The sequence below is a fragment of the Ictalurus furcatus genome, chromosome 11 (assembly GCF_023375685.1).
Source record: "Ictalurus furcatus strain D&B chromosome 11, Billie_1.0, whole genome shotgun sequence".
Taxonomy (NCBI): Eukaryota; Metazoa; Chordata; class Actinopteri; order Siluriformes; family Ictaluridae; genus Ictalurus; species Ictalurus furcatus.
This window is the reverse complement of record NC_071265.1, coordinates 24015303-24086873: the sequence shown is the minus strand read 5'-3', so window position 1 is coordinate 24086873 and position 71571 is coordinate 24015303. Positions and strand designations below refer to the sequence as shown.

Genomic DNA, 71571 nt, shown 5'->3' with positions numbered 1-71571 from the left:
TTGCAGCTGAAAAGATCTTTCTAGCCAATCGAGTGTACAGTATGTAATAATGTTAAGGGTGTGTTCAAATGATAGAAAAGTTGGAGTATCTCTCCAGCTTGTGATTTACAAACATACTGAAGATCCTTGTGTGTGTTTTACCTACTTTGAGAAACGGAGCTTTCTTTGCTGGAGCAGCAGCCAGGCTGAAATCCAGTTTACGCCACATGTCCTCCAGCAGGAACACCAACTCTGCAGGACCCAGCTGTACCTCCTCTCTCACCTGCACACAACAGCGGCAAACGCTTTATAGTAAAAGCAAAGGGTGTGTGTACTAAAATATACTGCTCATGAAATACCGCTTAGCGTAGGTTTGTTGACCTTGCTATGGAGCTCGGTGTCCAGCACTGATCGGGAGAGCAGGCCACACTGCAAAACGTTCAGAGCCTCCATGTCCAGTTCCCTAAAGTACGGCCAGTATGAGGACAGACTCACCCCTGCTTTCACCTCCTTCTCTGGGTGGTCCTGCCACAGCAAACACAATTCCATAGTCAAATGTGTCTACCAACAAATAAATGGGTCAATTAATAACATCCTTGTAAAAAGGATTTTATTAATTAACACATTTTTTGCAGACAAAACTGTTTTCCATAAAATTTAATTCCTGACCCTTTCAGACAAAAACTCGCTCCTAAGTATAAGAAGCATCACTTGAGAAAATTTGAGGAAACAGCCAGTGTTGGTGGCATGATGAGCACATAAGACTAAATGAGATGAGACTTCTCTCGCACGGCAAATTTACAAAAATGTAATACTTGAAGATTATCCATCCATCCATCCATCTTCTGTACCACTTGTCCTACGTAGGGTCGCAGGGGAGCCTGAAGCCTATCGCAGGAACATCAGGTGGGGGACATCCTGTACCGAGTGCCAACCCATCACAGGGCATAATCCTATGGACAATCTGAAAATGCCGATCAGCCTACAACATGTCTTTGGACCAGGGGAGGAAACCGGAGTACCCGGAGGAAACCCCCAAAGCACAGGGAGAACATGCAGACTCGTCAGTCTCAGGATTCGAACTGCTTGAAGATTAGTAGATGATTCAATAAGATTTGAAGAGGATGAAATGATTAGATGAGTTCAGCTTCACATGAGACACCCCAATTATTATAGTACACTTTAGTTTCCATCCTGTTACTGGTATAAACCAGTACTATAGTGTTTTCTGAGCTAAAGCCTTTCCCTATATTAGGGCTGAGGAAATATCTAGAAACTACTGTATCGCAAAGTTTCATTCTGAAACCTTGGAATTTCTCTACCGTTGATCAGATAATATAAAATAATATGTACACAGCAAGCCATAGCGTCTGCTAGTGTTTTATAGTGGGACAGTACAGGGTGTGTTCGTGTGTTTGTGAGTGTGTGTGTGTATCAGTTGCCTGCGCCTGAGGTTCGTCGACCTCAGCAGCCTCCTCCAGTTGTGAGCCGTCTGTTGAGTTCTTACTGGCTGATGCTTTTTTCCTCTTCTTCCCTGTGGACTCTGAAACCACAGCGAATAGCAGCTGTTTTATACACAGCATCCCACTCACACAGGCACTATAAAAAACTACATACAGTGGATATAAAAGTCTACACACCCCTATTAAAATTGCAGGTTTCTGTGATGTGATACAGCAACCAAACACACGTTTTAGGTGAAAATATTTTAAGACAAACAACAAAAAAAAACTGGTTACACAATAACCTGGTTGCACAAGTACACACACACTTTTATAATGGCCTTTTGACTTCACCAATCACATTCAAAGTCCTGTTCAAAAGTAATGATCATACCTGACATCAATGAAGTGATTCTTTTTAAAGTTGAAAAGTTTTTTTCCCCCCTTTTTCTTTCCCCTAAAACCTTTCTAATTGTTTTTCACTTTAATCATGTTGGTTGCTATATCACATAAAAGGTGGGAAAAGATCTGACATGATTGATCTTGGTCTCATATTTTACATCGCAAAAACCTGCATTTTATAACAACAGGGGTGTGCGGACCTTATATATCCACTGTAAAAGATCTTATAGGCTTAGACAATAAGAACATTTCCCTTATAGTATTTACTGTCAGGGGCAAACCTGATTGACCAGTCACTGGACTGAACACTGAGCCTACACTTCAATAAAGCTCACATATGAGAGAATTGACTATGCACACAATAGTGCCGTGACAGTGAAACTGAAGCACCATGGCTTCTCTGACGTATCTTATAGCTTTACCCTTCTTCGCTTTCTTGGCAGGAGCAACAGAAGGAGCGGGAGCCAAAACTTCTGCACTGTCACAGTCAAAGTTAGCCAGAGGAGGAGTGAATCCAGGGCTAACTGAAACACACATACCCATAAGCTGTTTAAGATCAAATCAAACATACTTGCTTGTTTGTTTATCCACCATAAATCTGGTTTAGTACCTGCCAAGCATGTCTCCAACAGTGTCTGCAGGTAAGTGATGTTCTGAAGACGAGTTACAACCTTCATCTTCATCTCAGGGTCTTTCAGCTTGCAAAATGCATTTACTACCTAAATACACACACAGGCGCATACATACACAGGTGTATTCAGTCAAACATTTCTGAATAAAAAGGCAAAATATTTTGTTACCCTGGCAACATAAGTAAGGTGAGAACAAGAACAAGAACAAGTTGCATCATATGCAATAAATGACAGAGCAAATTCATATGAAACCCTTGTGTTTGTTTAAAAAAAAAAAAAAAAATTATGGGTGCACTGACCTCTCTGAACCAATTGATGGTGTAGAAGAGCAGAGAGCAGAGGAACTCTCGCTCTGCCTTAGACAGACTCTCTACCTTCTCTACCACCTCCATATCTGTCAGGATCAACGGACAGCCTGCCACAACACACAACATAGAAATACTTACAACCTTTGTATCCTAAACTTAATATATGCTATAAGAATGCTGATATCAGCTCTCTTGTGCAACGGACAGAAAATCAGTAGATCATTCAACAAGACAACACATATCCAAAAGATAATGCAGAAGGCCTCTCTGTTTCTAAACTTGACCGGTTAGAAGAACAATGATGCCAAACAATCCAGTGGTTATAAGAAACATGTCAGGAAGTACGTGTGAGGTGTTGGGATACAGAGGACTGAATGTACAGTCCCCTCCGAAAGTATTGGAACAGCAAGGCCAATTCGATTGTTTTCGCCATACATTGAAGACATTTGTGTTTGAGATCAAAAGATGAAGACGAGACGATAGATCAGAATTTCAGCTTTCATTTTCGCATATTTCCATCCAGATGTGTTAAACAACTTAGAACATCTTAGAGCACTTTAGTTTGAACCCACCCATTTCTTTCAGGTTATCAAAAATATTGGAACATGCAACTGATAGGTGTTTCTTGCTGCCCAGGTGTGCCCTGTTCAATTGATTGTTTAAAGCAGTGGTCACCAACACTAATTATTGCCTTAAGAAGTTTTTGATCACCTAAAACAGGTGTGTTAGATTTTGGTTGGCGATTAAACCTGCAGGAAGGTAGACCTCGAGGAAGAGGGTTGGTGACCACTGGTTTAAAGAATTAATAGCTCTGAATGGGTACTCTTGGTTTGAGCCCTGGGTTTTGCCTTTGAAGACTGCATTTATTGTTAAGAAATCAACATGAAGACCAAAGAGCTGTCTATGGGAGAAAAGCAATTCATTGGCATAGCCAGTACAACACTATAGAATGTCCTGAAAAAGAAAGAAACCACTGGTGTACTGAACAACCAGACATGGAACAGGTCGACCAAGGTCTGCCACCAAATGCCATGTTTTAAGCTGTCTACATGTAAATATCAGGAAATGAATGCTGAAATTCTGATCTATCGTCTCATATTCATCTTTTGATCTCAAACCCAAATATTTTCGATGTATAGCGTAAACAACAGAATTGGCCTAGCTGTTCCAATACTTTTGGAGGGGACTGTATAAAAGGTAATCCAAAAGCTGTTCAGAGCTTTGAGGCAGTTATAAAGACCAAGGCTGGAAATACTCTGCACACTCCAGACTCCTTCCATAAAATGTTAATATAAATGTTAAACAAATAACTATGAAAACAATCAAGTATTAGATGGAGTGCATTTAACATAAACCTGTGATTTGCTTTGTAGCCAGAACTGCAGTCAGAGCCATGCAGTTATAAAAAGATTAATCAACACCTTCTGACCAAACAGGTTCGAGAATTCAACCGTGCTGTGGTACAAATTATGACAGTCAACGCACAATGTAACAGTGAATAGAATAAACTCACAACCCCGTATTCTATTTCTACTGTCAAATCTACTGTGAGAATATTGTGGACGGCAATACAAATTGGTAATAATTATGATACGAAAAGCCAATAGTGGCACATACCTAGTAAATGGAGTACAGGAATGTATTTAATACACATTTTCCATTTAACAATAGCTCAGTGATTGGTTTGATTTAGTGTCCTGTATTTACTTCAGCTTTGCCATGGTGGAGCTGAGAAGCGGTAAGAATGAACGCACATCCCAGTGGAATAACAAAGAACATGAACACTACTGAATTGCTCAAGGGATTTTCATTTACGGATCATTTGAACATCCAGTGACACAATGTTCTCAGCCAGACAACACAGTGTATTATTTTACCTTGAGTCTAGCAGATAGATAACAACAGGTCTACTTCCTCCTGTTACAAAGAGGCCTTTGTTCTGCATCATGCTGCGCCCCCAGTGCCAGAGCTGGTAATATCAGCGAAGTGTACCGTAAACTGAGAGAAAGAGTTGCAGCCTTTTCCGTTTAAGCATATTCAAGAATCTTTAGCCTAGCAACTTACTGTTAATAAAGCACTGAACAGACTACATGTAATAATAACGCTGGTAGATGTTAATACTATCTACAGAAACTGCATATACAGGGTGTCGCAAAAGTCTCCATACATAGATGAAATTAACACTTTTTTTTAGCACAATTTCTTCCAAAATCGAATTTAGTTCGATTGAACAAATTCAAAAAGACTGGAAGTGTTGCAGACCAACCCGAGAAGCGGACGCAGACCATGCTGATTTTCAAAAGGGACACAAGTTACCTTAATTTGCTGCTGCATTTTTGTATCCATCACAGGAGTTCAATTTAGACATGGAATTTAGGCTTTGTTTTAGAAATGAATTTCACAGAGAAGAGGAAATAAATCAATACGTCAATACAATTTGTATTTTAACAGTCTTATATGGGGTCACTGTAGGATTCTGCTACATACACGGCCAGTTTTTGAACCCCTGGAGTTTCTAATTTGTTACATTTTAATGACTGTTAAACATATTGCCACAGAACAAACAAATTGATTTCAACTAGCAATTAATTAAGGAAAACTGAATCTATGGGCAATGTGTAATTAACTGGCTGCTCTCAGATCCTAATAGGCTCTAAATGAGTTCTCTATTACAGGCAAGTGCAGTTAGAGGGTAATAGAGGGTGCTAGTGTTAACTATTAGGGCTGGGTATTAAAAAAATTAAATAAAAATAGATTCTTGAATTTTAATCAATCTTCCATGTAATGAAACGATGTTGATACGAGAAATCCCCGAATTGATTCTTAATACATGTGCTTTACTTGATAGGATGTGAATATTATCTGTAGTTCGCCTCTTGTCCTGAACGTCGCCATCTTTTATGTTTTCAATTTTGAAAACGGTTTTATTTCTTAAACATGCTTTAAGATGTTAATGAATTCACTGTTGCACATTTACAATGTTTTTTTATTTATTTTTTACAGTAATGTGCACTATGCAGTGTGCTTACCTTGTGTGCGGTGTACGCACATATTTATAGTTTCTTGTTACAGTGTTTGTTACTCAAAGTAAAAGTCGAACGTAATTAAACAGAATTGTGTGGGCCCTATTATTATAAATGTGTATTTCAGTAATATAGCTAAGTAGGAGGGTTTCAGTTACCAGCAGTTATATTAAAACATGGATTCCATGTCGGCAAAAGTAACATTTTAAATTAAAGACTGAAAACTAATCGATGCTGAATCAAAATCGAATCGAAACCATATAAATACGAATCGAATCGTCAAATTGGTCGCAATACCCAGCTCTATTAACTATAAAACATAAATGTAAGGTGTGCCTAAATTACCTAATCAGACTGATAAAGATTTTTGTCCTTTTCCGAGGAGATTAGAGCTAGATTGCTCCAATGAAAGGGTCAGTTCAGTAAACCTTTAACAATGTACACTCGATTCCTTGTCTAGAGCTTCAAATTGTAGACTATTTACAGCAACGTTAGATCACTTAAACAAAAATGCTACAATAAAGGGTGTTCAAAAGCTTCTGACTGCCATTGTATCTGTTGTGAAAGCAACATATTCTGAGCTACTAATGCTGCTTATAACTTCCGCTTTACCATTATTGTAGAGATCTGGAAGTCCTTGTTGATTTAAAACAAAAAAATAAAAAAAAGTTTTAGGTCATACTGTTGGTCCAAAGTTGCAACACTACGTGGAATTTAACCTAAGCTGCTGTTTTTTTTTTTTCTAATGTTTTATACCTGGCAAATGCAGTGCTATTGGAAGATAGCTTCATGGTCTTACTATATTCCCAAGCTACAACTGCAGAGCTGCAGGTTTCCTTAGAGAATGTATTTAATTATGAGGATCAGAGCTTAGATTAGAATCTTAAGAATATTTGACTCCCATGTGGGTCTATATGTGGATGGTGATTATAACAGTGTAACAAGACAGCAAGATATTTTTCAGATATCTTGAACAGGGAGCAAGCCTGAATGAGTCGGGGTTTGTGATTTGTTAAACTATTAGTTGTTTTTGTGTTGAGCTGTGGCTGACCTAGAAGAGCATCGATCTCCTCCAGATCACCCTGGTGCTGCTCCTCCTCACACAGCCTCAGCAGTCTGAAGAACGAGGACAGGCACAGAGGAGATACATGCCTGGGAGGAAAGGAGAGAAATAATTTTATAAAGCAAATCATTTGTGGTACAAGAGAAACCACTCAAGACATGTTTCCTATTAATATATTTAATTTAATTATCAATCAAAATATTAAACTTAGCCTATTAAAAAGTTTGTAATACATGTGCAAGTTAGAACAGTGTGTGTGTGTGTGTGTGTGTGTGTGTGTGTGTGTGTGTTCTGACCTGCCGTCCCTGTGGCTGTCTGCTTTGTTCAGCAGATCCTTAGCCATTAGGGGCAACAGGTTAATGGCAATTCCTCCTTGACTCTCATCTTCATCCAGATTGTACATAGCTGAGGCAGTGAATGGAAATGAGCTGCAACACACAAATGCAATAGCATTAACAACATTTTTAGTCTCTCTTTACACATGAAAATGCAAATATAATACTGAGGTTTTTGTTGAGAATTAAATTAGATACTTTAACAGGAAACAACATGTCTTGAGTGGTTTCTCTTGTACCACAAATTATTTGTTTTATAAAAATATCAGTTATAATTTCATACAGGGACAAATCGCCACAAAAATCTTGTCACTGATGATTTTAAGGAGCAAAAAATGTTCTAATAATCGATAATCTGGGGTGCGGTACTTTTATATGGTGAGGAATTAAAGGTCAAACGCAGAATAGCGATCGATTTCCTTTTCCATTTTATTTTGCTTTGAGTAATGTGTGTTGCACAATTTAGCAAGGGTTGCTTTACTCAGCTTTTGGCTGAAAATGCGTACGTGTTTTCCAAGTATCGTTACTTCATGTAAGCAGTCGTTAGAAGGAACACAAATCCTTGTTTTACGCAATAATTAAAAAATAACTGCTCATTTCTAGTGTCTAATATTGACGTTTACTGTGTGAACCTTTGGAAAACTGCAACGTTATAAAGCAAACCTTTATAAAAGCGAATGATTAGCAACTTACATGGTGTTGTTCATGTTTTATCACTGTGATTTCTGTCAATACTAAAATAAAATACATGTTTGTGGAACTGTAATACTGGTCAGTTTGATCAGCTGGGCCTTAATTTCACTCCATCAAATAGTTACCCGACTAGCAAACTAACGCTTTTATTACAAAATGAAATGTAGCAATACATAACCTAATTCTGTGTTGACACTGTGTACCCACCCAGGTATCTCTGGTCCAAGGTCCACAACAAAGTCCTCCTGGAAATCCTCCAGCACGCTCTTGCCAATCCACGCCTGCCAGCGGACAGAACAGTGTGAAGTCTAGGTACTGACACTACAGGTTTGTTCAGTGCATGTGTGTTACATTGTACTAGTTGAGATGATATTTTGCACCGCTGTGTATATGTGCATGCGTGCATGTTTGTGCGTGTATAAACATACTACAGTTATTATACATCCTAATATTGTACATAATAGGTGAGTTTGTAAGTTCCTTATATGTAGTGCCTTCTCTGTTTGTAGGAAATTCAGAAATATTAACACCGAGCCTTTCTCGGCCTTAGAAATGAATCTCGGTACAAAATGGCCTGCTTCTGAAAAGAGTTACGCACCTGCACCAGTGGGTCCAGTCTGTGGTTGTGCAGCAGGTTGGCCAGTTCGTCATAGTACAGCGCAGCGGCCTCGGCTGAGCCTTCACTGCACGACCGCACCAACTCCAGAAGCACCGTCACCTAACCATACACACACTCACTAGAAGTAACCACACGAGCATAAGCATAAAGAACACACATTCATATTCAGTGCTGCTCACCTGTCGATGCGTGTCTTTGGGCAGTGTACCTCCCTGAGAGCCTTCTGACCGGTCTCTGTAACACATGAAAAACACATGTGCACCAGTGGAATTTACTGTAATCTCAGATCTAACAATTTTGGCATTGTCGGGAGGAAAGGACTAAGAGGCTGAGAGCGTTTTGACCCCCACACCAAATTTTCCCAGTTAGGGGATTATATACAGTATTTACCTTCGTGCTGCCATACTCCCCACCATCATAACAGCACCGATGATGCCGATGCGTTTGTACTTAGGCACTGTACTGGACAACTGCTTTCGGATCACTATGTGCATATCGTCCTGCAGACAAGTGAGGAAAAACAAATAAGACAATAAGATTTGGGTGTGGAAAATGAACTTAACTGACTTGATCCTACTTAAAGACAGATGTTGAATTCCTAATATACAGTACACAACAGAAGGGAGTACACCCCTGTACAATATCACTTATGTATGTCAAACAATTCAAAATTGTATCACCATCACTGTATCACAGTAATTTCATTTGCGCTTATGTAAAATAAGAAACCGTTTAGATTTAATAAATTTAGATTTTAGCGAAATATCTTCCAAAATTTGTCATACTTATATAGGAAATAAATATATACATTTATTTATTTATTTATTTATTTATTTATTTACTTCAGATAGCCTTTAAGAATGCCTTTGACAAAAGAACGTATTGAAATCATTCTCATGGCTGGGTCTGGAAGCTATCGCAAGGTTGCGATGAACTTTAACAGGAAACATGGCAAACAAATCACAAACACACACACACACACACACACACACACACACAACACTGTTGCCAAACTTATTAACAAATTCAAAAAGAGTGGACGTGTTGCGGACCAACTGGAGACGTGGACGTCCACGAACATGCACTGATGAAGGCATAACCGACGTGGTGCTGGCAAACATAGTCCCCGCTGTATGTATGGAGACTTTTGGGACACCCTGTGTATTAAAAATACAGGCCCCACAATCGGAACTCAATGCAACAAAAGTCAGTACACTTTTCATTACTGAGATTCAAATTTATTTTATAATATATATTTTTTTTTTAAGTACTTCGTATTAGGGCTGGCCGATATGATAAAAATATTGTATCCTGATACTTGAGGACATTTCTATGATACACGACGCATATCACCATATCTAATTTAGCAAACAAACTGTCTGCAAAACAGGTAAAACAAACAAACCAAAAAAATGACTTTTTAACAAGACTTTGACAAGACTTTTCTTCTACAAAGATAAAGAATGTTTTTTTTTTTTTAAATTGCGTCAAATCAACAGCATCCATTCAGTACCATTTCATTATATATATTATATATATATATATATATATATATATATATATATATATATATATATATATATTGTGTGTGTATATATATATATATATATATATATATATTGTGTATATATATATATATTGTGTGTGTGTATATATATATATATATATATATATATCTATATCGCCCAGCCCTACTTTGTGTGTTCGTTTATTCTAAGTTTGATGACAGACTCAATCCTCCTCTGCATAGAAGGTACTATGTGGTACAATGGCTCGTTCTGTACCTCCTGATTACTGCTGCAACTGTGTTTTGACTGATTTTTAGTGTAGTTGCTCGTCAATCTTCCTGTATCTCTTTCCATCTTTGTGAAGTCTCACGATCCGTTCCTTCTGGAAATGCTTCTCCATGTGGAGCCATGATGTAGACATGCAGATAGACAGCCCATATGTCCAAAACTGAGCGCTTATGTTCGCAGGTAATTTTATATTTGACATGTTCATGCAATTGGGCTCATTGGAAATCACAGTTGTACCAAATTTTGTTTCAATGATTTTCTAACTCGTTATGTGTCTATTCACTTTTGTTGCATCGAGATCTACTTTGAGGCCTGTACTTTCACTATAGTCTTACTAAAGTCTTTGCTTTTGATTGTTCATAAGAGGAAATACTCTACTTGTCAACTTAGAAATAATGCAATTAATGAGAGGTGATTCAATTTTGAGTCATGACATTTAAATGGTATTGCACAAGGGTGTACTCGCTACTGTTATATACTGTATATTTAAAATAGGATGTGACAGACATCGGTAGTTTTTTGCAGTAAAAAGCTAATCCAATTACTTTCCTTAAAGTTTTCTTAAAGGTAAAACTGACTACAATCGTAACACGTTCACAAATTCCTCCCTCTGAAAACATAGCCCCTCTTTGAAAGATTGCATTATGCAGGCAAAGAGCTTATTTTCCAAATATTTTTAACTGAACAATCCAGAAATACAAATGTTTACTGACAGACCAACAACTGCCCTTAGACTTATATGTTGTGCTTACAGTAAAGAGATTTTCTGTCTCAGTCTTTGAAGTATTCTTGAATAGAAATGCACCTGAATATGGCTGCCGTGTTGGTCTTGTCCAAATGCCAAGCAGCTGAGAACATGGAAAAGACGGCGGATCTGCTGAGGACTCAAGTTGTCCATGTAGTCCAGAATTCCCTGGACCACAAAAAATCATGGGACACAAAGTTTCAGCAGAGGAAAGAACTCGGATATGCTCACCAATTTTCCAAGTTCTTCAAATCTAGTTTCTCAGCAAAATATGAATGCTAATTCCTAAAGCAGCAACACAGTTTTCACCCTGTATTACGCCTGTCATGATTATGGTAGCGTAGTAATTCACACACACCATATACATGTGGACATAAATAGTTATTTAAAGCCTAGGGGTTGACAAATCAGTAGCCCAGGTGCACACCTGATGCATCATGGTGGATTGGTTTCTGTTCTGCACTAAATTTAGTTGCTTGTTGGGTCTACGTGTAGAGGGGTGTGTGTGTGTGTGTGTATGTGTGTGATAAAGAGTTTCCAAACCCGGCAAAAAGTTGTTTTGTTTTGCTTTAGTTTTAATTGCCCTTCCCAGGCACCATGGCCATGACATGAAATAAAATCTCTGCTGCTGAACTTAACCTGAGTCTGTTATGTTCTCCAGTCAGGGTAGCGCATGTTACAATACCCGTGCTACACCACAAAAACTGGCAGCTATCTAACAGTTATCGAGTAGGCTTTATCCCAGACTAGTTATTAAAAACACATTATGGCACAGTGATTTGATTATTAAGGCTAACTGATGATGAATGTTTATTGCACTCTCTGTGACATTTTCCATTTGAAGAGAAGTGTGGAATCTAACAACAGATCAGAGTCAGACTTACTAATGATCATCAGCTCAAATCTTCACGTTAAGGGGATTACATGTTCACTAATCCTGCTCTGTGTTTCCCTGAGATTATATTCAAACCACGAGGTCAGTTCATTTTAAGCATCATACAATCAAGTCAAAACGTCAAATAACTACACATATATATCGACATCTCTAATTCTAGGCATCAAGAATGGCAGTGTTTGTGAGAGTGTGACTCCTACCTTAACAAAGACAGCATACTGTGCCATCTCTGTGGGCTTCTGGGATACTAACTCACACAGCAGCTCCAGAGCCACGTCCACCTCTCCGCTCACACCACTGCACACGTGAGTGACCAGCGAGCCCACCACTTCCTACAATCACACAATGTTTTTATTCCATTCATTCGTTCGTTCAACTTCAACTAACTGCTTTATTGTCAGGCTTATGGTGGATCCAGAGTCTGTCCTGGAAACACTGGTGTGTGATGTGGGAATACCCCCTGGGTGGGGACGCCAATCCATCTCAGGGCACCATGCAAACACACACACACACATTCACACACTTATTCACGCCTAGGGCTTAATGGCTATTCTTTTAGCAGTTATCATAAAGCAATCAATTGCAGAAAATCTTTATCAATAAGTCACAGGGACATGTTAGCAGGTGTGATGAGCCGTGTTACCTGCTGGCAGTAGGAGTCAAAGGCAGTGAAGGCCTGTTTGTAAATGTGTCCTCCAAAGGGCACTACACAGCAGTCTGTAGAACGCAGCAGCCCTTGTGCCAAGGAAAGAATGCTTGGAAAATACCCACGCATCACCTATACAACACAGGAACATATATTACAGCACCTATACAAGACATACACGCATAAATAAATTATACCACACAAGTGCACAGTTAAATATCACACACACACATGCATGCAAATATACAATGGCACAAAATCTAATCCCAAAAAGCTAATAACAGTCTAATAAGAATAAAATACAGTGCATAGAATATACAAATGTATTTACAAACACTGCACTAAAATCAATTTGCGATAAATGTACTGAACGTCCTAAAAAAGTCAAGCTGACCTGAGCGTAGTCCCTAAAAGTCTTATTCAGCAGTGCTTCGTGAATGAGGCCGCCACGCACTTTCGCCTTCAGCACTCTCTCGGCCCCACGTCGACTCTGGTTAGCGTTAGTGGAGTGGAGAATAAGCAAAACCAACACGTCAACCACCTGAAAGGGAAGAACGGGAGGTGGGGGGCAACAGCAGGTTAAATAAAAACAGGATTATAATCTAACAGAAATAAAAAGGAAGAATAATCCAAAATGAAAAATCTGCACCTTGTGATCTTCTTGCTCAGTGACACTCTCTATGGCCTAAAGGGAAAATAAAAGCATTAAGCTGTCACTGCTGTATTGCTTATAGGATTTGCACTATTCAGTATAGCCCCTCTGTATCTGTTTACCTTGAGCCAGGCCTCAGAGATAGTCTTCTGAAAACGCACAGCTGATTTAATCACCTCCAGGACCAGAGCCACGCTGTCGTTACTGCTGCATGCTGGGACACTGGAGGACCTGGCACCACATAGATATGGGATGGGGGAAAAAACAAGACAACATTGAAGTATTTCATACATTAGCAGTGAATCTCTTTGTGATATCACGCTACACAGTAGTGCTTAATGGCTTAACTGCAACCTCTGACCTGAAGACTTTCCTGTGATGGAGCTAAATTTACACTGCTTTGTTACAAAGTGCTGACACCGGAGGCTCCTTTATTTAAAAATGTGCTTACAGAAAAATTCACAATAGTATTGATTATACACATTTTTAATCTATTCATGTGGAGCATCTGATATACAAGTCTCTGTGTAAACTGTCACTAAAGATATTATATCATATTAGAATAAGCACATAACATAATATAATATATTTACTGTCAGAGTTGTGCTGTTATAGAAGACTAATCAACACCTCCTGATCTGTCAGAATTTACAGTGGATAGAAAAAGTCTACACACACCTGTTAAAATGGCAGGTTTTTTTATGTTTAAAAAAAAAAAAAAAAAAAAAAAAAAAACAGAAATAAAGTTAAATCATGTCAGAACCTTTTTCACCTTTATTGTGAAATTGCAACATATAAATATCAAGTGACAAACACCCAGAAATGTTTTTGGGGAAAAAAGAAAAACATCTGCCATCAATCAAAGTGACTAATTACCCCCAAATAAAGTACAGCTATTCTTATAGGATTTTCCTGACATCTTCTTGGTAACTTCCCACTGGGAAAGCCATGGGCTACAAAGAGCCTTACAAAGCAGGTACAGGATATCATTGACGAAAAAATATCAATCAGAAGAGGGTTACAATTTTTTTTCCAAGCCATTGGATAAATATCATGGAACACTGTAAACACAATATTCAACAAGTAGAGAAAATACGGCACAACAATGACACTACTAAGAACAGGACGTCCCTCTAAAATTGATGAGTAGATCAGGAGAAAACTGGTCAGGGAGGCTGCCAAGGGTGGCAAGACGTAAGCCTTTTTTAACCAAAAAATAAATTAAAAAAATGCATCCAATCTCCCAAAACCATGTGGAATAATGTGTTATGGTCTGATCAGACCAAAGTTTAACTTTTTGGCCAGAATACCAAAATATGTTTGGCACAAAAAACACAGCACATCACCAAAAGAACACCATGCCCACAAGGAAGCATGGTGGTGGCAGCATCATACGTTGGGGCTTTTTTTGTTCAGCTGGGACTGGGGCTTTAATCAGGAATAATGGAGGGATGGAATAATGAATAGCTCCAAATACCAGTCAATTTTGGCACAAAACCTTGCGCCTTTCAGCATGACAACGACCCAAAGCAAACCTCAACAAAGGAATAGCTTCACCAAAACAAATTCAAGGTTTTGGAATGGCCCAACCAGAGTCCAGACCTAAATCCAATCAGAAAAGTGTGGGGTGGAATGAAGAGGGCTGTGCAGAGGAGATGCCCAGCCGATCTGACAGTTAGAATGCTTTTGCGAGGAAGAAGGGCAAAATATTGCTAAGTCAAGACTCTCACCCAAAAAGATTGAACGCTGTGATAAAATCCAAAGGTACTTCAACTATGTATTAGTTTAGGAGTACACACTTATGCAGGTTCTTTATATTTTTCATTTTTCCCCCTTAAATGATTCTTATTGTTTTTTTTACTTTAATGAATAGGTTAAAATTTCACAATAAAGCAAGGAAAGGTTCTTACATGATTTATTTTAGTTTAATTTTTTTTACATCACAAAAACCTGCCATTTTAACAGGGGTGTGTAGACTATATCCACTGTAGAATTCAGCAATGCTGTGGTACTTTAAAAATCATCCTTAAACAATAAGGATTAAATGAAAACAATTTGTTGGTGGATACAAAGTTTTTGGACTGTACTGCAAGTCTTTAGAACGACCCGTTTCAACAGGGAAGGCTCAGTATTATCATTTGTATGTGGAGTGATTGGCCAAAATCAAATACAATTTGTGTAATATGATTTGTGTAATATCATTTGTGTAATACAAATAGAAAGTATTCGTGTAATATGCCCAGCTTACCACAGACAGTGAGGGGTATATTTTATATATATTACAGATGCACCAATGTGAAGGACAATTTTTCCCCACTATTAGCCATCGTCCGATAGTTTAAAAACATCCGATGATCAGGGCCGATTACATCCTGTCAATAAAAAGAGGGCGGGAAAACACATCGAATTCGTGCTGTGTGTAAAGATGATGTCTCGTGTGTGGAATGACGACAAAACTGCAGTTTGTAATCTCTGCACCGCTAAAATTTTACACCGGAAGTGAGCAGCGGTGAAGCGGGAGTTTCGGCGTCGAGTCTAATTTTTTATTTTAAATTGCCATGCCGATCGTGCTGAATTAAAGCGCCAGTACACCGTTGAAAGTTTTAAATGAAGATGAGTTGACAAAAAAGTATATATATTGCACAGAAAAACATATCTGTAGAGTAGTATGTTTTATATCCATTTAATGTTAATATAGAAAAAAGTTAATATATAATATGACCAGTTTGATGTTCAATGATGGAGTAGAAACGTTTTTGTTTGTGGTGAGTGAATGTGAGACTAACAGGAGGTTTTTTACAATTCAGTCAATGTCAATATGAATTAATAACATTCAATAAGTTAAGAAATCTTACTTTAATCTTCAGAATTTAGTTCATGTGTTAATGTTAATTAGAGTAATGTGTTTTCTGTTTATGAGACCAGTTACTGTGAAACAACTTGTTGAAATGGAGAGAATAAAGGTTTTATTTGTATTTCTTTCAGAATCGTGGAATTAATTATTATTCATGTAAAAGAAGGCATAAAAGGCAGAAATATAGGTATCGGTATCTGCCTATATCACTCTGAATAATCGGTTATCGGTATCGGCTGAGAAATTTAGTATCGGTGCATCTCATTATATATAAATATATACACACACATTTAGAAAAACCTGGTTGATTTTAACAGGACTACTATATACAGAAGGATCTCTGTGTTCAATAAAACACATACGAGGGCAACAAGTCTCACATGCCCCGAGAGGGTAGGATATGAGCGTACTCCACTGAGCCCAAGCGGTAAAGTCTCTCACCCTCTGTTCTTTTTGCTCTTATCACGGCTCTGAGAGGCCTGTAGCACTGATGACAACACACACTGCTCCAACTCCAGCTTCTTTCGTAAAGTACACACCACCTACACACACACACGCACACAGTGCAGTACATTTTAATAAACTATATTACCTACCCAACAGTTTTTTTTTTTTAGACTGATGGTACTGTTAGTCCGTGACCTAGTGAACCAGTATCGGGGTGTATTTATTGATAGAGACTTCAAAGCACTTCGGTAATTTGTTCTTGATAAATGGCATCTGTTCTGCCAAATGCCATAAAGGTAGTGTTTATTAATAGTGTTTATTACATACGTGGATACTTCATGCACAGATTAAAGTTCAAAGTAAACGTTGGCGTGGAAAATAATTGACACTTAATTGCAAATTCGGAAACATGATTAGGAAGCTCAGACCTCATTAGCGTCAGAAGCAGAGATGGAGTGTAAGATGAACTTCACTACAACAGGGAGATCCTCCAGCTGCACTGCGGCGACGGTCGCCATGACAGCACCACGGACCTGAGACACAACAAAACAGAGACAGAAAGAGGGGTGAGCGGGGAAGATGGGCATATCTGGGGAACTGAATACGCAGAGTATATTTACCAGTTTGTTCTACTTAGACTGATACTATCGCTGTTAAAAAAGCACTAGAGATAAAACATGAAGCTTTGTGACTGGTTCAATTCCTTTAATGTACATGAAATGTATATTTATCATTATTAGACAGATTTGTCCCAGTTTCTTTGAAATGATTTTAGCTTGTTTAACCTGTTCATATGCGAGTTGGAAAAGACAGAGAGTGGATATCTTAACATGTACTTTATGTTTGTTTACAGCTGCTGTAAGGTAAATGATAACATGCCACAATATTAAATTAAACCACAAAGTGGATAAAACGTTTTACATGTCATTCTTTTAGAAATTTATTTAAAATGTAATTGTTGACAAAGTAAGAAAAGACTGCAGGACGTGCTGCTAATCAGCTTCGGAGCGATGATAGTGTCGCATCGTCCCGTCGTGGATTATTTTCCTATAACAGCACATGCGTGACATGCTGTGTTGTAGAAAAAGCAGCGTACAGATCTGCGTGTTTGTGATAGGGAGATGGATACCTCAGAAAGCAATGTGGAACTGAGGTTGAGGCTGGACAGAGCATCCAGGATGGGAACAGTCAGCTGGGTGTTCTGCTGGAGTAAGGCACTGTGCAGAGAAGGTGGGAAATACCTCAGAGTCACCCTCTCTCAACAACACTCATTATGTCATCATTACGGCATCGACCTAAGCGTAAGTCAGTGTTTTTTTAATGATAGTTGATGTAACAACAAGCCAACAAGAGCTAATTATGCTCGCTGTCCAGGCAAAACATGGATTTAGAAGAGATTTGAGTTAACCATGGGTTTAGCTTTGCTAAACCAGAATGCATACTTGAGCTCCCTGGCCATGTCTCCATGCTGCGAGTCCTCCAGTATTTCAGGTAAACTGGTGATGATGTCACGCTGGATCTCAACAGGAGCTATAGACACGAGCTGCATCAGCTTACTGCCCAAATCCTGCACATACATGAACAACACGTGTGACTCACACAACATGTGTCAGCACACACCATTGGCTATATGGCAGAGCAGGAGTGATAAACAAACACTAAAGAAATTCCATCTAATTTATTGACTGGCCTTCTTGGGGCTAATTTGTAAGTGTGTTTTGAATACTTAAAATATAAGCACAGACTAACATCCATATCCATCTGTGTAAGTGTAAGGTTTCAACTTTTGGCTTGTTGACAATACGATATCGAATTAATATACAAAGAAACAGCTCCCACACTATTTTGTCTTCACAAACGAATCTGCTATGATCCAAAACAAAACAGCCCTTTTACTATGCATCCAAAAAAATTTTTTTTTAATTCTTTCATTCATCTCCAGTAACTGGTTTATCCTGATCAGGGTGGCAGTGGACTCTGGTGTGAGGCAGGTATATATCCTGGATGGGGCGCCAGTCCAACCACAGACCACACATCCACCAACTCGTTTACACATAGTGGCTATTAAGTACAGCCAATCCACCATATTTCTGGAAGGTAGGAAGCTCACTCAAACACAGAGAGAACATGCGAAACTCCACACAGACAGTTAAGCGAGCTGAGGATCAAATTAAGGACCCTAAAGCTGTGAGGCTGCAACGCTACCCGCTGCACCATCTCACCTTCCCAATGAGACGTGGTAATAACATCCTTCTATTATGGATGGTATGTAACTTTTGTCCAGTATTTTTCCGGTAAAGATGAAGACATCCATCCATCAATTTTCATACTGCTTATTCTACAGAGGGTCACGGGGAACCTGGAGCCTATCCCAGGGAATTGGGGCACAAGGAGGAGGAAACCCTGGACAGGGTGGCAACACAATGCAGGGCACAACCACACACCCATTCATACACTATGAACAATTTGGAAATTCCAATCAGCCTACAACGCATGACTTTGGACTGGGGAAGGAAACCGGAGTACCCAGAGGAAACCCCCAAAAGCACGGGAGATGGGATTCGAACCCCCATCCCCAGAGGTGCAAGGCAAACATGCTAACAATTTCTAAACATCTATTAATACCCATCAATTATCATACAGGACATGAGACTTTACAAGTTTACGTGTGTAGTGAACCTGTCGGTACAGACCCTTAACAGATCAGCACTGAAGATATTATACATACCTTGCAATCCACAAGTCGATCGAGCCACTTCAGCTGATTAATGATGAGGTGTGGAATATTCAGACCATCCTCTCCAACACTGAAACCCACAAGCTACAATTATCACTGCTAATGGCAGTGTGCTACAAGTCTGTACCAGCCAGAACACATAGACCATTTATGAGTATCTCAGTTAATAAGCCACTCTAGGATCATCTAAATAATACATGCGTGCATGCACAAATGACAATCGATCCTAGCTTGATTTTATACAGGAGCACAAAGTAACAATTTGTGATGATATGAAAAATGCTTACCCTTCAAACATGAACTCTGGAAGCTTCTCAAACAAAGTGTTTATGACCAGGGTCTACAAAATAGAGCAGTCATTATCATTAGGTCTTTATTTATAGTAAGACAGCATGGAGTTGAAGTATGAATAGATGGATTGGGTTTTTAACACAATGCAGAAGTCACATTTTTCCATTTAAATTAGAGACAATTCTCATTTCTTCCATAATTTAAAAAAATGATCTCAGCTAGTGATGTCACTATTGGCTTTGGACCAATCACATCTGTTATGCAAATCAGAGCACAACTCAGATGATTAGCTATTTGAGACGGCAGAAGAACATAGGGGTTTTTCCAAATCAGAAGTGGTGGCTCATCGGTTCAGACTTGGGGTTACTGATCAGAAGGTCGGGATTCAAGCCCACTAATGCCAAACTGCCACTGTAGGGCCCTTGGACAAGGCCCCTTAACCCTCTCTGCTCCAGGAACGCTATATCATGGCGGACCCCATGCTCTGACCCCAGCTTCATAACAAGCTGGGATATGTGAGAAAAAAAAAAAGAATTTTGCTATAATGTAATGTACTGTATGTGGCAAATAAAGGCTTTCTTTTTTATATATATATATATATATATATATATATATATATATATATATATATATATATATATTATATATATATATATATATATATATATATATATATATATATATATATATAAAAAAAATGTAATAAAAATTACCAAGTCATGTATACTGGCATATAGATCCTGGCATTTTAAATAAAGGCCGGTTTGGGAGCTTCTTGGACATTAAAACAGCACGATTCTACCTAGATTTTTCTTAATGATTTAAAATGTACAGGGTTATAAAATAAATTGTGCAACAAAAGGTTGTATATAAAATCTCTCCTTGCCTGTAGTATCTCAACACCCAGAAGCATCCGCACCAGGCTCTCCTGAAACGAACTTGAACTGAGGCGGCAGAAACAGACATAAACATATTTATGAAACATAAACAGAAACATACAGCAAGATTGTGTCTACATGACGCCCATATTGGTTTTCACTCACTACCTGGTGTCTCCCTCGCCTGCAGAACGTGGCACACATGGAAGCAGGCAGTTCCTAAACCTCTCAGGGTCTTCAAAGTGTGACTCCAAGCCAGATATAAACTCCTGAATGATCTGGCAGAGGATTGAAAATACAGGCACATCAACACACACATACACAAAGTTGATTCAATACAACTGTACTTTAGAAACTAAAAGGCTCTGATCACTCACATTGGGATATCTGGGACTCTTTCTCAGATGCTGCTGTAATCTCTTCTGAAACACAACTTGATCCACGGCTATTTAAGATTTTGAAAAAGCACACCGTTATAAACGTATGAGTGAGAGTCATTTCTATCTATCGTAGATGTCAGTGTCAGCCCATAGAAAAATCCTGAGTTGAAGCAGTGTGTTAGAGCAGGGAAAAAGAGTCAAATGTACAGGACAGGGTTCTGGTCCTGTGCACTATGGGAAGCAAGATGCACTATAAATAGCTATTTGCACAACATGCTATTTTTTCAGATATACAAAATGTGAAAAAGAAACAAGTTATTTCTTTTTTAAAGTGATGACTTCTAGATGTGCATGTACAGGGAATTGCACCAAGCACTGCAGTGCAAATCAGCGGTTATAGTGAAACAGACAGTTTACCGGACACAGCCGGATGTTAATGGAAGGAGAAGGAGTAGATCTTAATAATGAAGAGGTGCTCTTTATATCTAGAAACATCTTACCGATCTCATTGGCCATGTTTCCTTGTCTCAAGATGACACCTGATTCCTGAAGCATGTGACCAAATACAGAATCAGGAACGGTAGCGGAAAGGGATTTGGCTGGCCGTCCAGTGGACTTGCTTTTCTTTGATTCTGATTAAATACAACATGTGAGTCATGTTAGTTTATTCTGTGACTGAGCACAAAAAAATACTTTTTATTATACAGTCCGTCCAGGATTTTGCAGTTACGCGATGACGCAAAATCAAGGAAACTCCACAATATTCGCAGGAGCTTTTCCAGATTTTCCGCAGATCTGGGCCAAGAAGCGTCACGTGACGTCATCGCAACGCACGTTCAGCCAAACCCTCTTCGATTCACTTGTGTCGAACATGAGTACAGCTAAAAGGTCTCGTTTACCAACAAACGTCCATGCAAAAGGCCAAGCAAAACAATTTTGTGCAATTCAAGTAGTTTTCCGCAAAGAAAAAAAAAAAGACAAAAATCTCCACAGATTGCATCGTGAACTTTGAAAAAAGCTGCAGTAAAATCAGCCATTTTTGGCTGCAACAATCACAAAAAAAAAAAAAACCTTGGTGAAATCCTGTATGGAGTGATTATAAAGGAAGTGATTTCTATACACTAAGATTGTGCAACTTACTGGGAACAACGCGTGTGGCTGGATCTTCATCGACTGAAACAGATGAAGATCTTTTCTTTTTGCGCATCATCCTCAGCTACTCTTGGCAGGTACAGGAAGTGCCAGGGGGTATTCCACAACCAGGGTTGGAAACCTGTGTTTTATATGAACAGCAGTATTATCATTCTTCACTGCTATTTACATACACTTGAGCAACAAACGTGGGGGGTTTTTGTACCATGTAAAAACAACAACAACAACAACAACTAGGAATTCTGAAACCTTTTTCTCTGGTCTAGAAACACATTTCTAAACCTTTAAGACAGAAACAAACATTTTCTTTTTTAAAAACTGCTTTAATCACATTTCCCCTAAACACAAAATACTACCAAACGTTTGTGGGCACCTGACCATCCATTTTCTATACCGCTTATCCTTACTGGGTCACGGGGAACCTGGAGCCTATCCCAAGGAGCATGGGGTACAAGGCAGGGTACACCCTGGACAGGGTGCCAATCCATCGCAGGGCACAATCACATACACATTCACACACTCATACATACACTATGGACACTATTTTGGACATGCCAATCAACCTACAATGCATGTCTTTGGACTGGGGGAGGAAACCGGAGCACCCGGAGGAAACCCCCGCAGCACGGGGAGAACATGCAAACTCCACATAGACAGGGCAGCGGCGGGAATCCTGACCATTTCACCCACATGTGTTTGTTGAACATCTCGTTCCAGATTTAGTCCCCCTCCGCTGTTATAAAAACCGCCAATCTTCTGGGAAGACTTTCCACTTGATTTCGAAAGAACCACATATGGTTAAGGTGTCCACATACTTTTGGTGTACTTCCTAAATCCCAAACAAATTCACACACAAAAAACCTCCTAAAATCAGCCCCTAAGCACCTCCTAAATTGCAAAATAATCATTAAATATATCCAAACACCTCCTATATCCCAAATCAAAATCAACCCCTAAACATTTCCCAAATACGAAACACGAAACATTTAGTTGGGATTTAGGAGATGCTTCCTGCCTCGTTTGGACCTTGGAGATGTTTCGTGCCTCGTTTGGGACTTAAGAGATGCTTCGTATCTTATTTTGGGATTCAGGAGATGTTTCGTGTCTCATTTGGGATTTAGGAGATGTAAATCCCAAATAAAACATGAAACATCTAAATCCCAAATGAATCCCCAAATACATCCTAAATACATGATTACACCAGTTAATTATTGTCGATATGCAAGTTAGCTATCTACATTAGCTGCCGTTATAAATAAACATATTTACTAGCGCGTTAGTTAGTGAATCATCAGCCCAAACCCAACTAGCTATCAAAACCAGAAACATTAACTCAGCAGCACTGGATGTCTTACACACTCCCTTACATACTCCCTTACACACTCCCTTACACACTCCCTTACACACTCAATACACAGTCAATACACAGTCAATACACAGTCAATACACAGTCAATACACACTCAATACACACTCCCTTACACAATCAATACACACTCCCTTACACAATCAATACACACTCAATACACACTCCCTTACACAATCAATACACACTCCCTTACACAATCAATACACACTCCCTTACACAATCAATACACACTCCCTTACACAATCAATACACACTCCCTTACCCACTCAATACACACTCCCTTACCCACTCAATACACACTCCCTTACCCACTCGATACACACTCAATACACACTCCCTTACACACTCAATACACACTCAATACACACTCCCTTACCCACTCACTACACACTCAATACAGACTCAGTACACACTACACACTCACTACATACTCACTCAGCTCAGACACTTATGCTTATAAATACATAATTACATTCAAAATGAATTTAAACTACTCACGTCACGAGCCGGGGTTTGTTTTACTGGATTACTCTCCTTCTAGAGGACCCACAAACACACTCGTTTCAGGAAAGATTCCCGCGCCAATGTTTCGTAAAGTGTAAGGGACCGTCGTTATATTTCCAAACCGAATTAAAAACGTAAGTAATAGGAATCTTGTTTCCAATATCATTTATTTCTAATTTTCTACATCTTCGGGTGATTAGATGAACAGTTTTGTATCTGTGCTATATACAAGTAACAGCGCATTCATTTCAAGACAGATTGTTGCTTTCCAAAATTAATCGATGATTAAATTTGAAGATGTTCCCTAAAAATGGGGGCGTGTCTAAAGGCTCTGTCTGGTATTCTTACAGTCGTACGCAACGCCTTTCAAAGTATACGCCAGCTGACGGTCGACGCATGCGCATTACGACAGCTTGCACTACCCCTCCAGGCCTACAAGAGTCAGTACACAGCAGTAAAGGACTGAAGGACGACAACGAAGAAGAATCACAACACAAAGAACAATGCTTGGGCAATCTCTCGCCACGATTAGCACCCATATACAAATCCTTATACACTTTAAGGCTAGAGTTATATAAATGCGGATACTTTCTAACGTGCACTCGTTTATTTTTCCTCGAACAATTAGGCCCTGGGTCACTGTTGCCACCTTGTGGAACAACTAAATAGTGCAGAAGAATTAAATGCGCATGTGCGACCTACGCGCGGTTAAGTAGAAAGTATGCTTCTTGTTTTACGCGTAGGAACAGCGTACAGTACGCGTTACGCAAATTTCGTCATCAGCAGAGTGCACGCGTATTGTACGCGCGCCGCCCGAGTTTTCTAACCGCGCGACCATGTGCATGTGTACAGAGTACGCGTGGTTAGCAAAATCATGCGGCGCGCGTACAGTACGCGCGTACTCTGCTGATGACGGAATTTGCGTCACGCGTACTGTACGCTGAAGAAGTGGGCGTGCGCTATGTAGGAAATAAAAGCCAGTGCCTCTGTTCGCAGACCTTGTACTATCTGCTTTGAGTGTCTTATAGGAGTTGGGTTTCTTCTTAAGCGTTTTGTTTGTGCCGTGTTGAGTCTAGTTCGCTCACCAACATGGCGAAGTCATTTTACGACCTCTCGGTGAAGACGCTGACAGGAGAGGAGTTGAAGTTGTCGTGTTTACAGGGTAAGGTAGTCCTGATCGAGAACGTGGCGTCTCTCTGAGGCACGACCACCAGGGATTACACCCAGATGAACGAGCTCCATGAGCGCTTCGCCGCGGAGGGACTCGTCATTCTGGGGGTGCCCTGCAACCAGTTTGGCCATCAGGTAAACACCGTTCACCTTGTACTGGCTCCATTAACCGATGGTTTTTGTAATGGAAGACTTTTTATGCGTCTCGTTTCAGCGCGCTGCTCATGCACCTGAGCAGTCACGTGATTAAAGTTTTATACTCAGTATTAAGTATGAGGTTCTCCTCGCTCAGGATATATTTCACCTCTAATGTGCGGGCAGTATGAAAAAAAAAATCCCACCTTGGACAACTTTAAATTGCAACTTTTTATATATATATATATATTTAAGTAAACGTAAAGTAGGTTGCTGAGTCATGGTGAAGAAAGCGTTTCATTTCCCCATGGGGAATTTTCTTCCCTGTTGATAATAAACACTCACCAGCCCTTTGTTTTGAAGGCACTCTGAGGAAAGATTTTCACCTCAAAAGTCCTTACTTTTCCCTTATTTTTTATGTGTTTGCAAAGAGTTTGGCTTATAAATTCTATATATTAACGATTCTATAACTATTTTTGATATATATATGATATGATGCAGATCTGTATGTCCTTTATGGACATTCAGTAGGACAATGTCCCTGTAAGTCGGGGCTGATAGACTGACACTGACTCACTGGTCAGCTTTGTTCTCTTGGATTTCAGTTTTCTTTTACAACCACTTGTCTATTTTTAAGAGTTTTGTAATCACCCCCTTTACACCACACCACGCTTGGCTACAGTAATAAACACATGATCCTTTTGTTCAGAGCACTGTTAAAGCATCCAATTTTTCACCTCAGAAATATAGCAACACTGCACCCTATGCAAAATTTCTCTGTATCTGAAAAGCTGATAAACTCCTTCATTGTCACTCGGATAGATTACCGTGACGCCGTTTTAGGTGGAGTTTCTAAATCCACAATCAGTAAGCTGTGATATGTACAAAACTCTGGGACCAGGACATGCAGTCATATTACTCCTGTCCCGGAGTCCCGGTCAGGTTCTGTGTCTAAAATTTATGTTCTCTGTGTTTAAAATTATGATGCTGACATATTAAGCATTACATGGCCTGGCTCCTCAGTACTTATCTGCTTTTGTTAATCCCTTACACCCCAAATCACAGACTGCGCTCCTCACAGTGTAATTTGTTGGCACTTCCACGAACCCGCTTAAGATCTATAGGGGACAGGGACGTTTCTGTCTCTGATCCTTCCCTTTAGAGCTCTCTTCCTCTCGAACTTAGGGAAGCTCAGACCTTTGACGTATTTAAAGCTCAACTCAAGACATAGCATTTGCTTGCTGATGTCTACTTTTATTATTGTTGTTGTTATTTTTATTTATTATAATTTTTTTCTCTTTTCTGTGTAATGCTTATTTTGTGTACAGCACTTTGAGAAACTGCTTTTAAAGGTGCTCTATAAAATAAATATTTATTATTATTATTATTATTATTATTATTATAAGGTCACTGACATTCGTGACCTATACAGTAGTCACTCATGACTTTTTTTAAACTATAGTTGTTTTTAAAATCATGACCCTACATGTTTGTTCTTCATGCTGTTTTTTTGTTTGTTTGTTTTTTTTGTTGTTTTTTTTTTAGGAAAACTGTAAAAACGAGGAGATCCTGATGTCGCTGAAATACATCCGTCCCGGAAATGGTTTCGAACCAAAATTCCAGCTCTTGGAGAAGGTCGATGTGAACGGGAAAGACGCTCACCCGCTGTTTGTCTTTCTCAAGGAGAAGCTTCCTTTCCCAAGCGACGAGCCGACGGCATTAATGGGCGACCCCAAATGCATCATCTGGAGTCCTGTGTGCAGAAACGACATCTCCTGGAACTTTGAGAAGTTCCTTATCGGCCCAGATGGCGTCCCATTCAAGCGTTACAGCAGAAGATACCTGACCGCTGACATAGAGGGAGACATAAAGAAGCTTCTGGGCATTGCCAAATAAAGTGCTTGTAGTAGTAGTATGGCTTTTCATAGCTGGTTGTGCCGTCTTGTGCTCGATGCTGCTGTGTTGGGACTCTTACTTGATGAAGATGCTCTTTTAAACATTGTGAAGGGCTGTCTGATGTTCTGTAAAAGTACTAACTCCACAGTTGCATAGAGCTCATGTATGGCACAACAAGCCCTTTTGTGGATCAATAAATGGTTTCAAGACTTGAAGTTGTTGTCGTTTCTTCACGTCACTTCAAATCAGTTTGATTTACAGTATCTCCCACATACTGCTGCTCAAAGATACACACTCCTAAAGTAATGTTATTACCTTTCTAAAATATTAGTTCAGATTTTGCAAACTAAAAGCCAATTACATCACTTCGAGTCAAGCGTATTTGGAAACATTTCAGTTCAAGGTGGTTTCTAACAATAAGAAATTTATGAAATGAGCATATGGACACTGCATTGTGTAAATCTGTACTGGCAGCTATGTCGAACTTTTACTATTTTCACAAAGTGTTATTATGTAATGACTTTGCACACATGTACAACCAGGAATTTCCAACACAAAACAGCCAAATGCTTGTTGGCTTGCCTAAGTCCAGTAATGAATATAAAAAAATAAACAGGTAAAAACAACTCAGTTCAATCAGGTCTGCTGTATTAATAATAATAATAATAACAATAATAATACTAATAAAAAGTTTACAAAGTCAAGAATAGTTGAAAATTTGCCTGGAATTTTACACATGAACAACCCAAATACCACAGTTTCATTATTGAAGTTAAGTTGATTCTTTGGATCGTCAAAATCAGGTGTTAAACTGTTTACAATCAAGTTTAACCCGTAAGAACCCGGACCCATTCCTCCTTATAGGAAAAATATGGGGGATATGAACTGACCAAATGGACCACATAGAACACATTTCTGAAGTTATTTTTGAACTACAACCTCTCCCTGTGAGCGAGCTGTAATGTTACATGGATGTCACATTGGGTGTTTATAGTAAAAAAAATTATGTTAATATATGTTATATTGGGTGTTTATTCCTCAACTGGAAAAAAAAATTAATTGTCATTTTTTTGCTTAATAACAGATTTTCCTGTTTATTTGCTTTTCAACAACATATATCAAAATGATTACTTTGCTGGGTAGGTATAACAAAAAAAAATCTTTTTCAGAAATAATACAGTTTTAGCATTCTATTTGCTTTTCCACAACATATTTTAAAACCGCATAACTGTGACCAGTAGGTTTAACAACAACAATTTTTGACACAATTTGAGTTGACACTGTTTTCCCTTTTTTGTTAACTTTTCCACAACATATCTCAAAACTATAACTTTGATGGTTATAGTTATGTAGTTATACAGCAAGTTAATTTGACCAAAAAAAAACTGCCTTTTTACTTGCATTTCCATAACATATCAAAATGATACCTTTTCAGGAAAGGTTTAACTGCAAATTAAAACATGAAAATGTGCAAATTGAATAAAATAAATAACTACCTCGCACTGGAGGTCTTCTCAACAAGCTAAACATGTAAATAGTGCAACAACGTTGTAAAAAAAACATGTCCTTTGCTTGATCTTGAGGTCCTTTGACCTTTCTCATCTTCAAGCTGACAACCAGCTAAGCGATTGCAACGGCGTGCTCCTACAAAGTAGATCTGCCGCTGAAGAAGTTGGAGAACCAGTGCTGGAGAGGGAAAAAAAACTGTCCGCAAATACTTTGTAGTTTTGATTTGATGGGAGAGTTTCACACAGCTAAACCACAATGTCACCTCCTATGCCACGTGCTGTTTTTTCCCCCAGTGCCACCTTGATAGACCACAAAATCTCATAGGATTGCTCATCAATAGAGTTGTGCTCTTTTGGGTGATATCCAGGCATTGCTTGCGAACATATCAAGCCACCATGGGACACCTTGTGTCATTTTCCCAGTATGCACGATTTCCCTGCATTTGTTGCGGACCCATGCGCAGATAGAAGCCAATCAATATTTCCAATTCTTTAACAGTGGTGTTAACATTTCTTTGAGCTTCAGGTTTTTGCATATTGTACAAATTAGATTGTTCCTTCAGGAACTCGAGCATTTCTACAGTTATAAACGTTCTGAAATCCTCCAGGGGTGTGTGAAAATTGTCCGAAGGTGTGACACTCAAGATGAAATGACCTCAAAAAAGGACCAACGTATGATATTAAACTCTTTTTTGTTTGTTTTAGTTACAGATATGCAAAATAGTTTCATGATATATTTCTTTAACAATTTAATTCATGTGACATTATGTTTATGTTTACATTCATTTAAATTTGTTGTGAAATGAACTGCAGGAAATATATCACTTCAAAATAATTGAATCAGCTAAATTAATTGAGTAGCTCATTACCATTTTTCTTAACGTGACAAAGATGTCACATGACACTTTCGCCTACTTTTTTAAGGTTAACAGCCCGGTGTGACATATATGTTACTACGATATTTTCATAACTTGTTTTATGCAGATTTGTTCAAGAAATGTGAACAAAACAGGTTAAATGTAATATAGGACATGTTATTAAAACAGTGCAATTGTTAAATGGGTTGAAACATACCTTTAGTAACAAAAACAAGCCTTTTTAAAAGTTGCTGACACTGCAACATGTGCCAACCAGGCAGACCACCATTTTGAAAATGATGTCATGGTAACACAAAACTCACATATTGTCACATGACCTAACCTGGATGTTCAGTAGATGTCACTTAGGGATTTCCTGACTTAAAAGTCAGGGATAAAGCTTTAAAAGGACCTTTCCAGCTCATCCCAGTATTTGTGACACATGTGTCACCGCGGGTTCTTACGGGTTAAAAATGGCCTGTGTAGCAACAATTTGCTAGAAATTGTTCAGATATATCCCTTCCAGAGAGCAGCAAACAAAACAGAACTTCACTAAAACTACAATTGAATTTACACGCACTGAGCACATTGTTAGGAACATTATAGTGTACTAATACCGAATAGGGTCTCCCTTTGCTTTCAAAACAGCCTCAATTCTTCATGGCATGGCTTCCACAAGATGTTTGATACATTCCTTTGAGATTCTGGTTCATGTCGACATGATTGCATCACACGATTCCTGCAGATTTTACAGGTGCACTTTCATGCTGTGAATCTCCTGTTCTACCACATCCCAAAGGCGTTCTACTGGATTCAGATCCAGTGATTGGGAAGGCCACTGAAGAACACTGAACTCATTGACACGTTCGTGAAACCGGTTTGAGACGACTTTTGCTTTGTGACACGGTGCATTATCATGCTGGAAGTAATCACTGGAAGATGGGTAAATTGTGGCCATGAAGGGATGCACATGGTCAGCAGCAATACTCATATAAGCTGTGGCATTCAAGCGATGATTTATTGATATTAACAGACCCAAAGTGTGCCAAGAAAACATTCCCCACACCATTACACCACCTCCACCAGCTTGGACTGTTGACCCAGGGCAGGTCGGGTCCATGGATTCATGCTGTTGGTGCCAAATTCTGACCCGAAATGTGTGTGCCTCAGCAGAAATCGAGATTCATCAGACCAGGCTACATTTTTCCAATCTTCAACTGTCCAGTTTTGGTGAGCCTTGCTGTGGAATCTTCTTCAGCAAAAATAAAAACTTCCGAGTCTCAAGTTTTTTGATGCCACAAAGAAATGAAAATTTATTACCGAAGTAACAAGAGCCGAGTCGGTTTGCAAAGCGACTGCCGGACTCCATCCTGATACACTATTTTAAACACTTTCAAAACTCTAAAGCTCATCCATCTGTTATTTCATGAGTATAAAGGAAGTCTGTTTGCAAACCAGCATACACACACGTCCTTGAACATCGGTGCATCTTCTCCAACAGTGGTGGCCTTACCAGTACGTGGAAATAAAGCAGTTCTTATCACTGATTATTTTAACTTTTGATTAGATCTGATTGATTACATAATCATATTTAAACCATAGTCTGATCAAAGAAATTCTCCTACCGCCTGTGCCCACTGCAGTCTCAGCGTTCAGTGTGTTGTGCATTCTGAGATGCTTTTCTGCTCACCACAGTTGTACAGAGTGGTTATCTGAGTTACTGTAGAGTTTCTGTCAGCTCGAACCAGTCTGATTACTCTCCATCGACCTCTCCCATCAACAAGGCTTTTCCCACTGCAGAACTGCCGCTCACTGGATGTTTTTTTCTTTATTGCACCATTCTGAGTAAACTGTAGAGACTGTTGTGCGTGAAAATCAGCAATTATAGAAATAAACAAACCAGTATATCTGGCACCAACAATCATACCACAGTCAAAATCAGAGATCACAGTTATTCCCATTCCGACGGTTGTTTGCCCGTATCCACATGATTTTACGCACTGCACTGCTGCCACACGATTGGATGATTAGATAACTGCATTAATGAATAGGTGTACAGGTGTTCCTAATAAAGTGCTCTGAGGGTAAAGATTGTGGTTATGAGCACCACTATGTTTGGTGACAAAGGGACTACATACAAGGACAAGCATCTAATACCCGCTCTAACACACAATAGTGGATCATCGTTGCTTTGGAGCTGTCTTGCTTCACCAAATATTAATTGTAGAAGTACTGATAATTCTGAAACGAGTATTTTGCAGAATGTCCCCATACGTTTATGCTCAGGATACCACACATTGTATAATTGCTCATTTTGATGACACATTTGCCAATAATTCTAGCATTGACCGTAAATCATTATGAACAAGTAAACATCACTCCCCAGTTAGGCTTCAATTCTTTATTGTCTTTTTGATTTCATTGTTTTCAAAACCCTTGCACATATTGCCATGATAAATATCAGAACACAAAGAAGATCTCCTATTTTGCAGATAGTACATGACTATTTACATCTAGGCAACATCTCTGAAAATGTATCTTTTTAAATGGATGTTATTCTGACAATGTGGCATTTTAAAAAAGAAGAAAAAAAATGCATTGGCCAGTATGTCATTATTTTAGGCTCCATGTTGTACAATATTGTAGCAGGAAATCAAGCATGTACTTATCTCAGCATGTCAGACTGACAAGAGAGAAACACATGGGGACTGACCAACAATTTTTCAAGACAAGTGCATGCTGCTATTCCACAAAAAAAGCATAAGATCAGTGATGCATACTGATGGTACATTCTTAACATTCTCCCAGAATGTATAAAATGCAAATAATCCTGCAACTGATGAGAGCAAATTGAAAATGTACAGGGTGGCAGGTAGGACAGAGTAATATCGCATTTAGTGAACGTGTAAAGCCTCTACATAGCGTCGACCTAAAGTTTCCTGCCAACAGCTGCAGCCTTTTCAAGTCTCAAATTTAGCACCACTCTCGAGCAGTGGCTCGACGCGCCTCTCGATCTGGCCTGGGAGGCGAGCAGAAAGTCCCAGAACAAAAAGCAAATAAAAATAATGACGTAAAATTTCACCAAAGTGGAAGAGTTCAATCAGAAGCATCGAATATTGCAAACGTGGTCTCAACCAAACAATGGCATGTATTAATAACATAAACCTCAGTGCCTTTTAAACAAGCTGGATATGTAAGTGTACCACTAAACGTAAAACTAAATCCACTCACACGAGCCCCCTTTTAACAGTTCTTGGGGCAAAAAGGCAGCTAGTGCTAACATTTCAGAGAGCAGCACAATAATAAAAAGATCAGCAGTGTAATCATCTTCTTCACAACTTTAGCTTTAGTTTGGCCTATGCGATGCACTCCAGGCATCAAGCTTCAGAGTGAAGTACGTGTTAAAGACTCAACTGAAATCTCAGGTGGAGAGTCAGTTAAGAAAAGCCTCCTTTTAAAGGTTTAATGGACAAAAGGATTTTTCGGAGAAGACACTATTCCTCACAAGAGGCACATTTAACTAAACAATTTCAGTGTAATGGGAGACTATAGAGGGGAAAGAATTAAACATCCTAATTTTGCATACATTTCCCCTGTCCTGGCAATCTTAAACATCACCGACCCGTACGACTTTGGTTGATGTAGCACAAAACATTTGGCTTCTTTCTGTATTCTACTGGGTGACAAAATAATTTACTTTCATTGCAAATCAGTTGATGAAACATTTTTAAAACATCTGACATGAAGCGAGACTGAATTTTTATTTTGTTTCTAGTTTAAACTAAAAGAGCAGTGCAGGGAAAAAGTCAGGTCACAATTAAAACTAAAATTCTCATTTATTTATTTTCCTTCTTATTGTGTTTTTTTTTATTTTTATTTCTCCTTCTTGGCTCATGGAAAATAAGTGGAGGAAGCTAAAAGCACACAATGCTGGACTTCCCGTGTCAAAGCACTGAAAAACCTGGGATGTGAATCAATGATCGCTTGTTCTTTTATTAAGCTTTTATTTCAGTGCCCGTGCCTAATGAGAGTCAGTTGGTGTCCATGTGGTCATCCGGAGAGTCTGAAGCTCCTCCGAGCGATGCAGAGGGAGTGGCTCTGGATGCACCCTCTCCATCTCGCCGCTGGTAGAAAAGCACGTAGGCTGCCTTAGTCTGAAAAAGAGCAGACGATCACATGACTAAACTAATACAAACACCGGATGTGAAGAGATAAGCTTCCAATTATATCTACAGACATTGCACAAGCCAGTTTCTAGCAGGTTTCATTCCTGTTTGCATCACAGTCATATTCCTGTATCATTCATTTATTTACAGAATATATAATAGTGATAGCTCAGCGGTTAAGACATTGGACTTCTGATTGGAAGGTCATGAGTTCAAATCACAGCACTGCCAAGCTGCCACTGTTGGGCCGTTGAGCAAGGCCCTTAACCCTCAACTGTATGAATGAGATAATTGTAAGTCGCTCTGGATAAGGGCGTGTGCCAAATGCTTTAACGTAATGTAATAATCATATTGTGGCAGACACCGTATGGCCAAAAGTATGTGGACACCTGACCATCACACGCATATGTTCTTTTTGAAAATTCCATATCAGATTTTGTCCCCTTTTGCTATTATAATAAACACCACTCTTCAGGGAAGGCTTTCCACTAGATTTTGGAGTGTGGCTGTGGGGGTTTGTGCTCATGCAGCCACAAGAGTATTAGTAAAGTTGGGCAGTGATGCTGGCTACGGAGGCTTGGAGTCCAGTCAGTAACCCATTTCACATCCCAAAGGTGTTCAGTGGGGTTGAGATAGGTGTTCTGTGCAGGCCGTTCGAGTTCTTCCACTCCAACTTGGGCAAACCATGTCTTCATGGAGCTCGCTTTGTGCACAGGGGCATTGTCATGCTGGAACAGGTTTGCACCCCTTAGTTTCAGTGAAGGGAAATTGTAATTCTATAGTATACAAATACACCTTATACAATTACGCACCTCCAACATTGTGGCAACAGTTGGCGGAAGAATCACATACGAGTGTGATGGTCAGGTGCACACAAACTTTTGGCCTTAAAGTGTAAGTGAGGAATAGAACAATGCTAATAATTTTGTGTTTGTTAAAGAATTACTACATCTGGAAAGTCTGTGAAACAAGTTAGTTCTTGGTTTCACTTAGCAGCTATATTGTTCCATCGAGAACCTCTGTACTGAAGACATTCCTAGGTCAGAAAACAAAATTACATCTCTGAATGTTCAAGTGCGAACACTAACTCAAACATGCTAAATAAACATCTCGCATAAAACTTTACCGTATAAATGATTACGCACATTTTTTTACCAGCTGTTTATTTGAACTGTCCACAATACAAGTGCCAGTGTAAGTTGTTGCTATAGAAACGATAACATTAGAACAAGCACATTTGTTTAAACAAACCTTGCCATTGGGAATACTGTCCCAACCATGCGTCATAAGTAAGGAATACTTGACGGGCCATTGAATTATTTACGGACCGGAGTCAATTATTCCACAGTTACCACAACCTCAAGAGATTGTTAAGAGGCATTGTTCGTTGTTAAAATGCTCTGGTGTGTGGAACTAATTTATTATGCATCCCGTCTCAAACCGAATTCAAAAACATCATTTTAGAACTAGTAACGGAGGCTTGAGCCACTGATATGCAGTTATATGAGTGGGGGGGAGGGTGTTTTTTTCCCATTTCATGCTAATAATATAAAAATACAACAAATAAATATCGATAAGCCTACTTGTTTTTTATTACTGCAGAAAATACAATAAATAAATAAATATATAACCGAACTTTTCCCTCATTTCAGTTAACTTGGCGAACTGATATAGAACTGTAATGCGGTCAAGACCTGACTGGAACTACTTTAGTTGTGCATTTACTGAAAAATAACTGCACACCTTCTAACCCATCTGACCAATGGCACTTTGTTATAAGCAAATATAAAGTGAGGTTTTAATACCAGTTCTGCTTTATACCAGCTGTGTTTCCACAGTTATAACTTTTCTATTAGACAAACTTGATACAGACAAAAAAAAATAAAAAATTTTAGTCAGTGTTATTCCCATGATTAAAAAGCAATCATTAGGATTATAGACAGATGCACAAATGTATTCAGACAAAAGAAAGAAAACTTGAGAATCTTACCACTATCTGATCCTCAGAGGCAGAGGACACACTGCTGTCATCAAAGTAATACCATTTTCTATCAGCCTTATTCTTAGCATATGCGGTATCTGTAACAGGAAATTAAGAAACTTACTGAAACTGTACAAGAGACTGAAGTCTTCCCCTTCATCAGGGCAAATACAAGAAATGTATTTATTGCTATCTACCGTCTATGGACAGATTCCTAACAATAAGGTGTCAATTCAAATATTCTATTCAAAAAGCAAACAAAAGAGATACTTGACAGGGAAGTAGGGAAGAGGGAACAGGTGATTAGAGAACAAATAAATGTGTCATCATTCACCAACAGCATGTCAAAACACTAATGAAACTACTCAGCCAAAAAAAAAAAAATCTGGGTCACAGTGAGTAAGATGAATAAATATTAACTTCTTTTGAGGGGGGGGGAACAGTGACGACTGTGACCTTCCTGCAGAGGAAGTAAGAATGTCGACAAGAGTAAAGAATGCTAACAGAAAACTCACAGTGGCCTCCACCCATTCCTCCATAGTGGTTAGAGACGGCAACAAGGTCGTATATGTATGGCTCGGCTTTAGGGTCGCAGACAAATTCAGACATGTTCAGATCCCTGTGGGACGACACAAGGCAGCATTGCATTAGCATCGCAGCAAAAGCTTCATGAAACATTTGTATTAAATAGCAAGCTTTAATTGAACTGCTTGGGCCAATTCAAACACGGAACCAAAGAACTGTATAAACACTCGACTGACCCCCATCTGCTATTTGTCAAGGGCACTGGAAACCATTCAAATTTGTTTAAAATATCTGATAACAGGATACCACAGTCTGTGTTCCTTGTTATACAACATTGAGCAACAACATATCAACTGAACGGTGAAGAGAAACGAGAAGTAGACAGAATTTCATCATACGAACCACTGAACATGTTAAACAAGAACAGCAAAAGACCTCAGCTGAACTAGAATGTTTACACATGATACAGACACAGTATGCAGGCAGCTGCACCAAGACTCGAGCGGCCATTTTCGAAGAAATCCTGCATGTACCCATCTCCTAAGAAGGTTAGCACTTGCACTGTGGAGATTGGGACTGCACCGACAGTCAAATTATAGAGTTATATAATAACGTTATCCGATTATATTTTGAACGGATTCTAAAATTAAGAATATACTCAACTCGGATTGCTTTTTCTGTTTTAAAATAAAAAAAGGTAGCGCTTGCTCTGAAGTAAAAGTGAGACAGAAGTAATAAATGAACTGCTTCCTGTTCTCTTCACGTTGAGAGACTCTAAACCTGAGCAAATAGAAATTACACAACACTCTTCACAGTATTGTTCTGTGTGGTAAATTGATCGTATTAAGGTACGCAAATACTTTACCATGATCTACACATGGGATATTTAAGTGAACCTGCAGCACATAATGATGCTTTACCCAGTGGCAAGGTGCCAGAGCTGTTGCTGTTTATTTTAAGAATCCATCTATTATGTATTCGCAACGCATGGCATAAAAATAATATACAAAATCTGGTTTGTATGATTTCAGGAGTCTTAAGATTATGTAAGACTCCGTAAAAGACTATCCCCATAAAACCTAGGCCAAATTCTACAGCATACTGTCTAAGAACATGTTTTTCCATGTCAGATTATACTGCCTATTCTGCTTACATCAGCACGATCATGCAGAAAATGGGGTCACAAACAGAAACAAGCTACTGGCATGCAGGTAGCAGAGTTACGCCTAGACAAATGATGCTTCGAATGGCAGAGAAGAGCAATCTTGAGGAGTTTCGTGTGACCTCCAATAAGTGGGATTTAAACAAGCATCATAACAGCAATCACACTCAGATGTTAATCGAAATTTTCTAACACTGTCGGAACTTTATCGGTTGTCTATCATCACAACGGCAACAAATCAGCTTGACACACACATTCCAGACCTGTGATCTTAACACACAGACAAAGAATTTGTTTACAATATGCAATTTTGACTACCACAGCAAAATCAGTCTTCGACGTCAAAAGCATTTGACTAAAGCGGTAAAACGGGTTTTCACAGATTATCACGTGGCAAGATTTAAATTTAACTTTTTTTTTTTCCGTGCAAAGACAAATTTGTGATCAGAAACTGGAATTAGCGCCAGCACCTTATCAGAGAGAAAGGCTAGAATAGTCAGTCTGAACAGGACTTCGGGGAGTTTTTTTGGTGATCATCACGTAGCAAAATCAAGCCTTTTTTTCCATCTTTTTTTATGGAAATCTACATGAATTGGCGAAATTGCAATTGCGTGAAATTGTCTTTCGCAGTGATGCTTGTTGGTAAATGAGAACTTTTAGCATTGCGATGACATCACATGACGTGACAAACCTGTGGAAAATGTGCGTTAATTTCGAAAAATCGCGAGCGCCTCCGAATATTATGGCGCTTCCTTGATTTTGCGTTCATTTGTGCGATCGCAAAATCCTGGAGGGACTGAATAGTAACATTACAGCAACGGACAAATTACATCTATCCTTCGTACTCATAACGCAGCCACTTGGGCTCATCAAAACGGCAATCTTCACTGTACCTGCAGAGGTTTAACCTGAACTGCTATGTTCTCCAATCTCATCATAATCGTTAAGCATGAAAGCCTTCAGTACGATCACAAACAACAGATTAGACAGAACTATACGCAAGATTATGCCCGTGGGGTCTGTCTTAACAGCTTGCTGCCATCTGGTGGAGGAAAATGTTCTCATTTGAGCGACTCGATACTTTAAAAAATAATCTATAAATCTTATGAGCATGAACACATACTAGGAAAAACATGCTAAGATGCGCATTGTAATAAAAAATAAAATGGAAAAAAAAGAGCCTTTATGTAATTCAAGGTCAAATTTTCCTGTAGCTTGTAGCATCTGACCTGATGGGGAAATCGACGACAGTATCCAGTTTGTCTCTCCAGCAGCGGTTGTAGGAGAAGCGTTTCAGATGAACCACCAGAATGCGGGGTAGTGACCACAGATCAAACTTCTTCGTAGCCTGCTGGTGCTTCTTACAGGTGGGGCAGTACCTGCTCATTGAGACAGCGCAAATGGGTGCTCTACAGCTCACACAAAAGAATTTCACCAGAAAGACTTTTTTCCTAACAATCATTATAATAAAGTGAACCACGTTCAACAATCTAGCAGTGTGGTGCTGTTCATTTTAAAAGGTGAGAGCATCTACCATGGATCATGCTCTCCAAGAGTCTCCATGGTAGTGAAGAGCTCGATGCATTCCCTCAGAGCCACCGTGGCCTTCTTTTTCTGCGCTTGCATCATGCTCTCATGTTTCTCGTAAGCCTTGAAAGTGAGACAGCAGAGCTGACGTCATTCTGATGAGTACAACATACAGACTTCACCCTAAAACAACACAAACTATGCCGACCTCTGCCTCCTGGTCGTTGTAGCACTGTCTTTTGGTTTCTGAGTCCCAGTCAATGGCTATTGTGGAATGTGCTGTAAAAAATCATTATTGGTTATTGAAATATTCAGATCTCTAAAAACAAATGTGATATGAAAGAAAACGACAATTCGTTACGTGTGAGTTTGAGGATGTTGCCAGCTAAGGGACTGATATTAGCCGTGCCATAGGAGTTCACCATGCTAAAGGAGAAAAGTTTAGGTCGAGAAGAACAAGTCTTTCCAGTAGTAGGAACGGGTCCGTTCTCAGGCTCTGAGGTCTCGTCCGCCCCTTCTACAGTCTCTGACTGGCTGCTTTCTGGATCCGGGCTCAGTTGGTGGTCCATTGCTTCCTCTTCACCTGGAAATATCCCAAAAAGAAATAAGACTAAGCTAAAACACTCTCAATAAATAACTGGAAACATTTATTCTTTCATAGAGAATCAATCAATGAAGCAATGACTTCATAAAAAATCAACGAACGAGCCTAATATATCTCCAAAATACAGACATAGCTTATCAGCCATCCAATCAAAACTTACCATCACACACTCCATTGGGCCCATTGCATGTGTCAGAGTGGTTGCTGCCAGTGGTAGAACAAGCACTGCTGGATGCCCCATTGGACATTGGACTGCTACAGCTACTTAACCCTGCATTGTGGCTAGACGCTAAATCTCCTCGGTCTGAATGGCTACTAGAGGATGTGGCTGTAGCGAACACTCTGCTCTCCATTATGGTACCCTGTGAGTGCTTCACATAACGCCTAAAGAATCCAAGGAAAAGTATGATCTTTAGTATTGGTGGTTTTTGATCAACAAATTGAGAACTATTACACCCAACAGACCCCTTTACCATACGCATATTAAATCTGTACAGTGTCATTAATTACATTCAAGAGGCTAGGAGCTTCTTAATTTGTAATAACAAAAAGGTAACGATAAACGTATGGGATGAATGCAGCTCACACCCACCCAATCCTCTCCAGTACACGCTCATACAGTGTGTCTGGTGAGAGGTTGTGGCGAGGAACCGTGATGAGGAGTGGTTGTCCAAACAGCATGGTGCACGAGGAGCCTCCGCTGTGCTTCACATCTCTCTCCCTGAAGTATACTGGCAGATTCATCCGCTCACTATCCTCCTCAGAAACCTCGTAGCTAAAACACATACATACAGTAGGACAGTTGTCAAATTCTCAAGCTGATAAAATAGGCAAAGCACACGAGTTGGTTTCAGTAATTAAATAACGATCGATCGATAGACAGATGAGATGTTAATCTGTGGTTCTGACTCTCTGTGGTCATTAAAACCTGCAAAATTCCCCCATTGGTCCTTATCTACCATGGCGCCCTAATAATCTCCATCCCTTAATTGGCTACATCACTCTACTCTCCTCTCCACCATTAGCTGGTGTGTGGTGGGTGTTCTGACGCACTATGGTTGCCGTTGCATCAGCCAGGTGGACGCTACACACTGGTGGTGGTTTGAGGAGATTAAAGTGGGAGTGCAACGCAAACATTACAAAGTTCACACTGTTGATAAACGAAATCAATTCAATTATATGACTCACATAAAGATGTCATCTTTTTCCATGATGTGGTTGAGACCTTCATCCTTTCTGTAAATTTTATGAAATCTGTGATTGTAAACATCTGCCACAATCATCTAGATAAAAAACAAAACAAAAAAACAAAAAACAAAATGGTACAAAGACACGAATTACATACAAACAGCACATGAACAGCAAGTGAAGATAAAAATGAGCAGATGAAGTATAAAAGAAAAAGAATATGCTTTTCAAGTCTCACATTCTCTGCAGGAACTCCAGATAGCTTGGCTAACGAGCTGCACAGGTCTGCTACTGTACCTAGTTTAGGGACCACCAAACGAAACTAGGAGAGATGGAGAATAAAGAGGGAAGATCGTGATGTTATTCATTTGATCCTACCTAGCCACTTGTTAAGACCATTACTTAAAGCGCATCACTTGACCAAATGCTGCAAAAATAAAACTGAAGGTCCAAGTTCAAGGCTATTTTATTCAACGCTATTCAAATACAAACTGTCTCAGCAGCATGAGATGCGTTACATGATATGACGTAAGTTTAAAGACAGAACCAGGCTGTGACTAGAAAAATGCTATCGACTCATACTTGCATGGGTCTGGACTGAGGTTCGTTGCGGACCAGGAACACTTCCATGGTGCGATCTTTCTTCATGGGCAGTGGCAGGGTGAGGTAGCAGAAAGGGTCAAAAGTGACTGACACTTTGGAGCACTCTGGGCAGACCAGCGTGGACTTGAACAGGCCATGGAAGATATCCACAATGATGGAATCGTTACGTAGCCGGTGGTTTGTCCACGCCTCTTTAGCCACAATCTGTCAAAGCAGAAACATGACAAGATTTGAATTTCCCCTCTATACAAAGTGACTATCACATCATTGCTGTGCTTAACTAGACCAGTTGCTTAAATTGTCCCATTACTTCAAAACAAACTTGAAAATACATAATGTTCCCATCTCTCTCACACACACACCATATGTAAACTAACAAAACACTCTGTTACATCATGTCAAAAGGCAAGGAAAACATTCACTAGTGAGGTTCGGTGTATGCCAGAGCCACGAGCCATATTGAAAAACATTTTTACAGCTGCTTGTGAAATACCTCATCTGGCCTGCCCTCTGCATCTCTCAAGGCCAAGTAAGGCTTCTTCTTGACACGGTTCAGGTCTTCATGTAAGCCATCAAGCAAGAAGGCCAGAAGCTCCTGAGAGTCCTGCTGCTGGTACCCTGAGAACTGAGGGGCAAAACGGCCAACCTGCGTCTGTGCAGAAGAGACACCGTACTTCCCAATGAGCACTTTCAACATAGCACTGGTTAAGAACATTTCAACTCTCCATACTATGCCAAATGTTATAACTTGGAGCCTTCTAGTCCAGGCAGGATGTTTTAATGTAAATCAAACTCCCTGATAGACTGAGAACTAAAATTATAACGGCATTGTGATTTACTTTAAAAGTACGTGGAGCCACATAGCTGCTCCGGCTGAGCCACATCTGTTTGATCAAGTCTGCAAAGGCCTCAGCGATCTCCCCGCGCATTCCTAAAGGATTCTCTCGGTTGATCTCGGCTTCGTATTTGTCCTCCAGAAAATATTCAGTCAGTGGGGGCGAATTGCTCAGACACTGGAAGAGATAAATGAGGAATGCACAGCACTTTAGTGCAAACATACACTACCAGTCAAAAGTTTAGACACACTCAATCTTTATTTGTATTATTTTTTCCCATTATTTTAGAATAATAATAATAAAGTCATCAAAACTTTGTAATTATGGGAATTATGTTGTGATAAATCCAAAATAAATCAAAATAATTTAATATATTTTATCATGTTCAACGTAGACACCCTAGAATTTCCAGAAATGTATTCTTGGCATTTCTTGAGGAATCCCCCTGAGATGCTTTTTAAACAGTATTAAAGCAGTTCCCACCTATGCTAGACACTTATTGGCTGCTTTTCAGAATATTTTGCTCCAAGTCATCCACTAAAAATATATATATTTTTTGTAAATAATGTTAGTTTTCTAATGAAAGAAATTAATATGCTGGCACAATTATATTTGTCTACAACATTTCAAACATTTAATCATACACCTTCAAATCAAAAGGTTTTTAAGATCATGAGAAACATTTCAGATGAATGTCTCCAAACCGATAGTGTAGGTTTGTGTGATCGCAAATGCACAGGTCATAAAGATCAGGATCTTTAAGAAATGGCTGTGTGAAGACCATCTAAACACATGCAATTGGGTGAGTAGTGCGTGTATGTACCTGGAGTGCAGAGTTCATGAAGCAGGTGTTGCCCAGATTGCTGAGGCCACACAGGCCAGGCTGAGAAGCAGGCTCTCTGTAACTGTAGGATGAGCTGTATGAGCTGTACCCTCCCAACCTGCAGAAGAGGAACAGCTGTGTTTTCTCTTTGTATAAATATTAAAAATGTAACGGCAAAATAAATGAATAGGATTAAAAAAAAAAACTATGATGATCTATGATAGAACACAAAAGTTAAGTCACAAACAAGTTCAATGTAAACATACTGACTGAATTTAGATGATAAAATAAAGACGTGAGGGAGGAACAGACCTGATTCCACCCGAGGTGCTGTTGTTCAGCATGTAGCTTGAGTTGCTGCTGCTGCTGCTGTCTCCATTGGTCACTGTGGAAGAAATGGTGGCAGAGGAATTGGAGGATAGCTTCGGTGACGTTGTGAAAGTCCTAGAGGTGGCTGTACTGGATCTGGAAGTAAACAAATTAGTGATTAACAAAACGCTAGACAGCAACTGATACTGACAGAAATGTAGAATGGTGTAAAGGTAAATCTGAACATACTCACTTGGGATGGGAGGCTTGTCTGGGCCACGTGCCATCCTCATTCTTACTCTCAATCACAAGTACCTGAGGGCGAACAGATCAACGTTAGGAACAGAAAAACTGAAGCAGACACACTGTTGATAGTTGATATGCTAAATTACTGTGACAGTTTGGTCATGTTCAGACAGAAACACAAATCTGATTTAGTTCTCATTGAAAATTACAAGTAACCAAAATTGACTTCTGCATTCGGACTGTAGTCATATTTACTTGCATATTCCTAATTAGCTGTCATAATTGCAGTGTTGGCAAACGTCCAAGTAATGTGGGGCAGGTGAACTTTAGGAAGTTGACGGTATTAAAGATAGACCATGGGATCTTAAACAGTAAATATATACACTACCGGTCAAAAGTTAAGAGACACTCATTCTTTATTTGTATTATTTTTTTCCTCCACATTTTAGAATAATAATAAAGTCATCAAAACTCTGGAGTAACACAAATGGAACTATGGGAATTATGTTGTGATAAAAAGAAATCCAAAACAAATCAATAATTTAATATTTTAGCATCTTCAAAATAGAGACCCTTTCTGCCTAGAATTTTCAGAAATGTACTCTTGGAAATTTCTCAAACGATTTCTTGAGGAATCCCTCTGAGATGCTATTTAAACAGCATTAAAGGAGTTCTCACCTATGCTGGACACGTATTGGCTGCTTTTCGGAATATTTCGCTCCAAGGTCATGCATTTACAAAAATTTTTTGTAAAATAAAATGTGAGTTTTCTAATGAAAGAAATGAATATGTTGGCACAATTATATTTGTCTGCAACACCGATTTCAAATATTTTAATCATACACCTTCAGATCAAAAGATCTTTAAGATCCTGAGAAACATTTCAGTCAAGTGTCTCCAAACTTTTGCCCGGTAGTATATATATTTTTCATGTCCTTGAAAACAAATACAAAATGTTCAAAAACTGAAATTAGATCTATAATTCGGCAGTACAGTCATGTGAGGTTCTACCCAGTGATTGTATGTTTACAGTCTATGATCCTCCCCTGTCCTGCCTTTCCAATGGTTTTCCTCCGTGTTGTTCTTGTTAAATATCTGGTGCAGAGAAACGCGTATGAAATCCAACTGAGACGCATGTCCCAAAATCTAACTTTGAGCCACATGTGGAAAAATTCAGATTGCATGTCTTTTTGCTGTTTAGAAAATCTTTTCCACTCAAGTTAGCTATGGCAAAAAACCCACCCAGATTAATACTACCTGGCTGAACACAGAGCCTGCTTATACTTTAAGATGTATAAAAGGGAGTGTTACACCTTGGGCAATGTCCTACCTGGCCCTGAAAAAGCCCGGCATCCTGAACGGTGCTGTCAGGCTTGTTTAACTGCTCGTAAGTGTTACTCATGTACTTGTTCCACAACCGAGTCTCCTTTTCTGATGGGATATTAAAGAGAGTCCTCATCTCTTTCTCAATGGTATCTAAAGCAGGATGACAAACCATTAGGAAAATTACACAATCTTCATGGTGTCTACAAGTATCCTCATTATAGCTCAGGGAAAAAAGTCAATATTTCTAGCGTTTCTCACATTTGGGCAATATATTGAATTTGTAGGGCAAAAATGCACAGATACAGAATAATATAAAGTCCTCATGGAGTATAGGAGTATTTGCTGTTCCTCAGCTAATTCTGGTTGAACTTTCCCCGTATCTCTCAGTTACAGATGGAAGTTATCTAATCAATCTAGTCGTTGACCTTATAATATTACCAGGTAGGGGTGTGTGTGTGTGTGTGTTTGTGTGTGTATGATGATCACTGAGGGAAAACATAAGAATTGCCTAAAACCCTTAAAATCAATAGAAAATGTAAATTTTCATTTAAGACAATTTAATACTTATTTAAGATGGACAGTTTTCTTAAGACCTATTTTAAAAGGTCTTTAAAATACACAAATCCATTACATTTAAAATAAAATCAACACTGTTTGTTTGAAATCTTTATGAAGTCATGATGTTATAGTTGATGCTCTCATACCAATAGTGTCAGCTTTACTGAAATGGCGAGTGACCACGTTGTCCATGTTGTCATTCTCGCACAGGTTCAGCTCCAGCAGATAGACTTCCACTTTACAATGCTTCACAAACATGCCATGCTCGACCACCTAGGGAAGACGGGAGGGGGGGGGGGGGGAAAAAAAAAAAACACAAACTCGGATCTAGCATTGATGGATTCAAATATGCATAAAGTCTAGAAATGTTAAAATCATCGGCCACTGAAAAACTTTGGCCAAAAACAGCACTTTTGGTTTTCAAAAAAAGAAAAAGAAAAAAAAATATGCTTGTGAAAAGTCTCAAATCTAACAGTTTATAAATAATGTTTATGGTGAAGATAATTAGAAAATGAATAATGCAATATTATTTCCCGATCCTGCACTAGTGTTGAGCTGAACTCCGATTCCCCTTCACATGCATGTGCGTTACAGTGCAAGCATACAAATACTACATATACACACACGAGATTTCGGTTTCTTTTATTCACAGGGTAGATTTTAGTACTTTATTTATTTAATTTTTTTTATACATAGTAAAAACTTGAACAATGGCTAAAAGCCCAACAAAGAGCATTAGAATGAAAAGCTGCCTTCACACCATGTGGGAATTCCCGTAATTACGAGATTCCGCCTTGTAAAAAGCGTTCACGTCGAGCTTATAATTCCAACTTGTAAACGAGGAATTTTCTGAGAGCACCGACTTGTACAACCTGACCGATGCAACGTCATGCGGAAAAACACTCAAAACGGCGGCGGATTCAACAGTAAAATGTCATTAAGTAGTTCTCGTAACATTTGTGTAATAGTTTGTATAATTGACCGTTATTAATGTCTTAATAATGGAAGATTAAACGAAAAGACATACGATACGGTTTAACGACGCTAGCACAGAGATGGATAATTGAATGTCACATAATTCCGAGTCCGAGGACGTGAACATCTCCCGGGTTGTCGTCTAGTAATTACGGTAACCCCGACATGGCGTGAACGCAGCCAGATCTAACTTCATCTAACGGTCTGAAGACTTTATGGGTGCGCTGTGCTGAATTCCGTGTCCTCTTTGTGCGCACGCCGTATTACATGCAAAAATCACATGATCTCAATAGAAACAACAGAAATCATGATTAATTACACAGCATGGTCTGCTTACTCCGTACCAGTTCCTGACGGCACAGCTGATAACATTATGACACCCTCAATTATGCTCCTGAATGGGTGGAAATGTTAGTTTTTCTGTCTTCTTTGTTTAGGCCATCAGCTTGGGATGATTAAATTGTTTATCACTACTGCACAAACTACAAAACAGCACCAGAATTGCTAACAAACAAATAGACAAATAATAAGCAAATACAGCCACCCCACAAAAAATGGCACCTTCACAGAGAGAAACAGGAACCGTGTTACCTTCCTGACGATGGGCCGCTGTCCTTCTAGACATCCGTACCAGCTGACGAGGTTTCGCCATGCTTCTGTAGGCACTAGGACATAATCTAACTCATCTATGAGATGTTCCTTCAGCGCTTGGGTTTCCTGGTCTGCGAGACAAACATTGGCGATATATAAATTTAAAGTCTTAGCTATTTTTATTAGTGACAAGAAACCTACATCACTCAGTCAATAATAATAATAACAATAATAAAACAGTACATGCATTTGGTCACCTTTAACAACAATAAGCACAGTATGCTAATCATTAATTATACAACGAGTCATCCTTGCTTTCTTTTCACACCACACTATCGCTACGTTCATAACTGTATGCTAGCATTTCTGTAGAAATCAACAGCAAGATGCTAACTAGCATTTACAGCTTTGGGAAGATGCCTTTACCCGCAGTGACATACCCAGACGTGCTTTGTGGACTATCAATAATATATCTCCATGTTAACGTGAACAGGTCAGGCTCGGGCTCAAAGAATACTATCAAACTAAAAGCAGGTTAGAGAAGAATTTGTACAAGTTGTGATGGAAACGGACCACGACAGAACCACCGCTGAGCTGTATTATCTTGGTGATGGAAGATTCTGAGCACAGCAGCGACAGTGATATAGTCGTGTGAACAGTTAGTCTATTGCATGTATTTTCCCATGACCCATGCGTCATCATCATCCGTTTCTGTAGCAGTAGATAAATACACTATATGCCCAAAAGTTTGTGGACACCTGACCATGATACCCATAAGTGTCCCACTCCAGATTATGTCCCCTTTTCCTGTTATAATAACCTCCATTTTTCTGGTAAGGTTTTTCAACTAGATTTTGGACCTGGGGTTGAGGTCAAAACTCTGTGCGGGCCGCTCGAGTTCTTCCACACCAAACTTGGCAAACCATGTCTTCGTGGACCTTGCTTTGTGCACAGAGGCACTGTCATGATGAAACATGTTTGGACCTCTAAGTTCCAATGAAGGCAAATCTTAATGCTACAGCATACGAAGACATCCTATACAATTGTGTGCCTCTACCTTTTAGGGAAGAACTGCGTATGGCTGTGATTGTCAGATGTCCACAAACCTTTGGCCATGTAAACAATGTGGGACCGGATGTTGAGCTGGTCGACACCTACAAATATCTTGGCATATAACTGGACAACGGGCTGAACTGGAAAGTCAATACAGAGGCCGTGTACAGGAAGGGGATGGGCAGACTCTACTTTCTGAGGAAGCTCAGGTCTTTTAATGCTTGTAGCAAGATGTTGGAGAGCTTCTACTGGTCTGTTCTACCAGCAGGTGCTGTCTTCTTTGCAGAAATATGCTGGGGTGACCACATTAGAGCAGGAGAAGCAAGGAAGCTCAGTAAACTGATTAAGGTGGCTGGCTCTGTCCTGGGATGCTCCCTGGACAGTTACGATGTGGTCATGGAAAGGAAGAAACTAAACAACTACTGACGTTCCTGGACAACACTTCACATCCAATCACAACAGAAGAGCACTTCAGCAACAGACTCACTTAGCTCGGCTGTAGCTAGAAACTGTACTGGAGGGTTTTGTTTTGGTTTTTTAAACCAACGGTGATCACTCGCCCTGTACAACAGTTTATCACAGTGCTGGGACATGACTGTGCGTTAGAGCCTATTCCTTGAATAAACTCATCGGACATCTCTATCTATTTAGTGTAGTGTGGATACGTACATAGGTGCACAGGTAGACTCGCAGGCAAATTAATTTTTGCAAAACTCTTCCCACCCTTTCTAGTGGAAAAATCTCTTCTTTTTTTTTTTTTTTAAACGGATGAAAGTCTTACCGGAAAAAAGGCCAGAGTTGTCGACGGGTCCAGGATACAAATTTTGTTCTCCGACGTTGTACAAATCCCAGCTATCAAAGCCCACATATTTTTTCCACTGTTTGAACCATCGACTGTCAATCAAAAACCTACAGAAAACCGACACAATGGGTAAAGATTGTCAATCACAAAATCAAAAAGCACAATTAAAAAGCATGATAAAAAAAGCACTACAGAGGGCTGTCAGCACTGAAGTCTTAATCTGCTTGTTAAAGACATGCCTGTTGCCACTGTATAAGCTTGTTAGCGAGGATTCCCTTCAACCCAGTACTCAAGGCAGGTGAACTGTCTGACCTGTACTCAAGTAAACTTTACTGAGGAAAGCTAGAACCTCAGTGACAATCTTTAATTTTAATAATAATAATAATAATAATAATAATAATAATAATATCAATATCATCACTCAAGACAAGTTCCCTCACTAGACTACACTGAGCAGCCCATTGTGAAGCTCGCCCCTGACCACTGCACAGCGAAATCCATCAGCTATCCTTTAGGATTATAATCTCATACTAGTGCACAAACACCTCACGCTTTACTTACTGAAATGTCTGATGCTGATCTTTTGCTGTCACAGTCTCTGGGTGTTATCCAGTGCCCATGACAAAGCAGTAGCATAGCTAACTAGAGCTAGCTTTGGGTACTAAAACGAATAACATGTTGACTAACAGCTGAGTAGCTGGCAACAAATACACTTCAAAATACATCCTGTTTATCAAAAAGTGTATCATTAAACCATCGTTCAAAACTAACAATAGTATAGCTAACTATCATAGCTAACCTGGTTAAAGCAGCAGTAGCTAAGCTAACGTGCTAGTGAGCCGTCTACAGAGCTTTCCTTGTTATTATCAGAAAATGACGAGTCCCTCGCTCAGCAGCGCCCTATTATTACCATCATCATCATTATTAATAATATTATTATTATTGTAAACTTGCTCGAACTAAAGCGGTGTTTTAGCGACTGAATTTAAACCCGTATTGGCTAATGACATGCTAATAACATGTTAGCCGACAACTTGGTGAAGCAGCCAGCTAATATCCGCGCAGCTACGCGACTCGTTTTAACTACATAACGTGCTGGCAAACAAAACAACTAAAATACTGTCACGGTAACTCATTAACCCCGTGTGTGTGTCGACAGTGTTAGCTCGTTTGCTACTGTTCAACTAGCAACATAGCCTAGCTTAGCGAGCTCAGCGCTAATCATTTCCCTGACCTGAGTTGACTGAGAGGGGTTCAGCTCCAGTGAGCTAGCACAAGCTCAGACAGTCACAGCTACTACACGCGACCGCAAGCTAGCTAATTCTGAGCCAACGGAACCGGCGATGTGTCAAGTCTCTTACCATTCGTCTCCTTTTCGGAGTGTAGTTTTCAGAAGAGCTCCGATGGTCTGCTTTTGACTATCGATTGAAGGAAGCGGGGTTTGAGCAGGCACGGGTTCCGCGACGGGCTCCGCGGCGTTACCCGGCTCGGGTCCACCTCCCTCCGCCATGGCGCACTGAGTGAAGCCGCTGAGGTCGCGTGCAGCTGGAGGAAACGCGCTTGTGTGGCTAAGCTAACTAAACTAAACACACGCGCGCGCACGCACGCCCGTCCGCCTCCTGTGATTTGCAGTCACATGCGTTAAATAGTAGAACTGCGTCACTTCATAAACCATTCTCCAAAACACTAAATATTTTTCATAAGAATTAACCAACGATTAGAATAAATCAGTCGTATATAGCCGTCGAGCAGTTAGCTAATGCTAGCGGGGGTTTGCTTAAAAAACTCTTTTGTACAAGATGTATTCACCGCATGTTTATCAAAATAGACTTGGCATACGTTTAAAACGCATACAAACTATTACTGAATAGTCTTGGTGACTTTGTTTGAACTTAAACAATGCCGAAGGAAGAAAATAAATGAAGCTTTCGAGCCGCTGCCATAACCCTGTTTATTATAGTCACTGGTATAGAGACGGTGGGTCAGTACGCTGTAGATCAGCGAGCACAGCGGCTACGTCCCAAATGACTCAAGTTGACATATAGGGTACCAGATATAGTGTGGATGTCGTTACTTGAAAACCTTTTAGTGCATTTATACAAGGGGGTACTGACTCATTTGAGGTTGAACCAAAGGTCAGTGGAAAAGCACTATGACGTGAAATAATTCTTTGACGTGAAAATAATTCTTCCATGGTAATTAATTATGGCACAAACACGCTGTTGATTTAGAAAACGAGTTCTATTATGAACGGACACTTCTGCAAGTACATAAAGGTGTTGCTTTACAAAAATGAAATGTTACAAAATAAAATCAAATAAATAATAGTAATTAAAAAAACAAACGCCTAAGTAAAACAATGACAACATGAATGGGTAATATCTGTTAAAAGACTAGCAGGTGATTAAAGGAAATTTATCAAAGGTTTGCACTATCAGTCGTGGAGGATACTTTGGCGATTTCCTGCTCAAACATAATTGAAGATAATTACCGCTTAAAAGCAGGAAATCTGCGAAACTTAAAAGCTTGACACTGACCCTCATGACGGATGAAAATCTGCCACTGTTAATAAAGGACAGCTCTTTATATAACTGAATTGCAATTGGTCCATTTTCAAAATTCCATGTAAGTTAGGAAACTGCGTTAACTTTTATGGACCATCTTCTATGGTCCTGTTAATCGTCTAGTCAAATAAAAAGAATAAAAAAAAAACTCAATACATACAATGCTGATCGGGGAATGTTATGTGAATGTGATGGGGTACAAGACTAAACCGAATGATATGGGTACAAAGCTAATTGGTTCAGTTTGAGGTTTCAGCTACACCAAACATACTTCAAATCAAACCAAGACCCATGTTGGTGACCGATGAAAGTAGTTAGAGTATATACCTTAGGGCACAAGCTATTATATGGGTCCTACTATATTTTTGAAAGTGAAGAAAGTAATATTTAAAATGAAGGTTAATTTCAAATAAAGTTCTATAAGGTCTCAATCTTTTTTTGGTAAACCAAAAGAAATTCAGCTAGAACAGTACATGCACACTTAGATATGTCTGCAGTGAGGTTTACACAACTTCTCTAAAATAAATACCATGTGTCCCATTAGTTCCAAACCGGTCCACACAATATAACCGTAATTACATTTTAAGGTGATGTCCTTTAATGCCTTTAGAAAATTCCTGTTGGCAAATCTTTGCTGAACATGCCAGAAAGATCCAAGTCCTTGCTCATCAGATCCTCCTCCACACTGTCTAATGCCCACTGATGGTCTGTCAACTCTAGAGCCTCCCATTCTGCCTGAGGATGGAGAAGAGAAAATGACTTTTATTCTTCATACAAAAGTTTCTGTTGCAAACCTCATAGTCTCTGCTAGTATGAGCCTTTCCACTTCAAGAACCAATAGAGTAACCCACAAACTTAGTAGGAAGCCAGGAACCTTTACAGGATCTTAAATGTAAAGCCTGTCTCCAATTTTAGGACCAATTTTAGTTCCTGCTCCAGTACTTTTCTGCAGAAACTACTGGGTTGAACAAAACTAAATTGTGAGAGGCTCCATTAAAAAGAAAGAAAAAACAAAACAAAAATCATATTGCCTTCCAGAAAGCTCAGGACTTTTGCACCAGCTTTTGGGGAGCGTTTGCTATAGTTATAATTTCTCAGAGTTCTAAAACTAAAACCGTGTGGTTCTCATGTAGGAGCGTTCCAGATTTCTTTAAAAGGTTCATCAGTGGAAACGGTAACTGTGTGCACATATGGGCTTCAATCTGAAGCCACTGATCATTAAAATAGGCTTATAGTTTGTTTTATAAATGTTATTTATGTCAAAGCACATCATTTCAGATGCTTACATGTATAAATCTACACCAACCGAACAATTACACTCAGAGACCACTTTAATCAAGTACACCTAATACAGAGGTTCATCTTGTTCAAGTACTATTACTGACAGTAGCCAGTCGGTTGCCATGCACAGTTTGTTAGCCCATAGGACTGGGGGACTGCCATAGGACCTACCAGATATTATTTGCGAAGTTGACAATTTTCAGCATGGCAGTGACACGGGCCTGATGCGTGTTGCACATGTACAAGCGTATCAGACGCAGCAACATTTTTGTGAACAGAGAAGGAGCTTTCTTTTTTTTTTTTTATTAGGTAAACTATGCATACCAACACACTAAATACCTTAAAACTGCACCCTTTATGGTAAGTGTATCTAATAATCATCTTCTGAGTGTGTATTAAAATGTAAAAATATAGCTCAGTCTTGGATACCTTGAATGCTTTGTTTGTGTCTGCAGGCATCGCCATAGCAGCACCACTTATCTGGTCCTGCATGATGCGAGACTGATCTGCACCTGTCATGGGACAATATTATCATCAATACTATTTAAATGAACAGTGTCACTTATTTCATATGACATGCGCTGGAACGGATACTAAATTAACAGCAGTCATTTCAAACATGACGTGTTTTTGAAATACTCCCCAAAGTCCTAACATATACAATAAAGTCTAAGAAACCAAAATAAAAGTTATTACCATTGTCCTGTCCAAGAATCAAAGAATACATGCTTCTCAGTCCAAAGACATTCAGGAAATACCAGGACGCTGAGCTAACCCTGAAAAGAACAACCATCAAGGCACACTGGATAATCCTTTTCTCGATATTTAACCATTCGGTTTTGCTACATGTTTCCTGAGACAGGAGAAAATCTTGTATTGATAGGAAAATCATTAAGGTACATTACCAATAGATTAGAAGAAGGCCATAAATGAAGTAAGGAAATCTTGCTGGACCACTTACCAGGATGCATCGAGCGAGAGCAGCTCTATCCCTTGCTGTAACATAGGCTTGAAACGGAGTGTGAGCGGGAACGGTACCTTAGCTATGGAGAGAACCATTAGATTTTAAAGATGTCAGCGCTCAATCATTCATATGTACAATATAAAAGTATGCATGATACAAACGCTTACAGAACTAAATCCACCGGTAAAGATCCTACACTTTTATATCATTTAAAACTTTAACATGATATAAAAGTGGTTTTAGCATGGTATCCTTCCACCGAATGACCACTGCCATGTATGCTCTTACAACACAAATTGACCAAATCTCAGTTTCAGTCCAAGATTCAAGTATAATCTCTTACTTGTGACAAACCCAGAAAAGGTCCAGTTGATCCAGCCGCCAATAAGGATCATGGGAAGAACATTTGTCACGTTGCCTTTCATCATGTCTGTCAACATGCTTGGATCTGGAAAGATAAATATGCACATTAAATGAATACATATTTTTCACATATTGACATAAGGCACATTAATCACAACTGAATCAAAACAGATGGGTCGTGAAAAAAAAAAAAAAAAAGATATAGCATTGGCCTTCACATAAAATCACAGTGCTTACCAGTCATTGGGGAAGGAGGCACTACTTTTCTTTTTGTCTTTTTAAAGAATCCATCATCTGGGTTATTGAAGTAAAATTTTCTCATCAGGAAGGACTATTAAAAAAATAATAAATAAAAAATATTGCTTACATTTCTATCTGCTTAGCTGGATGAACATTGAGAATTGATTATTTGACGCTGTTAAACGTGATTAAATTTGGAAGCAGAATTCATTGGCTTAGGTTAGTTACTACACTAATTAAAATAGCATGATATGATCACAAAGTCAGCATCAGGTGTTTTATGTACGGAAAAATAATATATTCATAAACCGTGCACCTTGCTTCTCCCTTTTTGTTTTGTTGTATATAATCCACAAGCATACAAGAATTCAGTGTGACAAAAGTAATGGACTCACCTGCTTAGGGATGTATTTTCCATTTTCTCTCAATATTCTGCTCCTAATGAGAACCTGGCTATACAATAAACAAACAGAAATTAACTGCTAAAACTGGCAGAGGAGCAGAAAAGTAAATATGTATTGCTAAATTCAGAAAATTCAAGTTTTACAAACATCTTAATGTCGTTTTCAGGTTGCTGACAAATTTCCTGTCCCCTGAGAGTTCCCTCTCACACTCTTATTAGCTTCGTATGTATACTCACAATACAAGATTTACTACCTATAATTTCAAACCTACTGGAAAATGCCATCTGTGAGAAAATGACGATGCTGTACTGCTCACACCATGAAAATTGTTGATGAAGGGAAAACTGTGCTTCACATTAAGCTTACCGATATGTAATATTTTCTTGCATCAAAAAAAAAAAAATTCGATTTAACTAGGGGATAAATTGACTATGTTAAATGCAGCATGAAACTATAGTGGAAATGACTGGGGAAACACTGCAATCATGCATAAATTTTGTGTCATGTGGCATATCATCATGTGCCTCTGCTACATCAAACCAATATAACACACTAGCGGGAAAAGCAGGATACAATTTTTCCCCACTTTAAACAAGATCCAAGGAACATTCATAAATGCTTTACAAAAATCTATTTGGAATATGCGCCAATAAATATTGGTGTTACGCCATGGAGGAAGAAAGATTTGGGCACAACACTGAGGAGGACAACACTTTTTTTCTCTCTTTATGTCAGGTGTTTTTGTCAGCCACATCTGGTGCTGAGGAAACGTGTCAAATACAAGTTGTTCTTTAAAGACAAAACAAAACGTATGCAAGAGCAGACTGCTGTAGGAACAGAAATGTTTATCACAAAACATCTATTTAAATTAAATGAGCTGCTGGCATGAAAGATTTCAGTTTATCGCTTGCATTATGTTCATAAAGTGAATAGAGACTTAGCTAATGTGCGGTGTGCAGTCATGTAAATCAGACACACTGGTCAAGAACGTAGAGAAGATTCTTCACAGCATCCTGTTCAGATATGATTTGGAAATGACGTGTCTGGGTTCTGATCTAACAAGGCCTTTAAAAATTATAAATAGTTGACAGCAGAGTCCTGAGGTTTTTCCATCAACTGCATGGATAATGAACTCAAGCTGAACCCAAGGCAGAGAGTACACCATGATTAAACACAAAGCAGGAGACCAGTTTGGTAGACACGTCTTGTGTAGCAATACTGAGACCTAAGCTGTATCCGAAATCGCATACTGTGCATACAGTACCTACCGCATCTGACACAGCACCTACCGCATCCGACACAGCAGCTACCGCATTCGACACAGCAGCTACCGCATTCGACACAGCAGCTACCGCATTCGACACAGCAGCTACCGCATTCGACACAGTACCTGCCTACTGCATTCGACACAGTACCTGCCTACCGCATCCGACACAGTACCTACCACATCAAACTCAGTACCTGCCTATCGCATTCGACACAGTACCTGCCTACCGCATTCTACACAGTACCTGCCTACCGCATTCGACTCAGTAACTACCGCATCTGACACAGTACCTACCTACCGCATTCGACACAGTACCTGCCTACCGCATTCGACACAGTACCTGCCTACCGCATCCGACACAGTACCTGCCTACCACATCCGACACAGTACCTGCCTACCGCATTCGACACAGTACCTGCCTACCGCATCCGACACAGTACCTGCCTACCGCATCCGACACAGTACCTGCCTACCGCATCCGACACAGTACCTACCACATCAAACTCAGGACCTACCGCGTTCGACACAGTACCTGCCTACCGCATTCGACACAGTACCTGCCTACTGCATCCGACACAGTACCTGAGTACCGCAGTCGACACAGTACCTGCCTACCGCAGTCGACACAGTACCTGCCTACCGCAGTCGAATCAGTAACTACCACATTTGACACAGTACCTACCTACCGCATCTGACTCAGTACCTACTGCTTGGCCATTGATACAGTACGTACTGGTATAAGCGGTAAGCATGATGGATGCAATCCGGACGTACTATGCGGTGCCAATTCCGACAGCTCTTGTGCACCAGTCCCGTTGCATTATGGGATAGCGCAGTGTCCACATTGTCTAGTGGTTCTACACTGCAGAATCTCTGCGGAAGCGGCACATCATCCCGGTATTTCTCGCCTACTCTTTTATGAATACTGAGAATTCAGAGATACTACTCCTTTGGCGTACTGCTTTTCTCCTACTTTGTTTTAGGGATATTTGGCCGCAGCCCGAATATGCAAGTTACCTGTCTGAAACCTGCTCCAGTGTGAGCTTCTTGTCACTCTGTAACAGGATGGAGACGTAATGACGAATGACCCCGACGAGGAAAGTGATGAACACAATGGGTAACACAACCCACAGGCGGATGTTGGAGTCCAACAGGAGTTCTGGTTCAGCCATGATTTAATGGAGTGGTGCTGACAGGACCAATCTATAAGAGGGGAAAGTACATTTTGGTCCATAAAAGAAATAATAATAATAATAATAATAATAATAATAATAATAATAAAGATGACGCTTTCAGATGTATTGATAACCTTAAGCATGACTCAAGGTTGACCTCTACTACCAATGGAAGACAAGCCCAAGCTATCTGGTTAAGTGAGAAAGGGAGGCTAACTACATTAGGGTAACTAGTCCACACAGGAGCTATCTAAAATAACTAGCTAATGAAAGCCAGTCAAAACACTGACCAAGTGTCACTTAAAGCTAAATCTGCGTGTAGCTAGGTAACTATGACAATCAAGCTATTAGCTACCTATTGTACATTGTGAACTGTCGACTGTCGTATGAATGAGACCTGTTGTGCCCATCGTTCTATAATATCAACAACAACATTAACCACATAGCTAACACTGGCTAGGGTATTATTATTGACTCTAAGCTGCCAATATTAGCGCTAGCTTTAGCGGCTTACTGGAAACCTCGACGTTCAGCTATTGATAAAAGAAAACAGCTAGCTTTCGCCTCGGGGGACTTTTCTCACCAACCACTGCTGTTTCACCTTGTAAGTATCAAACACTTGTTTTATTCCTTTAACGTCAGACTCGGGCGGCGTGTGAACCCAACAGCATCGGCGCTCCCTCACCGCATCAGCTCGGCTGGCTAGCGGCTAGCAGTAGACGCATTGTGAATGCGATGAAGTCAATGGCCGAATCCCCAATGGTGTCTTACTCTAATGTAAGTGCACTTCACATGTTGTGTAGCTTCTGTACCCTACTTAGTGTTCTACTTGTCAAATTAGAAGCTGACTTTCATCGACGATGTTTTCAAAATGGCGACTACATAATAATAGTGTCGTAAGTGAATAATAATAATAATAATAATAATAATAATAATAATAATAATAATAATTTAAAATGTTGTGTTTTCAGCAGTTTTATATATTTGAAATAAATAGCTACTATGCTGCCATTTTTAAAGTGCCCTTGAAAAGGCGTTATTTAATTTCGTGTGTTAATCATTTCTTTGCGTCAAGTTAAGACTCATCTTCCAAAATGTAGGGTGTCCCATAAGTATCATAAGGTTTATGTATATTTTTATATTTTAACAAACTATGATGCATCTGCAAACGTAAAAAAAAATGGAGCTTGGAAGCTGAATTATATGAATTATGAATTAGATATACACCTCACATTAAATAAAATTATATTTTGTGTAGTGTATTTAATACATTTATATTTTATCAGGTCCCTACCCCGGCAGACTTGGTCTGCAACAAGGTTTAGGTAGATGGTACGTGTCAAAGTAACATCCACATGAATGCCAAGAACCAACGTTTCTCAGCAGAACATTGCCCAGAGCATCCCACTGCCTGCGCAGGCTTGCCTTCTTCCCATAGTGCATCCTGGTGCCATCAGCATCTCACACGCACCCCGCCATAATGATGTAAAAGAAAACATGATTCACCACACCAGGCCACCTTTTTTGCATTGCTCCATGGTCCAGTTCTGATGCTCACGGGCCCATTGTTGGTGCTTTTGGTGGTGGACAGGAGTCAGCTACGCAGCCCCATACACAGCAAGCTGCGAAACATTGTGTATTCTGACAACTTTCTATCATAGCCATCATTAACTTTTTCAGCAATTTGTGCTACAGTAGCTCTTCTGTGGGATCGAACCAGATGGGCTAGTCTTTGCTCCCCACGCACATCAACGCAGCCATGACCCTTTAATATTATGTTTTAATGTTATGGCTGATTGGTGTATAACAGTGGCTCTCAACGGGGGGGTTTCAAATAGAACATACATAAATGAAAAACCCTGCGTTCCCTCTCCCTCTGTATTTTCTTTTTGTTAGGAGCTTAACCTGCCTTTTATCTAGCTGTCAGTGCAGACCAGTGTTGCCAACTTAGCGACTATTCAGACCCCTTTAGTGACTTTTTTTGCAAAGAAAATTTAAAAAACGCTTAACGACAAATATAGCAACTTTCCAAATGTGGCCAGTACTGTCCTGCAAGCGCGAGGTCTTGCTTTTCTGCTGCACTCTCACCTCTCTCTGCGTCTGCTCTGTTCAGTGAGTGGCCGAGAGACGGAGATTTAACAATGTCATGGATAACGAGACGCACCCTTTGTCCCAATTTACATATGCAAATGTGTTTAGGATGCAAGACGAATGGAATGCAACACGTTTTACATGTAAAATAGTCCACGTTATTACAGCCTAGTTCTCTTGTTCAAAGTAGTTATAGTGTTCAGAAACATTTTATATCATTCATGTTCCATACCTGTCCGTTATATAGTTTTATCAAAGTCATAAGTTATTTAAAAAAAATCAAAAGTTATGAAAAGTTATTTAAAAAGTACAAAAACACAAAAGAAAAAAAAATCTATCCATCTAACTATCAGAACTATCAAAACAGATTATAGATTAGGTATATATATGTATGTGTGTGTGTGTATAGATCTTATATAGAATAGATTATCATTATACATGGTCTCCTCCTATATGGGGATAGGGGAGGCTTGGGGAGGGCTTTAGTTACAAAAGGTTGAGAACCTCTGGTGTATACTAAGCATTGAGTGCTTAACATCACTGTAGAAATCTAGGTATTTGAGTAGAACATTAAATCCCTTTTCACTCCACAACTCATCTTCACTTCACACTCATGGATGCAAGCCTGGCAGATAAACTGTGATTAGGAAAATGCTGAGTTTGGCAACTCTAAGAGTCTTAATTTCCCAGGGAATCCAGGAAGATTCACCTTTCACCTAATTTACACAAAATCTGTATTTAGGAAATTTGACTTCATTTGTAAATTTATGAAATACCCCACAGATTTTTTTTTTAAATGTGATGTATAGAATTCAAATATACAAGAGTCATATTCAGATATTTTTGTCAGCTTCCAAGCTCCATCGAGGGAAGTAAAAATCCAAATAACTCTACTCCTAGGAAATTTGGAATTCTGAATATTTTTTTAAAGCATGCACAGTCACTACTCCTGACATCATTGACAGTGTAACTGGATATTAAGTCTAATTTCTTTAACATAAATAGTGAAAATATTGTGCACGTTCTGTAAATAAAAGCTTTTGTTTTATTTTTTTTTCCCTTCCATGATGCGGGACTTCCAGAACACCATATACTTTTATGTAGAACGTGTTCAACGCATATGTTTTGGGCTTACTTTGTGTCTAGTTATGTAAACAAAAAGCTTTGCTCACCACATTTATACAACAATGTACCAGTTAAGCTAAAGGTAGTACAAATGAACTAGGTCTTGACAAGAGTTCATTTCAGAAGCAAGTTCACCGAACATCAAATGTTGTCAAAAATACAAAATCTTCTCAGACATCAACCTCAGACAAATCACACTTTTGATGAAATGTATTTCATAGCAATATATTGTTACTGCACATGTAAAATGGCTAGGTAAGAGGAGGCAGACACTGCTATGTGCATGAAACAATGCTCCAAAATATAGACATGATACATAATACAGAAATATAAAACGGTAATTAAAAAAAAATAATAATAATTTTTAAACCTGAGACTTGAGTCACACTATGACAAGAACGGAAGTACAAGCAACCAAGCTTGCAGGGCTGGGGGCTATCAAAGCCACCAAATGAAATGCATCCATACTACATAACCCAACAATTAAGTGTATTCTCCAAGCCAGAGCTTGGTCTTAACTGATAAAATGAGCAAGACATGGCTACCTCTTCCTTGCAAACCCATACAGTCTTTATCTAAATAATTCGGTCCATGTTCTTCTATTCTTGGTACACAGACAAGCACCTCTCCTAGTTTGAACATTTTGTCAAAAAAGGTTTTATTTACATCAGATCAATTAACAGTCTCTATGACATGACACTGCAGTTACCTGACCACACATACACTGGCACTGGTGTAAATCTTCGATTGGGGAAACCAACATACGCTGTGCATGTCCAAGTCAGTTTCATTGGCTTCGGCCAATTCCACAACAGTAACCATCCGTGCTTTTAACCATTAGTGACTCGATTAAAATGCAGCAGGTGGTGTACTGGTTGACTAGATTGAGAGAAATGGATGTCCCACGAGAAAGACAGGGACAAGGACATTCCTATGAAGAGGGCTTTTGGAAAAAGAAGCACAAATGCCTTGGAGTGGCAGAGCACTGATTGTGTCCATATGATAAAATAATAATTATATAAAAGAACTGACAAACAAACAGAAATGTATCGGTCCAAGGTGCCTGTGGAGGGCTTTGTTTTTGTTTTGTTTTGTTTAGAAGAGCAGAGCACCCATACTGCCGACTTCACTTTGTTCCTTTACAAAGATCTCAAAGTACTGATAGATGATTGTGACCGCCAGCAAAATTCCTGTTCCTGAGCCAATGGCACCCAGGAAATCAGCCATGACAGAGAGGCCACCTATGCACAGTCCCCCGAACGCTGCAGCTGTGGGGATGTACCTACAAGACAACAACAGTGGAGTTAAAGAACCACACCATAATTATGATGTGCTTATTTAATCTATTGATTGAACAACATATTCTTCGATATTTGGGAAAAGCAGTATTTTTGTGTTCTACCTGTTGAGTTCATGCACCATGGATGTGTCTCTGTGTCCCCTCATCACCATCTGCTGTTCTTTAAGCTGTTTTGCAACCTAGAATAGAGAATTCCAGTGATGTACATCATTATTACTCAATTCAATACAGAACATCATGGTGGTATACATCAGAAATGACCTGAAACCTTCAAATAAATACACTCACATCTTTGGCAGACGATCCAGACACCTCAATCCATGTCTTTGAAAAGAAAGCACAGGAGCCCAGCATGAAGATGATGTAGATGACGGCATGGACTGGATCCTCTAGGACTGAGCCGAATGACTCGGGAGGGGAGAGGTAGTAACACAGACCGCCTACAGGGTAAGCACGAGCTGGCCCTCCAGTCGAGACGTCCTGTTAACGTACATATTCCATGTGAAACTCGTGACACATTTTAGACAAAATGATCTGCTTCATGCAGCAAACAAGCACACACACCTTCCTGTGGTAAAATGTCATCAAGGATAGAGGACAGTACTGTAATACAGTTTTACCACTTATAAATCAAACATCTCTGTTTAGCCAGATTGTACCAGATTGCTATAAACAAGGTATCTGCAGGCATCACTTCAAATCTAATACTTTTTAATACCATATTAAAGACATTTCCAAAATCATTTAAAGACCTGCACGTCACTTCAGTCATGCTACACGATACATCAGCTACAATGGATTGTGTTCATGCATATACATCCATTTCTGGGTTTAAGTAAACTATAGCAGGGAAAACTTCTATATAGGGATATGTGATCCCAGAGCAAATATGCTTTCTGCATTACCATTTGCTCAAACAGTGAAAGAAAAAAAACAAATCCAGTATTTCCTTTCCATGACTTTCCAAGAGAGGGACAAATATATACAGTATGTATATTATAATAATAATAATAATATATATATATATATAAAGAGAGAGGGATCACGGCAGTCAGAAGAGTAAAAGAGGTCAAATTAACCATCACTCGCTCAGCTATATTTAAAAAAAAAAAAAGATATATTAAAAAAACCTTTGCCATTTTGTAATATTACTATTGCACTGAATAATACTTAATTTTTTTAATTTGGAGTGCAAATAGTAATACACTTCTGACAATTCACTTTTATTCGTTGGACCTCGTGGCTTTTATTTTAGTGGAAAACTGCAGGAACACTTCCTTTTAGTTGGCATCAATTTTTTGTAATTCATGTCTCATTAGCAATCAGGTGAAATGCTGTAAACCTCTGCCCACAAAAATGTCTGACATTACGCTAACGTAAAACCAAAGTGAATCTGGCACGTGTCGTGTCTAAATGCACGTTATAAGCGACTCAAACTCACAACACAGACAGAGACGAAATTGGTGTGGAGCGGCAGTTGCTGTGAACCGAGCCGCTCTAAAACACTGATGAGCCGCACTCCGAGTGCAACACGGTCACACGGCTTTACTATCTCAGACAGCAACGAGCCAAAATAAAATCTAAATCTTCTTTACGGTGTCGGTGCGACTCCATTTTTAAGACCTTTGAGAGATTTATATTGCTAAAACATGTGGTTGAAATGTGTCTCCGAACTTCAAGAGTGATTCAAAGGTGCAAGATTAGCCCCACCCCCTCACACCAAAAGTGTACATTTAAAAAAAAAAAAAAAAAAAATTAACATCTCGCAGGGATGACATCATTTTGTATGCCAAAACACGGAAAGGAGTTAGCATTTTAGCCCTTCCGGTTCATTATCATTTTGGCCATAATCGTGCAGTCCTACCCATAGGTACACGAAGAAACAAAGACTGGATACTTACAGACCAGGTGCCCAGCAAGTTCACCAGGAAGTTGCCACTGAAACGAGTGGAGAGCATCTGAGAGATGACGTAAAGGTTGGACACCAGCGCAGACTGCAGGATGATGGGAATGTTAGAGGTGTAGAAAAGCTTGATGGGATACGTGTTGTACTGGCCACGGTAACGTGCAGACTTGATGGGTAGATCGACTCTGAAGCCCTGATGGAGGGGGGAGAAAAAAAAAAATCATTGTTTAGATTTATAAATTAGACTAGTAATTATTACAACAAATACTGTGAAAAGGCCATCATTGCTTTACAGACCTGGAAATATATAACTACGGCAAAGACGAAGATGGTAGCGATGAGGTTCATGAGGTTGGGCAGGTTCTGCCTGTAGAAGGCTTCTCTCAGAGCTCGCACTTTGTCAGTACGAGTGGCCAGCAAGTGGAATAGAGCAATAATAGCACCCTCAAACTCAGTGCCTGCAAAGAAAAAGGGAAGGAGAAAAAAAAAACAAAAAAAAACACAAATTCAAAATCTGTTAATATTAAATATTATTGGCTGACTAAGGCTATCACCTGCGCACAGACTAGCATCCAAGAGCAAATTTGACTAACAGGACAAAGTCAAACAGATGGCTGTGCTAGCTCAAACAAATAACGAGGAGAAAAAAAAAAAAAAATAGACAACCTAGATTTATTGGCACAGCAGTTGTACAAATGTAAACATGGCACAGAAACAGAATTGTAAATCTGCTGCAGACCATCCTAGATTGAATGCTAGGAGGATAAGATCAGTGGTTACCTCTGCCCGTGTTGACTGTAGTTGGACTGAAGGCTTTCCAAACGATTGTTTCACAGATGTTGGTGGCGATGAAGAGAGAGATACCCGAGCCCAAACCATAACCCTTCTGCAGCAACTCATCCAGCAGCAGCACAATCAATCCAGCCACAAACAACTACACAAGAGAGCATACGGTCAGTGCACACTGTAACTGTCAATAGGTCCAACTCAGTCTTAATCTACCTGAAGAAAACACAACCACGTAGATATGCTGATTACAGGCTAGTCGAAGAGCAGTGTTTATCATGCAAGATTTGGCAAGTTTATCTAAACAACGCACAAGACAACCGACAAGCTGATCTGAAGAAGTGTTTAAAAGGAACCCTGACTATGATGACTTGTAGGCCTCAACACACAATAATTGCCCTTTCCTACTAAAATAAGTTGTTAGAAATGCATGAAATATGTTAATTGCTTTAAAAATCCTTAGTATTTAATACATATTTTAACCTACGGATGCCACCTTTACGTGACCTGTGCAATGCACTCGGAGTCAATGACGTAAAATGGTTGCACTTGAGCACTCAAAAGAATTAGCTACTAGCCCACGCAGCAGGAGAAGAACGCCACACTGTGCTACTTTTGGCTGTAATTTTCTAGTTCTTGTGTGCTGCGATACAGGGTAGATCTGTAAATATAATCAAACCCATAAGTATCTTGTTAGTGTGTTTTTTCTGTATATTCTGTACATCTTAAACGTAAAGCACATGTAAAATTAGCCCAAAACACCTAGCCAAGGCATACCCAAAGTAAAATTAAAGCGGTTCTTGAACCATTTGGAGTACATGCATGGTTTTGGTCCCTTTTGAAAGGTGGACTAAATATTTTTACATTATTGGATTGTTTGGACCTTTGCCAGTGTAACAAGACTGTTTTTGTCATCAGGATGTTATGGATCAGTGGATTACTATGATTTAGATTATGTAACTGTTTGTTTGTATATCGGTGGTTTGACAGAGAGATTGATTTGTAGCTACTGTTGTGATTGTATCTCAAAATGGTTTACATCAATCAAATCACAAGACTCTTAGCTTTCCAAAAGGTACGAGTTCCTTCGTACACACAGACGCTGTGTAGATAGCATAGATTTGCTCACAACATGGCAACAGCATGCTGGCGTGCCGTCTGAATTTTAAACAGGATAAAGTATACGACAGCAAGATGGCCGATAATCTCTAAAATTATTGATACTAGAATACGTTTCATCAGAAAACGATAGTTTCATCCATATGCTCACCTCGAACAACAAACGCTCTTGGTTGGCATAGACGTGCAGTTGCTACACAGACACCATCGATTTTGCCCCACTCTCGCCTCCTCACCTCTCTGATCTTCATTTCGATGTACATTTTGAGTAATGTCTTCTATATTAGCCTCCTCACTTACGTTATGTTCGGGTTCAAACTGAAAAGACTGAAGACATGTTTATATCGCTGGAGAATCAAGTTCGCTGCAACCATTTGACGTCACTACCCAGAACGCATTGCGACGTAAACAGGAATGATGGCCTGAGAGTGCAAGGATTTTTTAAAAAAGTGACATCGAGAGTGTTTTTGTATAGTGGATTTATAATCTAATAACCCATACAAGTCCTCATAGTCGGGGCCTCCCTTTAAGACTGCTGGCAAATTCTAAGAAGAACAGAATCAGAAAGAAATGCCTCTCACCTGAATGATGATGAGCAGACAGATGCCAGCACCCATCTCTGACGGGTCTCCATACATGCCAGTCATCACATACACAATAGCCTGGCCGATGGTGATGATCATTCCAAACACTGCCGGGAAATTTACATGAAGCCTTGTAAATTTGTAATCATAATCTTTATGAGAAAACATTGACAACGGGGTGATTGCATACGAATACATACGACTACATACGTTTCTGGGCGCCGTTAAACAGTGCTCTGTCTTTTGGCGTGTCTCCAACCTCGATGATTTTAGCTCCAGCCAGCAGCTGCATGATGAGCCCCGAGGTGACGATAGGAGAGATACCCAACTCCATCAAAGTACCTGTAACAAAGATATATGCGTCATGTAATGTACATCAATATACTACAAAATTGAGCAATATGACAATATAATATTGAGATCATGATCATCAGTTATCACAATATCTCAACAAAACTCATTTCTGTAACGTTACCTTTTTTTTTTTTTTTTACAGATTTTTTTTTAGACATTAAATAAAAGTATAGACACTTTTTTTTGCTGGCATTTTGTAGTTAATCCTGTACATCATTATACATATTGTGCATCATAGAAAAGTCCTTATGTATGAGTGATATATAGGGGATAATCCACGGCTAGGTGTGCGTTACATTCAATTCAACTTTATTTGTATAGCACTTTTAAACAATGGACACTGTCCCAAAGCAGCTTTACAGAAATACAAATTCAGAATATACAGTTTAAATTTAGGAATTTGTCCCTAATGAGCAAGCCAGAGGCGACAATGGCGAGGAAAAACTCCCTGAGATGCTATGAGGAAGAAACCTTGAGAGGAACCAGACTCAAAAAGGAACCCATCCTCATCTGGGTGACACCGAATAATGCGATTATAAATAAATTCCTCCTATAACTGTGGTAATACTACATGCTCAAATCATGCTCTTGTGTAAGCAGGAAAATTCATTACAGTTTTTACATGAAGTCTGTTTTGTTGAACTTCTCCACTGTTCACTGATGGAGACTTGAGCGCAAAACTGTTTGTGGCAATTGCAGTCCTAAAGCTATCGTAGCAATTTGTAGTCCTAAGCCATCATAGCATAACTATTCGCATGAATTGAGGTCCAAAGCCATCCTCATGGTCTTCAAGGGGCACCATTCTCATGATTTGAATGCACGGCGTCCAGGCAAAGAACCACTTTACACGAAGCAGAGTGTAATGCACACCTAGCCGTGGATTATCCCACTTATACCATGGTCAATTGCCAGCACTGACGAGTTAAAGCTTGTCATTGATGTTTGCTGAGCAAAATTTGACTGAAATTTAGTTAGTTAGTTATTTTATACACATACATACACTAATATATTAGAGCTAGAATTCTGCCTGCTCTAAATCGTACACAGAGATAAAGTAGTGCGATAAGATTACATTTATTTGAATGAATTATAATAAATAGTTATGAAAGCAAGCGAGAGAGACGCGAGTTGAACTACTGTATGCAACTCTAACTGTGCTATGTAATAGGTTTACAGGTGTTTATAGGCAGCACGGTGATTAAACTGACTGGAACTACCTGTGCATTATACGATTTGAACGCACACCTTCCAGCCAATCAGAATCATATATTCAGACAGACCATGGTATAAACATGACACATCACCTACTCCTAAAGAAGAAAGAAGACACAACCAACAATCTGAGTAGCCAGCAGTGCATTTACCAATAGTGAATGAACCATTTCCTCAACATTGTGAAATACAGTTATTCACGGTTTACGTCAGAAGTAGTCTCTTGATTAGGGAGGGGGAAAAAAAAAAGTAGTCTCCTGAGGGGGAAAAAAAAAAGAAGCAAGTTTATATAAGCACACCTCTGTTGGAAGCAAGAATGACTCTCATCCAGTAAAAAGGATCTGCAGAGTCTGATGACATGATACCGAATAAGGGAATCTAAAGAGGGGAAAAAACATATGTTGTAAACATGGCATAATTAACAATGCTTTTTAAAAGTTAAACAGTGGAAAACTAACTCCTGGTGTTTAACACCCAGCGTCCATCATTCGCATGCACAGCGTTTGAAAAATCAGAGGAAAGCAAACGAACCTGGCAGCACACCAGGAAGATGAACAGGGTGATGGCTGTCCATAGCACCTTCTCTCTGAACTGAATCTGCAACAAAACAAAAACAATCACCCCATCCATACTGAAAAATCCAACAGCACAATAATAATAATAAAAAAGGGCAAAATAAAATACATACCCGTCTCTCAGGTTTCTGGATCTCAGGTAATACTGCACAAAACGGTTTTATCACCTCCAGAAATTTAACTGAAAAAAGATTTGCATTGGACAGAAATAAAAGTCAGGACAGTGCAAGAAAACATTCCCTCTTCCTTCAGACTACGTGGCTTGACTCTCAATCGCCTCTCTGCTAAAATTGGTGGGTCTTAAATGCAGGTAGAATCCCAAATAACTTCCCCAAATGGGGTATGAAAAAAGAATAGCATCTACTTCCTAAGTAGTGCACTTCGTATCCAACAAGGAGGTATTTGGGATCCGAGCACTCTCGTGCAACGTCATCAATACAACCACTAAAGCCTGGCACTAAGAGCCAAAATGTGTTGGATGAGATTCTTCAAGATGTCTTAACGGAATAGTTTCGCCTTTCACGCATTAGAGAAGTTAAATATATATATATATTTTTAACAAATGTCCATTTTTAATGCTTAGTGATGTAACCTGGTGTTATTCCAGTCGAACTCTAGCTTCTTGTATTTAATATTAGAGGACTTGCGAGTATGTTAGTCAGTGTAACACTGTAACAAAATTAAAAGTGTAACAGAAGTAATGTTACAGTGTTTAGATGAGCTGCTGTGATGACGCTACATATAACAAGCACAGTAACCTTAATGCAGTTAGCTAACAAGTCTACACGAACAAAAATGTGTCTCAGCTGTACTCTAGCTTGGATATTACAACTAATAAGCGTTGCCAGTAAATGTATTGCTAATAAATATGTTGTCCATATAATTATATATATATATATATATATATATATATATATATACACACACACACATACATATACACACACATACACATACATATACATATACATATACATATATATTGGGTGAGCTGCTCCTGCCTCTCTAAGGGCAGCTCATTCAACGTGTGATACAAAGCAAAGGCCTGCTATAATAACGTGCAAAACAGCAACATTTCTCCCAAATTAGTCCTAGAAAACAAGCATACTTCAAAGAATTTTATGAAAAGCAGAAAACTCACTGCCCATGTTGCTGTGTGTCGGTGTTCCAGACGGATTTCGAGGCGGTGTAGCCGCTGAGCTGCTCCTGTGTGGCTCAGGCTGAGGAGAGAGAGAAGAAGCTCCTCAGCGACACGTCATCTTTCAAACCCTCTAATACACGTCAGAGTGCTGCGCGAGCTCCTCTCCGGCTCTACTCCAAACGCCCCCGTACCCTCTATATAAGTGCACTACGTAGGGTTTCAAACAATGGCTTTCACACCCTAGTGCACTGTAAATCCTGTGAGAACCGTTTGGGATTCGGTCCGCAAGTGAAATCGCGGCGTGTACTAAAGTTTTCATTCCTTGTTCAGCAGTTTTTACACTGTATACAAAAGATGTCCGAGTATGAATTTTCTTTCTTTCTTTCTTTCTTTCTTCTTCATTTTTTTACAGTCACACTATACCTAATTACTAGTAAATAGAAATATATGGTAAATGTATATACACTATCAGTCAAAAGTTTGGAGACACTTGACTGAAATGTTTCTCATGATCTTAAAAGCCTTTTGATCTGAAGGTGTATGATTCAGTGTTTGAAATCGGTGTCGTAGACAAAATATAATTGTGCCAAAGTATTCATTTCTTTCATTAGAAAACTAACATTTTATTTACAAAAATATATATATATTTTTAAATGGATGACTTTTATAAAATATTCCGAAAAGCAGACAATAAGTGTCCAGTGTAGGTGTGAACTCCTTTAATACTGTTTAAAAAGCATCTCAGGGAGATTCCTCAAGAAATCGTTTGAGAAAATGGCAAGAATACATTTCTGGAAATTTTGGGCAAAAAAGGTGTCTACTTTGAAGATGCTAAAATATTACATTATTTTGATTTATTTTGGATTTTTTTCATCACATCATAATTCCCATAGTTCAATTTGTGGTACTCCAGAGTTTTGATGACTTTATTATTATTCTAAAATGTGGAAAAATATAAATAAAATTAGTGTGCCTAAACTTTTGACTGATAGTGTAAATGTCAGATATTTCATTGTTAAATGTTTGGTTTGGTTTTGACAGCTGATCATGTTCCTTATCGTTAAGCGGCGAAGCTTATACTGATAAAATAATTCAGATCAAATCAGTATGATTATGTGTTTTTTTCTATAGTTTTTGGCTAGTCATGAATGCAATTCAGAATAAACGAGAAAATAAAACTATGCTAGAGGAAGGAAGCTCCTTTTTATTTCCCATTTTAAAGATGAGTACTTTTAAAGGGACTAGTCGTGTGTAATTCCATGTTTAACCAGCAGAGGTCAGCTCATGATCAGAGTGTGGAAGAAGTCTTCACTTCTTCTGAGCTGCAGTCATCAAAGAGACAGCCTGAGTGTCCAGTTTGTGTTAAAAAATTCCAAACACACTCCTGTGTGAATAACAGACACAGCGTCTCAGGTAGCAATCCGACGTTGACTCAACATCTGTTTTGGGCGCTGTGTTGGCCCTCACTATGCAATGTTGGGCCAGTGTTGGTAAGGTGGATTTAAATGAGCCTGAATGTCAGTTGGCGCTGTGGCTCATGGCTATCTTAGACACCATGTAGCAAATTGACGTTGGGGAACACATTGGGCCATTCTGCCATACAGTCATTCTATTAGGCCAGTTTAGTCTGAATGGAATGGCTGACGTTGGGCCAAAGTCATTTTGCTACATGGGGTCTCAGATACCCATGTAGACCACAGCTACCTGGACAAGTATATTTATTCATTTAGCAGATACTTTTATCCAAAGCGACTTACAAATGAGAAAATACAAGCAAATTAACCTCAGTCCCTAATCTAGTTATGGTTATGTCATTTTAACAGAGAGGTTTGTTTGTTTGTTTGTTTTTTTAATTAACAGAATATTACCCCTGCATGAGATAAACCCAAGACAATCATATACCAATACAGCCCACAAGCCCCAATCCATGCTCCAGTTTTATTATAGTAGCATTAAAATGATGTAGAGTCTGTTCAAAAAAAGGTAAAGTATTGAGTACCACTCTTTGGCTCCTTTGAAACACATAAGGACATTCCTGTCAGCTGCTTGTTTTGACCAGCATGTCATTCAGTAGTAGCGTTTTAGAAAGAAGTAACAATTGTAAGAGTAGTTTCAATGAGAATTACATCATAATCTTTCCAGAGTAAATATGTTCTCTCACTTTATTTCTATGGTGTGCACATCCATCCATCTTCTATACCATTTATCCTTCAGTCTCACAGTGAACCTATCACAGGGAGCATTGGGCACAAGGTGGGGTCCATTGCAGTCCACTGCAGGGCACAATCACACACACATTCACACACCCACATACACTATGGACACTTTGCCAATCGGCCTACCATGCATGTCTTTTGGGAGGAAACCGGAGTACCCTGAGGAAATCCCCGCAGCTCAGGGAGAACATGCAAACTCCGCACACACAGGGCAGCAGCGGG

At 39.3% G+C, this 71571-nt stretch overlaps 5 protein-coding genes across 7 annotated transcripts in view; 1 reads left to right on the top strand and 4 right to left on the bottom strand.

Moving 5' to 3' along the window:
• The window catches only part of fancd2 (FA complementation group D2), a 34794-nt gene extending 10877 nt beyond the window's left edge, over positions 1-23917 (bottom strand). Inside the window, exons 1-30 of one of the 2 annotated variants that reach the window (XM_053635711.1) lie at positions 23836-23917; positions 21958-22090; positions 21318-21449; positions 20815-20882; positions 20606-20715; positions 20446-20503; positions 19556-19608; positions 19260-19338; positions 17974-18098; positions 17661-17748; positions 16960-17064; positions 16526-16626; positions 13353-13461; positions 13228-13263; positions 12973-13119; positions 12576-12710; positions 12133-12264; positions 11098-11205; positions 8887-8996; positions 8676-8730; positions 8476-8595; positions 8085-8158; positions 7146-7277; positions 6838-6938; positions 2755-2870; positions 2434-2542; positions 2246-2347; positions 1422-1522; positions 361-504; positions 146-262 (exon numbers count right to left, since the gene is read on the bottom strand). In XM_053635711.1, the coding sequence (XP_053491686.1) occupies positions 146-262; positions 361-504; positions 1422-1522; positions 2246-2347; positions 2434-2542; positions 2755-2870; positions 6838-6938; positions 7146-7277; positions 8085-8158; positions 8476-8595; positions 8676-8730; positions 8887-8996; positions 11098-11205; positions 12133-12264; positions 12576-12710; positions 12973-13119; positions 13228-13263; positions 13353-13461; positions 16526-16626; positions 16960-17064; positions 17661-17748; positions 17974-18098; positions 19260-19338; positions 19556-19608; positions 20446-20503; positions 20606-20715; positions 20815-20882; positions 21318-21449; positions 21958-22027 (2937 nt within the window). In that variant the 5' untranslated portion in view covers positions 22028-22090; positions 23836-23917. Of the gene's footprint in view, positions 1-145; positions 263-360; positions 505-1421; positions 1523-2245; positions 2348-2433; positions 2543-2754; positions 2871-6837; positions 6939-7145; positions 7278-8084; positions 8159-8475; positions 8596-8675; positions 8731-8886; positions 8997-11097; positions 11206-12132; positions 12265-12575; positions 12711-12972; positions 13120-13227; positions 13264-13352; positions 13462-16525; positions 16627-16959; positions 17065-17660; positions 17749-17973; positions 18099-19259; positions 19339-19555; positions 19609-20445; positions 20504-20605; positions 20716-20814; positions 20883-21317; positions 21450-21957; positions 22361-23835 lie in introns of those variants that run through there. The other variant, XM_053635712.1, reaches the window with a different exon arrangement.
• Positions 23918-24806: 889 nt separating this feature from the next.
• gpx1b (glutathione peroxidase 1b) lies at positions 24807-27257 on the top strand. Its single transcript, XM_053635728.1, has 2 exons — positions 24807-25146; positions 26692-27257. The coding sequence occupies exons 1-2, from the start codon at positions 24931-24933 to the stop codon at positions 27040-27042; spliced, it is 567 nt and encodes a 188-aa protein (XP_053491703.1). The 5' UTR covers positions 24807-24930; the 3' UTR covers positions 27043-27257.
• A 4529-nt stretch (positions 27258-31786) lies between these two features.
• usp4 (ubiquitin specific peptidase 4 (proto-oncogene)) lies at positions 31787-50764 on the bottom strand. The gene is made up of 22 exons (XM_053635713.1): positions 50044-50764; positions 48662-48789; positions 46828-46958; positions 45408-45534; positions 44708-44853; positions 43385-43446; positions 43135-43287; positions 42823-42940; positions 42003-42176; positions 41657-41815; positions 41143-41367; positions 40799-40882; positions 40561-40655; positions 39965-40147; positions 39533-39756; positions 39130-39351; positions 38977-39047; positions 38776-38891; positions 38471-38620; positions 36070-36173; positions 35564-35652; positions 31787-33561 (listed from the first exon to the last, which is right to left on the bottom strand). Exons 1-22 carry the CDS (start codon positions 50190-50192, stop codon positions 33439-33441), a joined length of 3033 nt encoding a protein of 1010 aa, XP_053491688.1. The 5' UTR covers positions 50193-50764; the 3' UTR covers positions 31787-33438.
• Positions 50765-50904: 140 nt separating this feature from the next.
• emc3 (ER membrane protein complex subunit 3) lies at positions 50905-57716 on the bottom strand. Of its 2 annotated transcripts, none has more exons than XM_053635723.1 (9): positions 57524-57716; positions 56783-56968; positions 54490-54547; positions 54092-54185; positions 53835-53939; positions 53489-53570; positions 53224-53303; positions 52957-53039; positions 50905-51981 (listed from the first exon to the last, which is right to left on the bottom strand). In XM_053635723.1, the coding sequence occupies exons 2-9, from the start codon at positions 56935-56937 to the stop codon at positions 51853-51855; spliced, it is 786 nt and encodes a 261-aa protein (XP_053491698.1). In that variant the 5' UTR covers positions 56938-56968; positions 57524-57716; the 3' UTR covers positions 50905-51852. The 2 variants fall into 2 exon arrangements, with proteins under 2 accessions (XP_053491698.1, XP_053491697.1); XM_053635722.1 differs by having other exon boundaries at positions 57542-57712.
• Positions 57717-60253: 2537 nt separating this feature from the next.
• sec61a1l (SEC61 translocon subunit alpha 1, like) lies at positions 60254-69241 on the bottom strand. Its single transcript, XM_053635715.1, has 12 exons — positions 69134-69241; positions 68106-68173; positions 67949-68014; positions 67717-67795; positions 66062-66193; positions 65849-65958; positions 64143-64296; positions 63660-63820; positions 63358-63555; positions 61745-61936; positions 61559-61635; positions 60254-61438 (listed from the first exon to the last, which is right to left on the bottom strand). Exons 1-12 carry the CDS (start codon positions 69138-69140, stop codon positions 61252-61254), a joined length of 1431 nt encoding a protein of 476 aa, XP_053491690.1. The 5' UTR covers positions 69141-69241; the 3' UTR covers positions 60254-61251.
• Between the last annotated feature and the right edge of the window lie 2330 nt (positions 69242-71571).

Excerpts from the sequence above, each read along its gene's own strand:
- usp4 (XM_053635713.1), bottom strand. The coding sequence starts at position 50,192 with ATGGCGGAGGGAGGTGGACCCGAGCCGGGTAACGCCGCGGAGCCCGTC. Across the intron at positions 42,177-42,822 it reads TCATGAACTCTGCACTCCAG|TGTCTGAGCAATTCGCCCCC; the intron begins GTACATACACGC and ends TATCTCTTCCAG. Across the intron at positions 36,174-38,470 it reads GTCGTCGATTTCCCCATCAG|GGATCTGAACATGTCTGAAT; the intron begins GTCAGATGCTAC and ends GTCGTCCCACAG.
- emc3 (XM_053635723.1), bottom strand. The coding sequence starts at position 56,937 with ATGGCTGAACCAGAACTCCTGTTGGACTCCAACATCCGCCTGTGGGTT. Across the intron at positions 54,186-54,489 it reads GAAAATACATCCCTAAGCAG|TCCTTCCTGATGAGAAAATT; the intron begins GTGAGTCCATTA and ends TTTTTTTAATAG. Across the intron at positions 51,982-52,956 it reads ACACAAACAAAGCATTCAAG|GCAGAATGGGAGGCTCTAGA; the intron begins GTATCCAAGACT and ends CTCCATCCTCAG.
- sec61a1l (XM_053635715.1), bottom strand. Across the intron at positions 67,796-67,948 it reads TCTTCCTGGTGTGCTGCCAG|ATTCCCTTATTCGGTATCAT; the intron begins GTTCGTTTGCTT and ends TCCCCTCTTTAG. Across the intron at positions 65,959-66,061 it reads GTTTAACGGCGCCCAGAAAC|TGTTTGGAATGATCATCACC; the intron begins GTATGTAGTCGT and ends ATTTCCCGGCAG.